Source organism: Oncorhynchus mykiss, chromosome 28 (assembly GCF_057628025.1).
Source record: "Oncorhynchus mykiss isolate SJ-2025 chromosome 28, ASM5762802v1, whole genome shotgun sequence".
NCBI classification, from domain to species: domain Eukaryota; kingdom Metazoa; phylum Chordata; class Actinopteri; order Salmoniformes; family Salmonidae; genus Oncorhynchus; species Oncorhynchus mykiss.
Window position 1 is genome coordinate 12,855,419 of NC_143049.1, and position 72,089 is coordinate 12,927,507.

General features: G+C 43.8%; 1 protein-coding gene across 1 annotated transcript; it reads right to left on the bottom strand.

Annotated features, from left to right (window-relative positions):
• Positions 1-3,003: 3,003 nt before the first annotated feature.
• On the bottom strand, positions 3,004-46,841 carry greb1l (GREB1 like retinoic acid receptor coactivator). The gene is made up of 33 exons (XM_090225401.1): positions 46,493-46,841; positions 41,128-41,247; positions 37,895-38,054; positions 37,243-37,425; positions 36,770-36,946; positions 36,301-36,477; positions 35,377-35,502; positions 28,140-28,262; positions 24,685-24,822; positions 24,198-24,323; positions 23,351-23,488; positions 22,975-23,160; positions 19,668-19,967; positions 19,310-19,438; positions 18,823-18,957; positions 18,445-18,642; positions 18,071-18,251; positions 17,590-17,786; positions 16,450-16,582; positions 13,397-13,739; positions 11,014-11,129; positions 10,650-10,894; positions 9,901-10,469; positions 9,484-9,586; positions 9,183-9,338; positions 8,851-8,990; positions 8,320-8,481; positions 7,391-7,595; positions 6,064-6,229; positions 4,846-5,215; positions 4,475-4,675; positions 3,761-3,899; positions 3,004-3,473 (listed from the first exon to the last, which is right to left on the bottom strand). The coding sequence occupies exons 3-33, from the start codon at positions 38,049-38,051 to the stop codon at positions 3,310-3,312; spliced, it is 5,883 nt and encodes a 1,960-aa protein (XP_090081527.1). The 5' UTR covers positions 38,052-38,054; positions 41,128-41,247; positions 46,493-46,841; the 3' UTR covers positions 3,004-3,309.
• Positions 46,842-72,089: the final 25,248 nt, after the last annotated feature.

Sequence of the window (72,089 nt, forward strand, 5' to 3'; positions counted from 1 at the left end):
CCCGTACAGTTCTGATGACAATGATCAATACTTTTTTGGTTGTTGCTGCTGGCAAGTTGTATAGTGCAAGTTCACATTTCCTACCCCTCAACATTCAGTAGATAAGACTCAGGAGCTCTTTGTCTTGTGCAAAGCCTTCGTCCATGGTTTTCAGAAGAGGCTACGCTTTCTTGATTTGAGCTCGCTCAGTCAGCATGCAATCAATATTATTACACTTCCATACGATTATCAGTCCAAAATGCTTGTTCAAATAAATAAGAATCTCTCATGTAAAGGACATGATTTTCATGAAGGAAAAAAAAAAATGATGAGAATCATCTGACATGAGAAAAGCCAGTACACGGTAAGAAGGTAAAATCTTAGGTAGATTCTTTGCGCCTTGGCTGGCAAACACACAAAAATGCAGACAGAAAGCCATCATCATGACACCCAAACATTACCGCTAAACGTGACACAATACAAACAAAAATGGTCAGAAACCCTCCGCGAGCCGTAACGGGGTTGATTTGAATATATTAATAATGTAAACAAAGCTTTTAACAACAGACAGTTGTCCTCACATCCAACTTAACCTCTTAACCCCAACCGGACAGATGTTTCGTCACAATTTCTTCAATTGGATTGGCCTCTCCATTGTAAGACTTATTACAATATTACCCTTCACTGCAAATGAGTGATCTATGTAACAACCTCACTTAATAAGGCATATTCTTTGGATGACCCTGTGCAGTAACATATAAAAACCATTCCTACCTGCTTTCAGGAAGATGAATTGACCTACAGTATTAATCTGATGATGACAGCAGTCCACGCCCACTCTCTGATTATCCATAGTTTCGTGTGAAAACCCTGCAACTGTAAGTCAGTTGACTGGATGAATTAAGGTATATGGGGGGAGGCCTAAGCCATCTATCTATACTGTCAGGCACAGAGAACAGATCACTGAGTAATATTACAATCATAAACAAGGCCACAGGCACAGTCAATAGCAAGACAGATAGAGGTGCCACTGAAGCTTTGCTCTTTCTATAGCATCCTCATCTAGTAGTAGGAGCTACTGGGATATATACATCCTCCGCATAACATGAAATAGAATTGTACTTTGTATCTGAGCATCAAGCCTTTAGAGCTAACTGATTGGTCAACAGGTCTCTTCCTGCTCTCCCTCGCTCCATTTGATTGGCTCAGTTAGATGATCAAAAAGACATTGTCATAGGAACAGTTCAGTTAGGGACAACATGTTGCAATATGAAGGCACAAGAGCAACAGGATCCCTTACGGTGGCTTGCCAGTCAAATGTAAGTGGACAGGACTGTACACTACACAGTGGCTTAGATATCAACTACACGCTTTTCCTCTGACTGAGCAGCATAGAAATGGATATACTAGACCTAGATGATAGAGTTCTAATACACTCCAGAATCTATCATATTTACACTAGTAATCTAACAACGGAGTGGGATTTTAGCGAGAGGAGAGGAGAGTAGAGGAGGCAAGGTGCAGATGTGGATGTCTTTTGTGGCTCATTTCAGGGTTATCAACAACATTACAATGGTTAATAAGTAACAACACTTGACACTGAAGACAAGAGAGAAAAGCAGTAGTTTTCCTTTAGCGACGGGCAACTCGTTGCTGCCTCTCCCTTCAAAACTGAGATAAAGTGTATGTCCGTGACGGGACATCCCGACAAGAGCTGTGTTCGCCACAGCGCCACGTTTACCATCTTTCAATAAGTCCCATTATCGATGACGAGAGTCCCTTTTTGCAGCCAGAAATACGTCAACATATACAGAAGTTCACTGACAATGCCGATTTTTGCACAGTAAAGTCTTTGAATTTGAATCAGGCTCAGATTAGGGACAGACCCCAACACAAGTCTGAGTTAAAACTCACTGTCCAACCACTTCTGTTCCAAACATAGCGCAGCGTTGTGGAGGAGCTCATACTGTAGGAGGAGAAGACATCACATCCACATTAGGTGTCTGGTTAGACTGTAAACTCTCCTTCCAGACCCATATCAAACATCTCCAATCCAAAGTTAAATCTAGAATTGGCTTCCTATTTCGCAACAAAGCATCCTTCACTCATGCTGCCAAACATACCCTTGTAAAACTGACCATCCTACCAATCCTCGACTTTGGCGATGTAATTTACAAAATAGCCTCCAATACCCTACTCAACAAACTGGATGCAGTCTATCACAGTGCAATCCGTTTTGTCACCAAAGCCCCATACACTACCCACCATTGCGACCTGTACGCTCTCGTTGGCTGGCCCTCGCTTCATACTCGTCGCCAAACCCACTGGCTCCATGTCATCTACAAGACCCTGCTAGGTAAAGTCCCCCCTTATCTCAGCTCGCTGGTCACCATAGCATCTCCCACCTGTAGCACACGCTCCAGCAGGTATATCTCTCTAGTCACCCCCAAAACCAATTCTTTCTTTGGCCGCCTCTCTTTCCAGTTCTCTGCTGCCAATGACTGGAACGAACTACAAAAATCTCTGAAACTGGAAACACTTATCTCCCTCACTAGCTTTAAGCACCAACTGTCAGAGCAGCTCACAGATTACTGCACCTGTACATAGCCCACATATAATTTAGCCCTATCAACTACCTCTTTCCCAACTGTATTTAATTTATTTATTTATTTTGCTCCTTTGCACCCCATTATTTTTATTTCTACTTTGCACATTCTTCCATTGCAAAACTACCATTCCAGTGTTTTACTTGCTATATTGTATTTACCTTGCCACCAAGGCCTTTTTTTGCCTTTACCTCCCTTCTCACCTCATTTGCTCACATTGTATATAGACTTGTTTATACTTTATTATTGACTGTATGTTTGTTTTACTCCATGTGTAACTCTGTGTTGTTGTATCTGTCGAACTGCTTTGCTTTATCTTGGCCAGGTCGCAATTGTAAATGAGAACTTGTTCTCAACTTGCCTACCTGGTTAAATAAAGGTAAAATAAAAAATAAAATAAATAAAATAAATTGATGACGGCCACGTGTCCATTTTTTGGGCTATTTGGCCTTGATGTGCCCCCAATACTCCTCTCTGATCTCCTGACATCATTGTGATTGTTAACTGGTCTGAGAACAGATGTTATACTCCTGCGTAATCAGGGTCTGTGTGACAAGAGGTCGGCTAAACAGATCTGAGAACAGTGGTTGTATCCCCCTAACAGACAGGGAATCGTTGTGATTGTTAACTGGTCTGAGATCAGTGGTTAGTGTGTATCCTTCTGTCTGGTTAGGGTGGATGGGACAGGAGGGCCATTTGGGCAGGTCTGGCAGCAGTCTCAGGGTCAAACATGGCGTCCTGTGAGAAAGTAAAGGGGCCGGTCTTCGCTGCAGTTGGCTGTCTGGAACTCATCCCGCAGACGAAACTGCCACTTGTCCTCCAGCTCCAGCCGTACGATGGTCTGACGCAGGGAGTTACGGTCCTGGCAGATCACACACAACGTGGCACCTATGGACAGGGTCAGGGGTGAGGGGTCAGAGGCCATAGGTCAGGGAACCAATCAGAAAGGTGCTATGGTTTTCCTGCTGTATATGCATGTATTGCAATACAGAACAAATCCGAAAAGTGGCATCAATGAAGTTAATTTAATTGGAGATGAATAACCCTTGGCTTCACATACTTTACATTGACTTAACCTCCCAATATTGGTTATGGTTTAGCAACTCGGGATGAGGTTACACTTAACATCACATAAGGGCTAAGAAAAACAACAACATTGAAGTAGCATCAGTTACCTTTGAGGAAGCTGAACTTCTTGAGGAGGCCAGAGACGACAAAGGAGTCACACAGGTAGAGCAGCAGGCCGCTGAAGACCAGACCCTGGTGGTCCAGGTTAGTGGAGTGTGGTCGGGAGCTGACGTAGCACACTGACACCTGGGGATGCAGAAAGCACAGTCACGTCTCCACCATCTCCGTCGGGACTTTTAATCATGGAAACAGTTTGTGGGATCTGTTCTCACCGTAATCCTGCGCTGGGCTGATTTTTTTTTACATTAATCTATGTAGCAGAAAATCAATGCATGAGTTGGACACATGAATATCAAGATTTCACATTCTCTCCACCATACCTCATGGTAAGCCTATGTTGAGGTAGCTGTCTATGGACAGCACTGAGTTGCTGCATACTTCATGGCCTGTGTTGAAGTACATCAGCTGTCTATGGGTTGGATCTTACCTCAGGGCTTATGTTGAGGTACAGTAGCTATCTAGGGGTTGGATCTTACCTCAGTGCTTATTTTGAGGAAGCTGTCTATGGGTTGGATCTTACCTCAGGGCTTATGTTGAGGTACAGTAGCTGTCTAAGGGTTGGATCTTACCTCATGGCCTATATTGAGGTAGCTGTCTAGGGGTTGGATCTTACCTCAGTGCTTATTTTGAGGAACCTGTCTAGGGGTTGGATCTTACCTCAGGGCTTATTTTGAGGAAGCTGTCTAGGGGTTGGATCTTACCTCAGGGCCTATGTTGAGGTAGCTGTCTATGGACAGCACGGGGTTGCTACTGTTCTGTACTGCCTTGGGGAACAGTCTGTGGCTGCAACTCTGGAGAAACTTCTCCAGGAGGAACTGAGCCGGGGCGTCCAGGAGGGTGTGTTCACTGTCTGGGGCACAGATGTACTGGGATGGGCTGATGGGGGTTGGGTTCTCCATCACCTAGAGGGGGAGCAGGGTAGGCGTTAGTCAGTCATCCTATGTTTCAGACTACACACACATACTCGCACACGCACGCACGCACACACACACACACACACACACACACAATATATATATATATATCTCAGACCAGGAGGTGAGGTAGAAAAAAGGAGGAGCAGGACACTCACAATGAGTTTGGGTTTGACCAGGAAGTCCTTGTGTCCTCCAAAGAGAATTTGTTTCTTCATCAAGCTGAAGTGGTTGAAGCGACAGAGCAGCAGACCACTGCTGTTGGCTCTCAGGTTGAAATCCACCTCCTCACAACTGTACCTGTTGAGGTCGTACTGGACGTTCTGCGTCAGCTCAACGTTGAGCATGACAAAGTCGTGAAGGTGGCATCGGGAGAAGGGCAAGGCTGGCAGGCGGCGGGCCAGGGCACTGCTCCACTTGCGGGCCCCGCACACGGCATACAGGGAGATCTTAGGAGTGGCCTCCATGTGCTGCAGCACCGTCTTTAAAGACACGTTGGTCAGACTGGGCCCGGTGTCTGCCATATCACTGAGGGAGACAGGGAAGAGCGGGGGAGACAGATATTAGTATTGTTGTTGATAGAGGAGTCCAGATATATACGGTTCTTTCTGAGAATTCATTGCTGATGGATAGCCATGGACCAATAATTGGACTCCTTCTGGGGTGTTTTTTGTGTGAGTGCATGTGTTAGTTTCCCCCAGCAAACCGGGAACATTCCCAGGACATTAGCTAACTTTCCCATTAAGTTCCAGTTAGGGTTTTATCTTACATTAGGTTGATAACATCCCAAAAACATTGAAATATATATATTTAAAAAAATATGTTCTGGGTGTCACGTCCTGACCTTAGTTCCTTTTGTATTTTTCTATTTTAGGTTGGTCAGGGCGTGAGTTGGGGTGGGCATTCTATGTTGTGTTCTTGTGTTTACATTTCTATGTGTTTGGCCTGGTATGGTTCCCAATCAGAGGCAGCTGTCAATCGTTGTCTCTGATTGAGAACCATTTTTAGGTAGCCTGTTTTCCCACTCTCGTTTGTGGGTGGTTATTTTCCGTTTCAGTGTTTTTCACCAAATCGGGACTGTTTAGTTTTTTCTTTTATTCGCTTGTTTTCTGTGTTCATTAAATAAATATGACGAACACTTACCACGCTGCATATTGGTCCGATATTTCCTACTCCTCCTCAGAAGAGGAGGACGACAACCGTTACACTGGGAACGTTCTTACAACACCAGGTGAATGTTTTATACAAACACTATATATTAATCAGCACAACTGGACAATTTTGGGGTTATTAGAACTTTTTGGGGCAACCTAATAAATGTTCTGAGAATGTTCACAGAACCTGTTTTGGTTTGCTGGGTCTGTTGTAACCCATACCTGCTGCTGTCCTGGGGTTGGTGTGAGTTCCAGAGCACACAGGAGTCATCCATCATGACTATAAAGGGCCAGACGTCCTGCCTCTTGACCCCCTGCTCTTCCAGACGGTTCCTCTCCAGCTCCAGGTTGTGGTACGACAGCTCCTTGATCATGAACCGAGCCGCCCCTGGGACAGGTACGACAGTAATGTTACTGCTATGTTACTGACAGCGGTTGCATCCCAGACAGTGGTTGCTCTGGTCAAAAGTAGTGCACTATACAGAGAATAGGGTGCCATTTGGGACACACTACTTCCCTAATGGGATGCCGCCCCATAATAACTATAATGATACAGTACATATGCTGGTGGAGACCCACTGATATTTCATTTATTTGCCTGGCCACATGACCTGACCAGGAAAAAGTCTGGTGTCTAGTTATGACCAAGGTCAATTCCAACAGCTTTAAGTGGGCCATAGTTACAGCTTGTTTGGTCACAGTAGAAAAACATTAGTCAACCACTGACCCAAGAACTCTACCACAGAGTTTCACCTCCAACTCTAAAGCTCCAACTCACATGACAGTCTGAACTTTGACCTGAATTCCAAGTTTTACTTTGTTGGTCAGCCTTTACCCAATGCCCCTATTACCGCACCTGGCATGTGCTTGTTGTACTGCAACACTATTGGTCCATCCAGAAAGACTACACACCTAAATGGTGGATCCATATATCAGACTACTGGCCTGCTGGTTTTCTCATTGGCCAGGCCCTTCCCTTTTGGTTCCTGCCATATTCAAATCTCAAGTACCTACTATAGTTATGTGTCCAAACATGCTTTACTCAACAGATGGCAATATAGACACAGTATATCTCTTGAATTTTACACAGACTGCTGTAGATGCATCATTATCATCAGAGAGAGAGATAAGCTACTGGGCAAACTAAGAACGTAAAATACATTTGTGTATAATTAAACAAATGCCTAAATATAGTTTATACATCACAAGGCAACTCTATGGTTTCTTTGAGTGTTTTATCACAAACGACTATGGGCCTCAATGCTACAGCTCAGCAGGGAAACACCTTACTGAGCACTATGCTGGGACAAAAACCTGTAGTACTGCAACTCTCCAAGCAGGGTTGAGGATAATAAACCAATAAAATGAGTTAACCTATTTAAATGACTGATTGCCAGACACTCGGAGTATAGCAAAGTTTCCCCTAGACGCTGATTTTGGGTCACTTTTGCATTTTCCCAACTAATGGTTAAGGTTAGGATTGAGGGAGGAGAAGCTGATCCTAGATATGTACCTAGGGGAAACTATACCCAGGGGCCCAAACACTCACCAACTCCTGCACTGTTAAACATGGCAGGAAGCACCAGCAGGATGTGGTTGGGCCAGTATTTCCTGTAGTGGTGCATCTCGTACTGCTTGACCACCAGGATGTGGAGGTGGTCGGTGCCTTCCATGGCGTGGAAGATGTTGAGAAGGCCGTGCTCTTGGCGCCCCGTGGTCGGGGTGAAGATGGGACTTTTCAACAGACTGAGGTCCTGGGATGGGAGAAGGAGAGCTGTAGTTAAAGACGCATAGTGCAGCAGGCTACGGTGCAGGTAGCCTGATCAAGCAGACTGACCACTGAGCTATCAGGCTGGTTCCACTAGGCTAGGGCCTGGTAGCATCAAACAACTGAAGTGAGCGAACGAGAGACACATAGGTGCATAGTTCGCGCTGTGTGTGAAATGTGGCAACTCCTTGTAACATGATGATGTGTGTGCCTGTGTTGCTTATGGCACTATTTCATTTAAGCACATAGAATGCACTGATTACAGAAGCTGAAGGATGAGAACATTCCTTGTCACTATTGATAACATTCATCTTGGGCACAACATGATTGGAGACACTGCCCTGTGTAGGGTGCTGTCTTTCGGATGGGACTTTAAAACAGGTGTCCTGACTCTCTGAGGTCATTAAAGATCCCATGGCACTTATCGTAAGAGTAGGGGTGTTAACCCCGGTGTCCTGGATAAATTCCTAATCTTACCCTCAAACCATCACGGTCACCTAATCATCCCCAGTTTACAATTGGCTCATTCATCCCCCTCCTCTCTCCACTGTAACTATTCCCCAGGTTGTTGCTGTAAATGAGAATGTGTTCTCAGTCAACTTACCTGGTAAAATAACGGTTAAAAAATCAAATAAAAAACATTCTTAGAACTCGAGGGCTGTCTCAAGGTTTTCCCCCAATCCCCACTGATTTCCCCCATCACCCTTTACCTTAGCAGAGATGAGGGGCAGCCTCATGCTCTCCAAGTGACTGCCCTGCTGGCTGAAGACAAAGTGCTGCTCCTTGGCCTTGGGGATGATGAAGTGGAGCTGCACCTCCTCTCCCAGCATGGACGAGCAGAACGTGAAGGCGTGGAATGTGCACTCCGACAGCTGAACACAAACACAACCACGCACATGGTTGCGCACACATTACACACGCATAACACACATTATTACACACATGTACACTTCCAGTACAGACAGAGCTGCACCGGTCAGCACACGTCTCAGCACAAAAGGCTGACCCGCTCAGCACACCAGTCGTTCTACAAGCTGGACGTGGTTTTTCGATAGGTTTAGAAAAGGGGGGAGGGGCTTGAGACCAAACAACGCAGCAATAGGCGTTAAGCCAATAAATCAAGTTCTCCCTTGAGACAAATTATCTCTTCACAATGACAAACTAGCTACCCTTTCCTTCCCAGGGCCGTTTATTAATATCTAAATACTGTACAAGGCTCTTTTCCCTCCCTGTGTACTCACCTGTGTGGCTGGGCTGGCTTCACAGTAATGGTGACACTGATCACAATGGTGAAATGCATTGTGGGCTGCAAACATACTCAGCCGTATCGACACAGTTTCCCTCTTCACAGGCATTTTGCTCTCTCCTTCCAGTTTAGGATCTGCGTGGACAAACATTACAGTTATACCCATATGCTATGGGACAAAGCTGCATGTACAATATACATAGACAGTGATGCTTGAGGTAGAAGTCGAGGTAGAAGGCGCAGCAATATCTGACCCTGAATCAGGGAAACAAGGGCAGCTTCCTCCTACAGTGACAGGGATGGGAATAAGAGTTTATTTCTGCTAACCTTTCAAGCCCTTTGGCATCTTGTCACTGTAAACAGTGCTGGCCCTCCTGAATTTAGGGTCTCTGGGGAAGAGGTCGAAGGGCAGTTTGCGGATCTCCTCAATGTCTGGCCACTGGGTGCTGGCTGGGGGTGTGGCCTCGGACATATCCGTCATCGCTAGAAGAGAACGATACAACATACATTGACATCAGCCTCAGTTTCTCGACTAAGACAGTATGAGAGAAAATTAGAGAGAAAGAGGGAGAGAGAGAGGAACAGACAGATAAAGAAAAGATTAACTAGGGGATCCTGCTCTCCTCACCTTCCTCCAGCTCCTCTTCATCATACACATCCACCTCAAGCAGTCTAATCAACATACGGAACAGGATGCGTAGAAACTGCAGGTAGGCACCCGTCTTCCCCACCTATCAGAGTGACAAAACAGAGCTGTTCAACCGATCACAACCTATCTGGTTTTTACCACTGACACTCAATCAATCACTCAATGGCATGCAGCCATTGCCACTCAATCTGCGATATCCATTCAAATACCGTCATTATACACAATGGCCTGTTAGGACTCCATACAACTAGGTCAATATTATTTTGGTTGAAGAGGGATAAGTGAGGAAAATGAATATCAGCATGCCGCTCTAGAATACGATGCATGACTTGTACAGGAGAGAAGCTGTCATTGATAGACAAGAGGTGATGTATTAATATGTGTATGGTCTCTAACCTGTGGGGGCCCGCTGAGCAGCAGGCGTCGTGGGTGTGGCCCTGGGGGGGCCTCGTGGTCGGCATGATGTTGCCTGGCTACGGTCCACTGTCTGTAGAAGAGGCTCTGCTCTGACCCTTGTAAGTTAGGGGTGAAGAGGGGCCTCAGCGGGCTGCTCCAGCCCACATCGGCGTGAGGCAGCAGGGAGAAGGAGCTCAGCTGGCTCCCTGATTCTCCAGCCAGGAGGTTGTAGGCAGCGCGCGACAGGATGACAGTCCGGGGAGAGACCCGAGGCGACTTGCTGCCCAGGCCGCATTGCGTAGACTGGCTGGGGTGCTGGGTCGAAGAGGAGGAGGAGGAAGAGGAGGAGGAGGAGCAGAAAGAGGGAGGGGCGTTGGAAGGGCGGGAGGTGGCACTGCCCAGGGAGTCACACTCCTGTTTGACCCGACGGGGGGATGTTGAGGTCGTGCCAGTCCCGTCTTCCATCATGATGCTGCCCGCCTTGCCTCCAGGGGGGCAGGAGGAGGTGGAGGGCTTCTGGGAGGAGTCAGGGATGTCAGAGGAGCTGACCCTGTTCTCTGCCAGAGAGCCTGAGGAAGGGAGAGGCATGGGGCGGTGAGAGAGAGACTTCAGACTCATAGTACAGTATTTCAAAATGATTTCATAAACACAACTGTAACACCATCACTACGCAGTATTCTAAACCCTTACAACAATCATCTCGTCCCCATTTCCTAAACATGTTGGGTCACTTTTGTCCAGCGACCTACCAGGGCCTCTGGTAGCAGCGCTGCTGTTGCTCTGGGGCCTCTCCAGGTCCATGTGCAGCTCTAGGTCTGGGTCCTGAGGGCCACTGGTCTTGTCTGTCTCTGGGTTCTTGGGGGCCATGGACCTGCAGGGCTCCTTTACCACCCTCAGGGACACGTAAGAGCAGGCCAGACCCACCTCCTGCTCCAGGGCCGTACGTGTCAGGTAGCTGGAGTCGATCAGACGCAGGTCACAGTACTTCAGGGACCTAAGGGGGAAAGAACCAGTATAAAGGTGAAGTGGAGGATTTTAATCGATTCTACAAAGTCAATCCAATTGACGATGCACCTTCTACGGCAGATGTAGATGCTGTCATGTCAGTAGTACCTTGGAAAGGTTTCTCCTAGGGGGTCTTTTCCAGTGAGGATGACAATGCAGGGAAGACCCTCCAGATCCTCATAGGTGTGAGGGACCCAGTCTTCAATTTCACAGCCCCGCCAGGCCTGCCGAAACAACACAACACACAATTAGAAATGTTTCGGAGCCAAATTAAAACCAGGTTGTTATGTCTCAGTCTGATGAAAGTCGTTGATATGATGACATTTTTTTAAAGACATCTTCATCAAACCACTTCTTTCATAGAGAGGGGTGGTGTTCAAGGTCATCTCAATGTCAAATCATTTCTGGGTAACAATTAAGTACTTGTTTAATTGTGATTGTTTTCAATTAAAATGACCCCCCCCCCCCCCCCCCCCCAAAAAAAATGTATATACAGTGCCTTGCGAAAGTATTTGGCCCCCTTGAACTTTGCGACCTTTTGCCACATTTCAGGCTTCAAACATAAAGATATAAAACTGTATTTTTTTTGTGAAGAATCAACAACAAGTGGGACACAATCATGAAGTGGAACGACATTTATTGGATATTTCAAACTTTTTTAACAAATCAAAAACTGGGCGTGCAAAATTATTCAGCCCCCTTAAGTTAATACTTTGTAGCGCCACCTTTTGCTGCGATTACAGCTGTAAGTCGCTTGGGGTATGTCTCTATCAGTTTTGCACATCGAGAGACTGAATTTTTTTCCCATTCCTCCTTGCAAAACAGCTGGAGCTCAGTGAGGTTGGATGGAGAGCATTTGTGAACAGCAGTTTTCAGTTCTTTCCACAGATTCTCGATTGGATTCAGGTCTGGACTTTGACTTGGCCATTCTAACACCTGGATATGTTTATTTTTGAACCATTCCATTGTAGATTTTGCTTTATGTTTTGGATCGTTGTCTTGTTGGAAGACAAATCTCCGTCCCAGTCTCAGGTCTTTTGCAGACTCCATCAGGTTTTCTTCCAGAATGGTCCTGTATTTGGCTCCATCCATCTTCCCATCAATTTTAACCATCTTCCCTTTCCCTGCTGAAGAAAAGCAGGCCCAAACCATGATGCTGCCACCACCATGTTTGACAGTGGGGATGGTGTGTTCAGCTGTGTTGCTTTTACGCCAAACATAACGTTTTGCATTGTTGCCAAAAAGTTCACTTTTGGTTTCATCTGACCAGAGCACCTTCTTCCACATGTTTGGTGTGTCTCCCAGGTGGCTTGTGGCAAACTTTAAACAACACTTTTTATGGATATCTTTAAGAAATGGCTTTCTTCTTGCCACTCTTCCATAAAGGCCAGATTTGTGCAATATGCGACTGATTGTTGTCCTATGGACAGAGTCTCCCACCTCAGCTGTAGATCTCTGCAGTTCATCCAGAGTGATCATGGGCCTCTTGGCTGCATCTCTGATCAGTCTTCTCCTTGTATGAGCTGACAGTTTAGAGGGACGGCCAGGTCTTGGTAGATTTGCAGTGGTCTGATACTCCTTCCATTTCAATATTATCGCTTGCACAGTGCTCCTTGGGATGTTTAAAGCTTGGGAAATCTTTTTGTATCCAAATCCGGCTTTAAACTTCTTCACAACAGTATCTCGGACCTGCCCGGTGTGTTCCTTGTTCTTCATGATGCTCTCTGCGCTTTTGACGGACCTCTGAGACTATCACAGTGCAGTTGCATTTATACAGAGACTTGATTACACACAGGTGGATTGTATTTATCATCATTAGTCATTTAGGTCAACATTGGATCATTCAGAGATCCTCACTGAACTTCTGGAGAGAGTTTGCTGCACTGAAAGTAAAGGGGCTGAATAATTTTGCACGCCCAATTTTTCAGTTTTTGATTTGTTAAAAAAGGTTTGAAATATCCAATAAATGTCGTTCCACTTCATGATTGTGTCCCACTTGTTGTTGATTCTTCACAAAAAAATACAGTTTTATATCTTTATGTTTGAAGCCTGAAATGTGGCAAAAGGTCGCAAAGTTCAAGGGGGCCGAATACTTTCGCAAGGCACTGTATATAGCTTCTTGGGAAAGAGCAATTTCTCAAGCAAGAATTTTGCTAGGCCTGTCTTGGAGTGGTGGAGTGGAAAACTGAGAACTAGCTGTTATTGGCAGAGAAGATTTGGAATTTTCTTTCTTATTGTGCTATTAACTAACTGATGTCACCAGGCAGGCTAAAACTCCAACCCACCAAAACTGGCAGAAATTTCAGGTGGTCTTTTCAAACAGCTCTTATCATAATTTTCACAATTTCACAGTATTATTCCAACCTCATAGTGTGGAAATAAATATAAAAACACTGGAAATCACATTTTTGACTGCACTGGGTCTTTAAGATGTAAAAATAGGCAAATACAAATTGGCCACCCTGCCCTCCCTCCTGACCTCTCGTCTCACCCTGAGTCGGTTAGCGAAGTGTCGTGGAAGGCTGAGCTCGGTGGCAGGGCTTCCCAGCAGCACAGCGAAGCAGAATTGAAGACCCAGCTTGTCCCTGACGTCCTCCAGGCGTTCCCGGGCCAGCATGGCCAGCTGCAGAGAGGGCACCCGGACCAGCAGCATGTGGCCCCGGCCCTTGGTCCCCTCCCGGCCCGGGGCACTGATCAGATCCTCCACCATGGCCAGGGTCTCCGGGGTGATGTGATCCCGTAGTGAAGGTGAGGAGGTCAGAGCCATCATGGCTTCAGTGTACTGCTGGATCAACAGGTAGCTCCTGATCACCATGCTGTGCAGGTGGGGGTGTCTGCAACCAGGAGAGGAGAGGTGGTGGTGTTAGATGTGTCAAGGCAGGTTTGGTGTCCAGGTGAACTGGTTGAGCAGCTTTTGGGGGAGCTGGTCAAGCATGGGCTTTCTGATGATCTTGAACTTAAACTTTTAAAAATTGTTGATATGTAAGAAATAAAATAAAAATGAAAGATGTGTGTGTATATATATATATATATATATATATATATATATATATATATATATATATATATATATATATATATATACACACACACATGTTTGACTTTTATGACAGAGAGTGTGTGAGAGAGAGGAAGTCCCTAAACCTCCTTAGGTCCCTTTCAGACAATTTTTGTACAGCGTGAACACTCCAAAGGAACTCAGAGGTGCCCAACATCCGAGGTGCCAGGAGAGGACCTGAGAATCCCAGAGGTGCCCAACATCCGAGGTGACAGGAGAGGACCTGAAGCTCCCAAAGGTGCCCAACATCCCAGAGGTGCCAGGAGAGGACCTGAGGCTCCCAGAGGTGCCCAATATGCTACCAGTGCGACACACTAGGAAAAGGGATAACATAAGACCGCCCCTGCGGTATGGGGACTATGTCCCTTAAGAGATGGACAATTCATTTTTTAATCTTATAAAAATAAAATAGGTGTTGATAATGTAAATAGGTATTTTCACTAAGGTATCAAAATGGAAAGGAAGATGTTAAGATAATGAGCATAATGCCAACCCAGAGATGGCGCTAGTGGGGCACCTATCTAGGTTATATAAACAGGTGCATTATGAGTGTCTGATTATGATGTCATGACCTGTAACATGTTATACCAGAGGAAAGGATTATGCTTGCAGTTTACCAAACTCTCCGAAGTGAGTTATTCACATACAGATAATAACAGGGGGTATAAATATGTTTCGGAGGACGCATGACTCGACATTCGCCTCTCTCGAGCCCGTTGGGGAGTTGCAGCGATGAGACAAGATCGTAATCACGAAATTTGGAAGCAAAAAGGGGGTATAAATGACAATATATATATATAATAATAAAACAAAGAGCCCCTGAAGCAAACTGAACTGAGACCACCTCGATTTAGGTTGGCAGTCTGGTTCCCTTTTTGAAGGCTATGTGAACACAACACTCCCCAGGTTCCCTTGTCATTATTCCCACACCACACACTAGACTATTGGAACAATGTTTCCCCTGCCATAACCCCTGACATCGGTGTCACGAAAGAGAGAAGATGATGATGTGCAGGTTCACGAAAAAAAGTGCATTGAGTGAATGTTTGAAAAATATCTGGGTTCCTTTCAAAACATAGCAATATGAATGCAAAGGGCACTCGAACCACAAAAATAAGTGAACTGGCAAAATGTCCGGGTGCCCTCATTCAAAGCCAAGGGCAGTGTGAATACAAAGAGAACTGAGTTCTTTAGCTTTTTTTTATACCCCAGAGTTCACTTTAAAGAGGACTGAGATCGGTTCTTTTAAAGAGGACCAGTGGAGGCTGGTGGGAGGGGCAATAGGAGGACGGGGTCATTGTAATGGCTGTAATGGATAGTATCAAACACATAAAACATACGGAAACCATTGACTCCGTTCCATTTGTTCCATTCCAGTAATTACAATGAGCCTGTCCTCAACTAGCTCCTCCCACCAGCCTCCACTGAAGAGGACTATATTCTTCGGGATAGGGGGCGGCAATTTCACTTTTTGGATGAATAGCATGTCCAAATTCAACTGCCTGCTACTCATCCACAGAAGATAAGATATGCATATTATTAGTAGATTTGGATAGAACACTCTGAAGTTTCTAAAACTGTTTGAATCATGTCTGTGAGTATAACATAACTTATGTAGCAGGCAAAACCCCGAGGACAAACCATTCAGATTTTTTTTGTTTGTTGAGGTCACTGTCTTTTCAATGATTTTCACTGGATGTCACCAGTCTTTAGAAATTGGTTGAGTTTTTTCCTTTGTGTAATGAAGAAGTACGGCCATCTTGAATGAGAGTCACTTGAAGTGGACTGTCTGAGAGAGGCACGTGACCAGAAAAGTAGTGTCAGTTTGTTTTCTTTTTGTATTGAACACAGATCATCCCGTCTTCAATTTGATCAAATATTTACGTTTAAAAATACCTAAAGTTGTATTACAAAGGTAGTTTGAAATGTTTGGCAAAGTTTTACAGGTAACCTTTGAGATATTTTGTAGTGACGTTGGTCAAGTTGGAACCATTGTTTTCTGGATCAAACGTGCCAAAAATTGACATTTTGGATATATATCGACGGAATTAATCAAACAAAAGGACCTTTGTGATGTTAATGGGACATATTGGAGTGCCAACAAAAGAAGCTCGTCAAAGGTAAGGCATGATTTATATTTTATTTCTGCGTTTTGTGTCGCGCCTGCAGAGTTGAAATGTGCTACTCTCTCTTTGTTTACTGTTGTGCTATCATCAGATAATAGCTTCTTATGCTTTCGCCGAAAAGCCTTTTTGAAATCTGACATGTTGGCTGGATTCACAACGAGTGTAGCTTTAATTTGCTATCTTGCATGTGTGATTTAATGAAAGTTAGATTTTTATAGTAATTTATTTGGAATTTGGCGCTCTGCATTTTCCCTGGCTTTTGGCCAGGTGGGACGCAAGTGTCCCGCCTATCCCAGAGAGGTTAAAACACCCTTAGAGACTTTATGAGCCCTAAACCCTGACCCCGAGTGACTGACTGACCTCTCCAGCAGTGTGTTGATCATCTTCTCGAATGCGTCGTCACAGCGCAGGATGGGACTGGCCACCCCCCACTGCAGAGAGCTGCTGTAGTCCCTCAGGCCAAAGTACACCAGCTCCTTAGGAGACAGCTCCCCTATGGGTGGAACACAGGAACATCAGCTGCTGTCTAAGCAAGTTGACTAATCTCTCTGTCTATTAGTTACATCTACATGTCTGACCAATAATTTATATATACACTAGACACCAATAGGGGGGAGCTGTGTTGAAGCCAAAGTGCCTCCATCTTGGCACTCCCCCAAAATTGTACAAAAGCTATAGAAATCAATGTATTAATGTCTACATCTGTTTTTTCCCATGTTTATTATATTACAGACATATTACAGGTTAATGCATACTTTTAAATGATTATGTGAGCTAAACATACAAATAAATAAATAAATAAAAACATTTTCCTTAAAGCATCATTTTGAAAGATTACTAATGTTACTGTCCCCACCACAACAACAAATAATGAAATACAAGTAATTTTGTCCTTGAAACATTTAATTGAAATACTGTAGAATTTCATCCATTGCTATTGAGGACTGCTCCTACTGGGGTGGGCAGATATGGAAGAACGGTGGCTCTCACACAGAGGCCATTTAGAAGGTTTAACTTAGAAGGTGATTGTTATATGTGGTTGTTTTGCTTCATTAGTTGAGTGCACTGGACCATTTCAACTGGGGGGGGGGGGGGGGGGGGGGGGGCAGTTGTACTGTTAGAGGGGCCAGTTACATTAGATGTTATTATTGTCATATTGTTTTCTTCAAAAGCCCATGTTCATAATCATTCAACAATTTATTTGCATTTTCTGTCTAATAACGGATGTAAAAAAAAAAAGAACGATAGCAAAAATGTGTTATGTACAAATTATTTCACACTTCACATTTAGGGGGCCACAAGGGGGTCTAAAATTGTTGTCACAGGGGCACTGCCCCCCCCCCCCCCCCCCCCCCCCCCCCAAGAAACGCTAATGTGCACTGACTGACTGACTGACTGTAAATTGCTATTGATGTGTCTGCTAGAATTACTCAAATAATGTACATGTAATTCCATATAGCTGCCACCAGGTGGCAGAGATGAACCACTGCGCAGGGCCACTCACCAAGCTGTCGGTGTTGGCTGGCCAGTGCACCTCGTTGTGGACGCTGATGCGGGACTGTCGTGTCTGCAGGGTGAATGGGAAGCAGCTGACCTGCAGCACCAGCAGATTCATAGCCTCCAGAACCTCCTGGCAGTTTACCACCCTGTCAGCCAGACCCTGAAGCTCTCCGTGGCACACCGAACCAGACAGGGCACTACACAGAGAGGCGGAAACAAAAAAGAGGTTTCCTTTGGGGAAACTTGTTCTGTCCTGTTCTATATGTATGACTAAAAATAAGCCTCTGCTCTTCTGTCTTATTCTGTCTTGGCTTGGGCTGTTCTGTTCTTATTCAGTACACTGCGCAGCCGAGGACAGACCTTCTAACCGTATCAATGTTTTCAGTTACTACATTTGTCAGAACCAAGTGTCGGCGGCACAATTTCAATACTCAAATGTGTGTGTGTGTGTGTTCGACATGCGTGTGTGTGTGTGTGTTACCTGGTCAGGTCCACGTGGGAGTTGTCGTGGATGAGGACAAACAGGGTGTAGGGGTTCTGTTTGACCTTCCTCATGAAGGCCTCCATCTTGCCGTGGACGTCTCCGTCGAGACGCACCACATACTTGTCGGACCTCTGGTGGGCTGAGGACGCATCCTCTATACCCAGGTCCACTAGCACTCCTTTTAGAGACGGGCAGAAAGAGATTACAAAAAGTCCAACGCAAGTAACCAAGAAACCTTGTAAAAAAACCAACAAAAAAACGGGTACAGATAGTCTTGACATGGACCTCTTGTTTACAACCAACCAGAAACAATTTTTATTCCCCCATTGTAGTATTGCCCAGTGCGGCCGTTCGATCCTAATCATGAGTACCTGATTGTCGGATGCGTTGAGCAGTCTGGTTCACCAGGATGTGGGACGGAGGGACCAGAACCAGGAAGTCCACCTTGCAAAAGCGTCCCAGGTCCAGACTCTGGCTGCCTGAGTCTGCTATGGAGCACACCTGGGAGAGTAGGCTCCTGGCTACATTGAGCTGGGGAGGGTGGATCTGAAACATCTCACTCAGCAGCTCTGGAGGGGTGAGGGAGGGGGGGGACACATGTCATCATACTGGAAACTTAGAGCCAAGTATATAGTATATACTGTAGCTTCTTATCATATCTATCCATCCAGGAGCTTCATAGCGTCAGAGTCTCCAGCAGAAAGAGGAGGAAGGGTCAGAAGAGGGGCCAGACAGAGGCCGTGCCTCACCTGACTCAGAGGGTGGCACCATGGTGGCTGCATCCTGGGAGTGGATGTGGTCAGTGACATCGCCCTGGAAGGGCTGGATGACCTGGCCCTTCCGTCTCCGCTGGATACGCACCAGCTGCTTGTCCAGGTTGTCCCCTGGAAACAACAGCATAGCAGGCCACCACCAGTCAGACACAGAGACACACACGCACACACACACAGACACAGCAGCTACAGAAACAAAATCTACTCATTAAATATTGATGTCTGTCTGTTTGTGGCACAGTGTCTCGTTTCAGTCCTGTGACTGCCTATCTGGAATGGGCCAGTCGGCATTTAGGAAGGTAAATATGTGCCATTTTCCTTGATGCCTTTGTAACACAGCTCATGTTTGTTTGATTGATTGATTGATTCATTGGGCTACCCTAAATCATTACTTTTTCTCTTTAGAAATGACCTTTGAGTGTTTCCCATTGATGTCGTGTCCCCAGGCATCTGGTATACTCACCGAGTGAGGTGGTTTTGAAGTGTGACGCCAGGACACTGACTTTCCCTGTTATGAGCTCGTAGCTGATCTCCTTCAGGAACTCATTGGTGGTGAGCATTCCCTCGGCTAGCGCTCGTGCCTGGTACTTCCCTGTAAGACCCATACAGACGAGTCTGAACGAGCCCGAGTCTCCTTTGCGCCATACAACTGTGCTAGCCCGCAGAGCTAAAGCCTAGGCATTAGCTCTGGGAGCTTACGCAAGTCTTAAGGTCACAGGCAAGGCTCACCTACTGTAATTACTCCCTTTAGTATGCTATAAAAATACAGACACACCACGTCTAAGTATCGTAGTGTACAGGCTGTATGGAGGAACACTCACCCAGGGCGAGCACACAGAACTCGTTGCCGCTCATCTTGGAGGTACACACAATAACCACGTAGGTGGGCAGGCACTGCTGGTAGGGCGGTCCGTCACAGAGCGAGCGCAGGGACTCAGAGATGCCTTCTCCCAGGGAGTTGTAGGTGACCAGGACCTGGACACTGCCCCCAGAGACACTGGCCTCCAGGCGGGCCAGCCAGGGCAGCTGGGCCGGAGAGATGGAGGGACCTCCAGGACAAATTAACATGGCCTTCAGGACTATCTGCTCAAACTCCTCCCTCAGAGGGATCTGCTCCGAACCTGGAGTGGGGAGGGAAGGAGAGGAGAGGTGAAGAGAGGAAATAAATACAGTTTCCCATGTCTACTTGCTGTGTTTTGCGGGGGATGATGCTGTTATGTTTTTATAATGTGAACAAGACAATCAAATCTAATTTCTCAACAGTGTAGAGCCCATTCTCAACTGTGCGGAGTTAATAATGAAGACAAATATTTGCTAAATAAAAAAGGAAATAGTAACACAAAAACAATAACAAGGATATATACAAGGAGTACCAGTATTGAGTCAATGGGTTTTTGCATGAGGTAATTGAGATAATACAGTATTGTATGTACCTGTGTGTAAGGGTAAAAGTGACGAGGCAATCAGTGTGTGGTGGGGTGTCAATATGCATGCGTGTGTGTGTGTTTTGTGAGCGTGTGTATGTGTGTGTGTGTGTGTGTGTGTGTGTGTGTGTGTGTGTTGGAGTGTCAGTGTAGTATGTGGGTAGAGTCTAGTGAGTGTGCATAGAGCAAGTGCAAAACAATTAAGGTCAATAAATAAATAACAAAGGGGGGTCAAGTTAAACCGGTAAATCCGGGTAGCCATTTGATGAACTGTTCAGCAGTCTTATGGCTTGGGGGTAGAAGCTGTTCAGGAGCCGTTTGGTAACAGTCTTTGCACTTTGGTACCACTTGCTGTGCGGGAGCAGAGAGAACAGTCTATGACTTGGGTGGCTGGAGTCTTTGACCATTTTTAGGGCCTTCCTCTGACACTAACCGGTATAGAGGTCCTGAATGGCAGGGAGTTCGCCCCCAGTGATGTACTGGGCTGTACAAACTACCCTCTGTGTGAACTTGCGGTCAGATGCCGAGAGGTTGCCATACCAGTCAAGATGCTCGATCCGCTTTACTACAGCCCCGCCGATGTGAATGGGGGCGTGTGCAGCCCACCGTTTCCTGTAGTCCACGAAAAGCTCCTTTGTCTTGCCAACATTTAGGGAGAGGTTGCTATCCTGGCCTCCTCCCTGTGGTTGTCTCATCGTCGTCGGTAATCAGGCCCACCGTTGTGTCGTAGGCAAACTTGATGATGGTGTTGGATTTGTGTGCGGCCACGCACTCTGCCTCCTTCTTGAGGGTCAGCGTAGCAGAAGTCTTGTTGCCTACCCTTTACCGCCTGGGGGTGGACCATCAGGAAGTCCCGGACCCAGTTGAAGAGGGAGAGGTTCAGTTCCAGGGTCCTTAGCTTAGTGATGTGCTTAGAGGGCACTATGGTGTTGAACGCTGAGCTGTAGTCAATGAACGTCCTTCTCACGTACTGGTTCCTTTTGTCCAGGTGGGAAAAGGCATTGTGGAGAGCAATAGAGATCGCATCATCTGTAGATCTGTTGGGGCGGTACGGAAATTAGAGTGGGTCCAGGGTTTCTGGGATGATGTTGTTGATGTGAGCCATGACCAGCATTTCAAAGCATTTCATGGCTACAGATGTGAGTGCTATGGGGCTGTAGTCAGGTTACCTTGGCGTACTTAGGCACAAGGACTATGGTGATTAGCTTGAAATATGTAGGTATTACAGACTGGGTCAGAGAGAGGTTGAAAATGTCAGTGAAGACACTTGCCAGCTGGTCAGCTCATGCTCTGAGTATGCTTCCTGCTAATCCATCTGGCCCTGCGGCCTTGTGAATGTTAACCTGTTTAAAGGTCTTTCTCACATTGGCTACGGGGAGTGTGATCATAAAATTGTACGGAACAGCTGGTGCTCTCACGCATGGTTAAGTGTTGCTAGCCTCGAATCGAGAATAGAAGGTATTTATCTTGTCTAGTAGACTCGCGTCACTGGGCAGTTCTTGGCTGGATTTTCCTTTGTATTCCGTGATAGTTTACAAGCCCTGCCACATCCGACGAGCGTCAGAGTCAGTGTAGTAGAATTCGATCTTAGTCCTGTAATGACGCTGTGCCTGTTTCGTTGGAGGGCATAGCGGGATTTCTTATAAGTGTCCGGATTAGTGTCCCGCTCCTTGAAAGCAGCAGCTCTAACCTTTAGCTCAGTGTGGATGTTGCCTGTAATCCATGGCTTCTGGTTGGGATAAGTAAGTATGGTCATTGTGGGGACAATGTCGTAGATGCACTTATTAATGAAGCCGGTGACTGATGTGGTAAACTCATCAATGCCATCGAATGAATCGTGGAGCATGTTCCCGTCTGTGCTAGCGAAACAGTCCTGTGGTTTAGCATCCGCTTCATCGGACCACTTTACATATTGAGTGCGTCACTGGTACTTCCTGTTTGAGTTTTTGCTTGTAATCAGGAATCAGAAGGATAGACTTATTGTCCGATTTGCCAAATGGAGGGCGGGGTAGAGCTTTTATGTATTCGTCTCTGTATGTGGAGTAAAGGTGATCTACAATTTGTATCTCTCTAGTTGCACAGGTGACATTCTGGTAGAAATGAGGTAAAAGGGATTTCAGTTTTCCTGCATTAAAATCACCAGCCCCTGGGAGCTCCGCCACTGGATGAGCATTTTCTTATGTACCGTGCCCAGCTCATTGAGTGGGGCCTTAGTGCCAGCATCAGTCTGTGGTGGTAAATAGACACCTACGAAAAATACAGACAGTAAATAGTATGGTCTACAGCTTATGAGGTATTCTAACTCAGGCGAGCCGAATCCAGAGCCTTCCTTAATATTAGAGATTGCGCACCAGCTGTTGTTTATGTTGTCATGACTCTGAGAAGCATAGTGAATTACAGTTCTTAGCAACTCAAGGTCATGCTAGCTATTTTGAGCCACTAAAGTGCATTAGTGAAAGCAAGTGCAGCAGCAGCAGCTAATGGAGCACTTACAATGAGTTACAATGGGGGAGCGGGGTCCAACTACCTCATCAGTGTTACCAAACTACCTCATAAGTGATACCAAACTTTAAAACAACCAGGCTTTGGCTTAGCTCAGCCTCCCAACGATTAGCCTCAATGTCTGATTAAACCTTTTTTAAATAAGCCTTCCATATGTAACGTGTGTGTGTGTGTGTGCGTGTGAGTCTTTTGAAGCCTTTACCTAGCCGTGCAAGGTACTGCAGGGTGAGGAGGATCATGGTCTCCACACTGAGTAGTTGGCTGCCAGTCAGTCCCAGGCTGGCCAGTGTCTTCTCAGTCAACTGGTTGCCCTTATAGCAGCTCACCAGCAGAGGGCTCACCACAATGTCCCCCACGTTCCCATAGAAGTATGGTAATGTGCCATGCCCTGCAAACCAAACACCAGAATCAGTCAGTCAATCATATACCCTGAGGAAGACACTGTGTCCTGAAATGTTGCTTCATTAAATAATTTGATGTTATATAGAGTGTGTCTTTCTTTCTTTTCTCTAAATCACATCCTGGTACCGTACAAGTGTCTTTAAAATTGAGATTACAGTTTTATGAGGAGGATTTACCAATGAGGATAACAGGACGGACTCCTGATGTGTTGAGCAGGTTGTCTGGGACGATGACAGTCTCTCCAGCAGTGACGGGTTGGGGCTGAAGGACACCTGCTACAGGCAGCTGAGGAGTGGGCATGGCCAGCACAGAGCCTGTTCAGAAATAGACACACCATGTTAATACTGTGATTACAAAACTGCTGCACATTAAGCAGATCCTGGAAATCAGGACCTTTCTAATTCTTAAAGATAATTTGTACCCACTCTTTCAGCTTCTGCTCAGTTCTGCACTCACCTATCTCCATGGAGATGCTGAATGAATCACCCCTGACAACAGAGCATTTCATGGACCTTTTGTCCTTCCTTCTCCCGAAAAGCAAGGTCAATGTAATAATCAATGTCAGATCTAACACGCACTCTCTCACACACACTCACACACACACACACACACACACACACACACACACACACACACACACACACGTTTTCACAATGTCTGGGGCTACAGTACACTCTTTTTTTGTTGTTTTTTTTATCAAAAGGGTTCTACATTGAACCCAAATGGGTTTTACCTGGAACAAAAAGGGTTCTTCAAACTATGGGAACAGCCAAAGAACACTTTTAGGTTCTAAATATCACCATTTTTTTTCTAAGAATGCAGGTGGTGCATGACATTTAAAAGAATTCCTCATGAAACAAAGTCTACTAGGGCTGTATCTATTCAGGACATGCTCTGGACGTTAAGCATACGCTGTGGTGTGATGGTGCAATTCATCCAACTGTTGCCTTTTCAGTGTTGTAAATTAATGTGTAAATAAATGTAAATAAACAACAAAACATTATCAAAAGCTCTGTGCCAAACCTGGGGAGCAGACGATGGGTCGGATGGCGGACACAGGGACTGCTGTAGGGGGGACTGGCGCCAGGGGGTTAGGGTGCCAACCGCGGTGGCGCTTTTTGGGCGGGCCTGAGATCATGGCAGAGGAAACTGGACAGAAAACAATACAAGAGAAACATGAAAATTCATGAATGTTGTAACTGCAGAATAGGGGTCTGGGTTCTAGGGGTCTGGGTTCTCAAAAGGGGTCTGGGTTCTAGGAGTCTGGGTTCTCAAAATAATTCAGAGGGCTTCTACAATGGTGACCTATGAGCAATTATACTACATTCTACTTCATATTTCAGAAACTAAGATTTGTAATTAAAAGAAAAAGCAGGTGCAGAGAAACATTCAATTGGAATCGGAATAGTAAATATGTATTGCAATTCACCCATAACAGGAACACAACAAGCAGACATTTCCTGTGTATGTTTAACATCACCGAGGTTAGGGAGTCGAATGTGGAGCTCACCAGGGTTGTCTCCTAGGTCGGAGGTTCTGTTCCCCTGTCCCTGGGGTCCCAGAGACACCTGAGAGGGGCTCAGTAAAGGGGGGTGGCCGTCTTGACCCAGTCCATTGGTCGGCCCGTTCACTCTTAAAGCCATGGGTACTACACAGACACACCGTACATTATTGATGCATTTCACCACAATTCCTTTTCAGATGGTTCAACGCTAAATAATTCACTTTCGTAAGATAATGTTTTGACAGCCTTCTGAGAGACGCCATACTTGAAGTGCGTGCTTAGATCTTCTTCATAGTAAATAAAGAGTAAATAAATACATGTATTTGATCATTACAAAATAAAACCAATTGTCCTGAAAGATATCTTCCTAATATAGAGACTGAACAATACATAAGAATGATTTAGGGCCGTCTAACACTGAGCTATTGATTTCCTATTGCCAATGAACTGATGGGGCACTTTCCAGTCTCAGATTCACTGCGTGTGCATTTACGCTAACACATTGATTGGTATGTGTAGGCCAGGCCTGTCAATCTTTCAACCTTGTAAACGAGCTAATGGATAGCCAGGTCTTAAAAAGTCATTACAGGGATTTTCTGCTCAGTATTGGTGTGTGTGTATGCACACGTGTGTGTCCCCAGTCAGTAGAAGAGGCTAATCTACACACCACAGCTCCATCTGGACTATGCTTGGCCACGTAAACAAGCCTGTTTCTAGGCAACAGGTCCTTCCCCTTCTCCTACTCAGACCAGGGCACATAGCAGAAGTGATGCTGGGGCTATTTCCTGACCCTTAGAAATACATGGGCTAAGGCTTATTGCACACATGGTATGTCTGCATAATATTACTGGATATTATTTATATATAATGTACCATGCTGTAAAACACTTTAAAGCTGATGTTGTGAGGTAACAATATCTATACGATGGAGATATAATTACACATACAATAGATTAACACATTGTCATCCAGAAACAAGTTCCTCAGCCTACACATCACTGACAAATTGAAATGGTCCACCCACACAGACCTCAGGAGGCTGGAGAAATTTGGCTTGGCACCTAAAACCCTCACAAACTTTTAGAGATGCGCAAATGAGAGCATCCTGTCAGACTGTATTACCACCTGGTACGGCAACTGCACCGCCCGCAAAGGCAGGGCTCTCCAGAGGGTGGTGCCCAACGCATCACCGGGGGAAAACTACCTGCCCTCCAGGACACCTACAGCACCCAATGTCACAGGTAGGTAAAAAAAAAACATAAAGTACAACAACCACCCGAGCCACTGCCTGTTCACCACACTACCATCCAGAATGTGAGGTCAGTACAGGTGCATCAAATCTGGGACCAAGAGACTGAAAAACAGTTTCTATCTCAAGGCCATCAGACTTTAAAATAGCCATCACTAGCACATCAGAGTTGAAGTCGGAAGTTTACATACACTTAGGTTGGAGTCATTAAAACTCGTTTTTCAACCACTCCACACATTTCTTGTTAACAAACTATAGTTTTGGCAAGTCGGTTAGGACATCTACTTTGTGCATGACACAAGTAATTTTTTCAACAATTGTTTACAGACAGATTATTTCACTTATAATTCACTGTATCACAATTCCAGTGGGTCAGAGGTTTACATACACTAAGTTGACTGTGCCTTTAAACAGCTTGGAAAATTCCAAATAATGATGTCATGGCTTTAGAAGCTTCTGATAGGCTAATTGACATCATTTGAGTCAATTGGAGGTGTACCTGTGGATGTATTTCAAGACCTACCTTCAAACTCAGTGCCTCTTTGCTTGACATCATGGGAAAATCAAGAGAAATCAGCCAAGACCTCAGAAAAAATTGTAGACCTCCACAAGTCTGGTTCATCCTTGGGAGCAATTTCCAAATGCTTGAAGGTACCACATTTAACTGTACAAACAATAGTATGCAAGTATAAACACCATGGGACCACGCAGCCGTCAAACCGCTCAGGAAGGAGACGTGTTCTGTCTCCTGGAGATTAACGTACTTTGGTACGGAAAGTGAAAATCAATCCCAGAACAACAGCAAAGGACCTTGTGAAGATGCTGGAGGAAACGGGTACAAAACTTTCTATATCCACAGTAAAACAAGTCCTATATCGACATAGCCTGAAAGGCCCCTCAGCAAGGAAAAAGCCACTGCTCCAAAACCACCATAAAAAAAGCCAGACTAAGGTTTGCGACTGCACATGGGGACAAAGATTGTACTTTTTGGAGAAATGTCCTCTGGTCTGATGAAACAAAAATAGAACTGTTTGGCCATAATGACCATCGTTATGTTGGGAGGAAAAAGGGGGAGGCTTGCAAGCCGAAGAACACCATCCCAACCGTGAAGCACGGGGGGTGGCAACATCATGTTGTGGGGTGCTTTGCTGCAGGAGGGACTGGTGTACTTCCCAAAACAGATGGCATCATGAGGAAGAGAAAATATGTGGATATATTGAAGCAACATCTCAAGACATCAGTCAGGAAGTTAAAGCTTGGTCGCAAATGGGTCTTCCAAATGGACAATGACCCCAAGCATACTTCCAAAGTTGTGGAAAAATGGCTTAAGGACAACAAAGTCAAGGTATTGGAGTGGCCATCACAAAGCCCTGACCTCAATCCTATAGAACATTTGTGGGCAGAACTGACAAAGCGTGTGCGAGCAAGGAGGCCTACAAACCTGACTCAGTTACACCAGCTCTGTCAGGAGGAATGGGCCAAAATTCACCCAACTTATTGTGGGAAGCTTGTGGAGGGCTGCACAAAACGTTTGATCCAAGTTAAACAATTTAAAGGCAATGTTACCAAATACTAATTGAGTGCATGTAAACTTCTGACCCACGTGGAATTTGATGAAAGAAATAAAAGCTGAAATAAATAATTCTCTCTACTATTATTCTGACATGTCACGTTCTTAAAATAAAGTGTTGATCCTAACTGACCTAAGAGAGTTTTTACTAGGATTAAATGTCAGGAGTTGTGAAAAACTGAGTTTAAATGTAGTTGGCTAAGGTGTATGTAAACGTCCGACTTCAAGTGTAGCAGAGGATGTAAAGCCACAACACGGCGGGTTGTTTTTATATGTAAACTTCCGACTTCAACTGTACATAGACTTGAAATCACTGGCCACTTTAATAATGGAACACTAGTCACTTTAATAATGTTTATATATTGTGCATTACTCATATCATATGTATATATTGTATTGTATTCTACTGTATCTTAATCTATGCCACTCTGACATTGCTCGTCCAAATATTCATGTATTCTTAATTCCACTCCTTTACCTTAGATTTGTGTGTATTGTGTGTATTTTTGTGAAATTGTTAGATATTACTTGCACTGTTGGAACAAGAAACACAAGCATTTCACTACACCCGCAATAACATCTGCTAAACACGTGTATGTCACCAATAACATTTGATTTGATTTGATAGAAGAAGAGCTGTACCTATTGGTAGAGTCTTGCCCCCAGGGGTAGAGGCCAAAGGCTTGAGGAAGCTGCAGTCTCGGGCCAGGTCCTGGGCTGAGAAGAACACAGAGGCGGCAGAGGGAGTCCTGGTAGGAGGGGAGTCTGGAAGGTAATAAGAGCACAGGGTGGCTGTTGGGTCCTGTCAAATTGCTTTAACCAAAATCTCTCCAAACAAAACTAACAAATCAACAATAATGACTCAATCCAATTGTTCCATTAGAACAAGTAATCCATAACAGTCCTGATTAACAAAACAATGCTTTGTAAACAAACACAGACACTCTACACTCAAGCCAGATGTAATCTTGGTCAGAGGAGGGAGGGATGGGAGATGAGGGGAGGGAGGGAGGGAGGGGAGAGGAGAAGGGGTGTTGTGTCAAACCACTACCCTTCCCTGACAGAGCGTGATGACCTAATTGGGAGCAGGATGTAGCTCAAGGTCGGTGTCAGGAGATAGGACACTGAAGTCATGCCAATGGTGCGTATCAGCACAGCTAACACATCAGGTTAAGTATTTTAGTATGTGTGTGTGCGTGTGTGTTTTTAATCTGATTTTACTGCTCGCTTGAGTTACTTGAAGTGGAAGAGAGTCCCATGTAGTCATGGCTCTATGTAGTACTGTATATTTCCCTGAGTCTGTTATGGATTTGGGGACTGTGAAGAGACCCCTGGTGGTATGTCTTGTGGGGGTATGTATAGGTTTCTGAGCTGTGTGTTAGATGTTTGAAGAGACAGTTCGCTGCTTTCAATAGTCCGGGTGGCCATTTCATTAATTGTTCAGCCGCCTAATAGCTTGGGGGGGGTAGAAGCTGTTAAGGAGCCGTGGCGCTCCGGTACCGCTTGCCATGCGGGAGAAGAGAGAACAGTCTTTGACAATTTTTTGGGGCCTTCCCCTGACACCGCTTAGTATAATTCACAAAGACAAGTAGTGATTCAGTCAATCTCTCCTCTACTTTGAGCCAGGAGAGATTGACATGCATGTTATCGATATCAGCCCTCCTTGTACATTTAAGGGCCAGCCATGCTGCTCTGTTCTGAGACAACAGTCATTTACTTATGCTCTTTTTTTATGGCACTTGACCATATAACTGGGCAGTAGTTCAGGTGTGATAAAAACTAAGGCCTGTAGGTCTTGTTTAGTCGATTGGGACATCAAGAAAGCAGAGTGGCACTTTATCACGGACAGACCTCTCCCCATCTTAGCTACCGTTGCATCAATATGTTTTGACCAGGTCCGTTTACAATCTAGGGTTGCACCAAGCAGTTTAGTCTCCTCAATTTGTTCAACTGACACATTATTCACTGCAACATTTAGATTAGATTTTGGGTTTAGTGAATGATTTGTCCCAAACACAATGCTTTTCTTTTTTTGTATATTTAGGACTAGTTTATTACTTGCCAGCCATTTGAAAACGGACAGCAGCTCTTTGTTGAGTATAGCAGTCTTTTCACTTGCTGCGGTAGCTGACGCTACCTGGTTTACGTCAGAGAGGCTTCCATTAAAGAACACCCTCGGTGATCTGTTAGTTAACTGTCTAACTCTTAATTCACGATATACAGTTGAAGTCGGAAGTTTACATACACTTAGGTTGGAATCATTAAAACTCGTTTTTTCAACCACTCCACAAATGTCTTGTTAACAAACTATAGTTTTGGCAAGTCGGTAGGACATCTACTTTGTGCATGGCACAAGTAATTTTTCCAACAGTTGTTTACAGACAGATTACTTCACTTATAATTCACTGTATAACAATTCCAGTGGGTCAGAAGTTTACATACACTAAGTTGACTGTGCCTTTAAACAGCTTGGAAAATTCCAGAAAATGATGTCATGGCTTTAGAAGCTTCTGATAGAGGAATTGACATCATTTGAGTCAATTGGAGGTGTACCTGTGGATGTATTTCAAGGCCTACCTTCAAACTCAGTGCCGCATGGGAAAATCAAAAGACATCAGCCAAGACATCAGACATTTTTTTTTTAGACCCCCACAAGTCTGGTTCAGGATTGGGAGCAATTTCCAAACGCCTGAAGGTACCACGTTCATCTGTACAAACAATAGTACGCAAGTATAAACACCATGGGACCATGCAGCCGTCATACCGCTCAGGAAGGAGACGTGTTCTGTCTCCTAGAGATTCATGTACTTTGGTGTAAAAAGTGCAAATCAATCCCAGAACAACAGCAAAGGGCTTTGTGAAGATGCTGGAGGAAACGGGTACAAAAGTATCTATATCCACAGTAAAACGAGTCCTATATCGACATAACCTGAAAGGCTGATCAGCAAGGAAGGAGCCACTGCTCCAAAACCGCCATCAAAAAGTCGGACTTCGGTTTGCAACTGCACATGGGGACAAAGATCATACTTTTTGGAGAAACGTACTCTGGACTGATGAAACAAAAATAGAACTGTTTGGCCATAATGACCATCGTTATGTTTGGAGGAAAAAGGGGGAGGCTTGCAAGCCAAAGAACACCATCCCAACTGTGAAGCACGAGGGTGGCAGCATCATGTTGTGGGGGTGCTTTGCTGCAGGAGGGTCTGGTGCACTTCCCAAAATAGATGGCATCATGAAGAAGGAAAATTATGTGGATATATTGAAGCAACATCTCAAGACTTGGTCACAAATGGGACTTCCAAATGGACAATAACCTCAAGCATACTTCCAAAGTTGTGGCAAAATGGCTTAAGGACAACAAAGGCAAGGTATGGGAGTGGCCATCACAAAGCCCTGACCTCAATCCTATAGAAAATTTGTGGGCAGAACTGAAAAAGCGTGTGCGTGCAAGGAGGCCTACAAACCTGACAAGTTAAACAATTTAAAGCAATGCTACCTTTATTTAACTAGGCAAGTCAGTTAAGAACAAATTCTTATTTGTAATGACGGCCTAGAAACAGTGGGTTAACTGCCTTGTTCAGGAGCAGAATGACAGATTTTTACCTTGTCGATCTTGCAACCTTTCAGTTACTAGTCCAACTCTCTAACCACTATGCTACTTGCCACCCCACAAATACTAATTGAGTGTATGTAAACTTCTGACCCACTGGGAATGTGATGAAAGAAATAAAAGCTCTGCTATTATTCTGACATTTCACATTCTTAAAATAAAGTGGTGATCCACACTGACCTAAGAGAGAATTTTTACTAGGATTAAATGTCAGGAATTGTGAAAAACTGAGTTTAAATGTAGTTGGCTAAGGTGTATGTAAACGTCCGACTTCAACAGCCGAGGATGCCACAACACGCCGTTTTTTTCAGCAGCCGACTATGATTGATAATGTCAAAAGATGCATGACAAAACCGCTCCCACAATCATATCGTTATCAATTTCTTTCAGCCAATCAACAGTCATTTGTTTTAGTACCGCACATGTTGAGTGCCCCTCCCTATAAACGTGGTGAAAGTCAGTTGTGAAATAGCATTGTATCTGGTTCAACATTCTTTTTTTCCCCCGAATGTAAATAGTCCGGGTGGCCATTTGATTAATTGTTCAGCCGTCTTATAAAAGCTGTTCAGGAGACTTTTGGACCTAGACTTGGCACTACGGTTCAATTTGTCATGCGGTAGTAGTGAGAACAGTCTACTGTGACATTAATGCTAGTACGAACTCGGACCCAGGCGCAGAGAAACACAGCAGGCAGAGGTAAGGGTAAATCCCAAATATTTACTCAAGATCTTCATAGCAAAACAACAAAGCAAGGGCACACGAGAACACTGAACAGAACATGAGACCTGAGCAACTGGCCCAGTCCACAGAGGAACCTAAATAGTCATCCAGTATGTGATCCCAATAAGCCCAATCAGGGTCACCTGGATACTAGAAGTTACCCAAGGGTGCTCTCCAGTGGCAACCTCAGGTAGTACCCTCAAGGGAGAAAACCTGACCTGTGACACCATGACTTGGGTGACTGGAGTCTTTGACAATTTTTTGGGCCTTCTGGGATGATAGTGTAGATGTGAACCATGACTAGCCTTTCAAAGCACTTCATGGCTACACGCCCTGGTAATCCGTCTGGCCCTCGGCCTTGTGAATTCTGACATGTTTAAAGGTCTTGCTCACGTCGGCTACAGAGAGCGTAATCACATAGTCATCCGGGACAGCTGGTGCTCTCAGTGTTGCTTGCATCGAAGCGAGCATAAAAGGCATTTAGCTCTTCTGGTAGGTTCGCATCACTGGGCAGCTCGCGGCTGGGTTTCTCTTCGTAGTTCGTAATAGTTTGCAAGCCCTGCCACAGCCGACGAGCGTCGGAACCGGTGTAGTAGGATTCAATCTCCGTCCTGTATTGACGCTTTGCCTGTTTGATGGTTCGTCGGAGGGCATAGCGGGATTTCTTAGAAGTGTCTGGATTAATGTCCCGCTTCTTGAAAGCGGCAGATCTAGCCTTTAGCTCGGTGCAGATGTTACCTGTAATCCATGACTTCTGGTTGGGATATGTACTGTATGTACGATCACTGTGGGGACGACGTTTTCGATGCGCTTACTGATGAAGCCGTTGACTGAGGTGGTATACTCCTCAATGCCATTGGCTGAATCACGGAACATCTTCCAGTCTGTGCTAGCAAAGCAGTCCTGTAGCGTAGCATCCGCGTCATCTGACCACTTCCGTATTGAGCGAGTCACTGCTTCTTCCTGCTTTAGTCTTAGCTTGTAAGCAGGAATCAGGAGGATAGAATTATGGTCAGATTTGCCAAATGGAGCGCGGGGGAGAGCTTTGCATGTGTCTCTGTGTGTGGAGTAAAGGTGGTCTAGATTTTTATTCTCCTCTGGTTGCACCTGTGACATGCTGGTGGAAATGAGGTAAAACAGATTTAAGTTTGCCTGCATGAAAGTCTGCTGAGTGCAGTCTTAGTTCCAGCATCAGTTTGTGGTGGTAAATAGATAGCTACGAATAATATAGATAAATCTCTTGGTAGATACTGTGGTCTACAGCTTATCATGAGGTACTCTACCTCAGGTGAGCAATACCTTGAGATGTCTTTAATATTAGACATCGCGCACCAGCAGTTATTGACAAATAGACACACACTCCCGCCCCTTGTCTTCCCAGACGTAACTGCTCTGTCCTGCCAATTGATGGAAAACCCAGCCAGCTCTATATTATCCGTGTCGTCGTTCAGCCATGACCCGGTGAAACATAAGATATTGCAGTTTTTTTTGTCCCATTGGTAGGATAGTCTCGACCGTAGATCATCGAGTTTGTTTTCCAGAGATTGCACATTGGACAATAGAACCGATGGTAGTGGCGATTTACTCACTCGCCTACGAATCCTCACAAGAGACCCTGACCTTCTCCCTCTGTATCTCCAGCTTTTCTTCACGTGAACGACGGGGATTTGGGCCTGGTCTCCGGAAAGCAGTATATCCTTTAGTCGGACTCATTAAAGAAAAAAAATCTTTGTCCAGTTTGAGGTGAGTAATCACTGTTCTGATGTCGAGAAGCTCTTTTCAGTCGTAAGAGATGGTAACAGCAAATTTATGTCCAAAATAAGTTTCAAACAAAATAGCACAGTTGGTTAGTAGCCCGTAAAACGGCAGCCATCCCCTCCGGTGCCATTATTATTCATTCAGAGTTTGTTGCTGGCATTTCATGCCCAAGTTTGCTATTCTTGCCAATAAAAAATGTAAGTAGTTGGCAATATCAGAGGGTTTTGGGATGAACAAAATCATCTGATTCAATGAATGGTAGAGCTGAGTTTGCCTTTTTGCCCAAAATGTAATTTAAGGTGCTCCAAAGCTTTTTACCATCATCCTTTATATAATTTATCTTTGTTTCATAGTATAGTTTCTTCTTCTTTTTGTTTAGTTTAGTCACATGATTTCTCAATTTGCAGTTTGTTTTATTTGCCATTCCTTTTGCCTCGTCCCTCTTAGATCTCACACTGAATGAGCACTATAACTGCACTATAAACTGAGACAGAGTCGACTGCCATGAGCGTGTCCTACCTGAGAGGGAGAAAGAGGAAGAGGAGGGTGTGCGTGTGTCCTACCTGAGAGGGAGAAAGAGGAGGGTGTGCGTGTGTCCTACCTGAGAGAGAGAAAGAGGAAGAGTAGGGTGTGCGTGTGTCCTACCTGAGAGGAAGAGGAAAAGGAGGGTGTGTGTGTGTCCTACCTGAGAGGGAGGAAGAGGAAGAGGAGGGTGTGCGTGTGTCCTACCTGAGAGGGAGAAAGAGGAAGAGGAGGGTGTGCGTGTGCCCTACCTGAGAGGGAGAAAGAGGAAGAGGAGGGTGTGCGTGTGTCCTACCTGAGAGGGAGAAAGAGGAAGAGGAGGGTGTGCGTGTGTCCTACCTGAGAGGGAAAAAGAGGAAGAGGAGGGTGTGAGTGTGTCCTACCTGAGAGGGAGAAAGAGGAAGGAGGGTGTGCGTGTCCTACCTGAGAGGGAGAAAGAGGAAGAGAAGGGTGTGCGTGTGTCCTACCTGAGAGGGAGAAAGAGGAAGAGGAGGGTGTGCGTGTGTCCTACCTGAGAGGGAGGAAGAGGAAGAGGAGGGTGTGCGTGTGTCCTACCTGAGAGGGAGAAAGAGGAAGAGGAGGGTGTGCGTGTGTCCTACCTGAGAGGGAGAAAGAGGAAGGAGGGTGTGCGTGTGTCCTACCTGAGAGGGAGAAAGAGGAAGGAGGGTGTGCGTGTCCTACCTGAGAGGGAGAAAGAGGAAGAGGAGGGTGTGCTTGTCCTACCTGAGAGGGAGGAAGAGGAAAAGGAGTGTGCGTGTGTCCTACCTGAGAGGGAGAAAGAGGAAGAGGAGGGTGTGCGTGTGTCCTACCTGAGAGGGAGGAAGAGGAAGAGGAGGGTGTGCGTGTGTCCTACCTGAGAGGGAGAAAGAGGAAGAGGAGGGTGTGCGTGTGTCCTACCTGAGAGGGAGGAAGAGGAAGAGGAGGGTGTGCGTGTCCTACCTGAGAGGGAGAAAGAGGAAGAGGAGGGTGTGCTTGTCCTACCTGAGAGAGAGGAAGAGGAGGGTGTGCGTGTGTCCTACCTGAGAGGGAGAAAGAGGAAGGAGGGTGTGCGTGTCCTACCTGAGAGGGAGAAAGAGGAAGAGAAGGGTGTGCGTGTGTCCTACCTGAGAGGGAGAAAGAGGAAGAGGAGGGTGTGCTTGTCCTACCTGAGAGAGAGGAAGAGGAGGGTGTGCGTGTGTCCTACCTGAGAGGGAGAAAGAGGAAGAGGAGGGTGTGCGTGTGTCCTACCTGAGAGGGAGAAAGAGGAAGAGGAGGGTGTGTGTGTCCTACCTGAAAGGGAGAAAGGGGAAGAGCTGTGTCCGTTGGTGCCTCCATTCTCCTTGCTACTCAGGGAGGATGAGGAACTGGGCTTGGAGGTGGACGCATTGCTATTGGAGAACTGGCGCGTCTTGCAGTCTAGGGAAAAGGAGGGGAGAAATAAATAACATTTTAAAATAGAGCTGGAAACATATTATCAGTGAATCAATCAATGACACATTTTGTATATATATTGATGGGTCATAAAACAAATATAGCCCCAGACCAATACCACATTTTAGTTATTACAAAAACCACTCAACTCCATTAGGCTACTACGCATTTCTAATGCATTTTAAATCAAATCAAATCCAAGTTTATTTGTCACGTGCGCAGAATACAACAGGTGTAGGTAGACCTTACATGTGTGTGTGTGTGTGTGTGTGTGTGTGTAGGTAAGTAGAGAAATAAAACAACAGTAGCAACGCTATATACAGACACCGGTTAGTCCGGCTTATTGAGGTAGTATGTACATATAGATATGGTTAAAGTGACCATGCATATATGATGAACAGAGAGTAGCAGTAGCGTAAAAGAGGGGTTGGCGGGTGGTGGTTGGGACACAATGCAGATAGCCCGGTTAGCCAATGTGCGGGGAGCACTGGTTGGTCGGCCCAATTGAGGTAGTATGTACATGAATGTATAGTTAAAGTGACTATGCACATAAGATAAACAGAGAGTAGCAGCAGCGTAAAAGAGGGGTTGGGGGGGCACACAATGCAAATAGTCCGGGTAACCATTTACTAAACAACTATGCAACATCCAGTCATGTTGTAGCAACATACAATGTTACTAGTGTAATTACAGTGTTACAACACAGGTATAAGAGAAATGCAATGTAAAGGGTTGCAGAAAGTGTGTGAAATGAATGCAGATAGGGTCAGAGAGACATCTCACCTTTCCAGCAGATGAGGGGTCCTTTGCACAGAGCACCCTGAGAGTTCTTCACCAGGTAGTATTTTAAGTGCTTCTGCTTCTTGGGCTGCGTGGCCAGCTTCAGGTTGATGTGGTTGGAGAACTCAGTAAAGTACCGGAACCCCTTCTCCCCACAGCCAACACAGTTCCCTGAAAACCCTGCACACACAACACATAGAGGACACATTATAAGGATACATTATAGTCTTATGTCAATATTTATATCGCCAAACATTGATGAACAGCAAAAATAAGCTGTTCAATTCAATGTGGCATTAGGAGGCCACAGCACAGGTTAACCAAATGCTGATTGCAACAGTAATCAAAACTAGTTGCAAGCTACAGTATGGAGGGTGGTAAAAATCGAGCATTTCCGATGACTCATCTAAGCTGAGCGGGTAAAATACTCATATGTATACCTCAGTATATCAGGTCAGAGAGACAGACTGACCTAAAAGTGCATTTTTCCCGTTCTCATCAGGCAGAAAGCGCCTATCCACGGCACACACCAGGATGTGCTCTGGGACGCTGGAGGATTTGGCACCGACAAGCTCGAAGCCAGCTGGAACTTCGATGTGTTCCGTCGCCATGGAGACCAGACGGAGGTCCTTACCGGCCTGACAGAACCCTGAGAAGAAGAGACAGAACAACAGTCAGCTCGGAGTAAACATCCACAACAACAACACACAGTACACGTACCATGGTCGCGTTCACTGGAATTAGTATTATCGTCGACAGCTTGCTGAATAATGTCTGTATAGATGTCTACGATACATCGGAACATACCATGGTGAATATTGTTGCAAACATGTGGTGTTCCTAAGTAGAGAATGTGTTCTTAAGATCTGTTTTTTTTAGCAAGGATTTGAATCCCTGGGGGTTCCCAGGACAAAAGGAGTATGAGATGTTTTTTGAGGCCTTTACCGTCCATGGTGCAGCAGCCGTCGGGCGCAGGGCCCTGGTGGAGGTAGGGCAGCGGGGGGCTGCTGGTGTCAGAGTCGTCCTCCTCCTCCAGGTCTTCCAGACCGTTAGAGGCCTGGCCGTTTAGCAGATCCTGACCCTTAGGCTCCCCGCACGGCATGCACAGGTCCACCTTGGGCTTGATATCTGACCCAATAACACACAATGACCCCGTAAGACATAATGTCCCCATCATACACCACATCACACAACACAGTAAATTCTCCTGGAGTGAAGATGCCAGACAAAAGGCAAGGAGAAGGAGATCGGAGGCTTTGCAAGTCCTTTTTCAAGAGAAGGACAAACCCATAACACATGACCATGGCCACTTTTAAGTCTACCTCTCTTCAAGAGAACTAAATGAGTGAGATGATATGGATTTGCTGTGTGTGTGGGTATCATGTAATGACTAATTCTCAAGTCCTACTCAACTGGTTATCATTAACATAATTTAACATATCGATCAGAGAAAGACAGTTTTTTTTTTATGTGTTTCTATTATCTATGATCCACTAATGAATGAGTCAGCTGGCTATAGCTAGTGTTCTCTACTGTTTCTATACATAACGACCTTGATGAGGACAGAGAATGGAGCCATGCAGACAGAGAGAAGTACCATCCATGTTGCCAGGATACTGGTCAGGCTCCAGGTATAGCTGAGTGAAGATGGGCTGTGGGTCTCCACTGCTGGAGCGTAGGGAGGCCTTGATGGAGTTGTGGAGGGCCTCCTCGAAGCGAGCAGATTTCAGCTGCCCTGCGTACGAATTCCCCATGATCTGTAATGAGAAGAACGGTATAACATGGACAAAAGCACAGCCATGCACTCAAGGCTCAGCTCCGTCCACGTCGATTAGTAAGAGAGAACAGAGTAGAGATGCTAGGATGCTAGGATGCACTTACAGTCTCACATAAGAAGATGCATGTGCACACACACACAATCTCTCACCCTCTTTACCTTTTTTCCCCCTCTGTCTTTATCCCTACCCTATTTCTTTCTGGTTTTGTCTCTAGATCTTTCCCTCCCTTTCTGAATTTCAGTATGTCACCCCGGCTTCATTGGCCCCCTCCTTTGGTCCACTCTTCGGACATCTGCCGAGGTCGGCTGTGTGGGCCTGGGGTTGAGGTTGGGAAGCAGGTGGCAGCTGGACAGACTGGGGGACACACATGTGGCCTGGTGGCTTAGTGAAAAGCCCTTGTTCAAATAGAACAGAAGTGACCAGTGCAGGGCAAGGGTAATAGCCAAGTACCCCCATAATGAATGACTGATATAGACTGTCCAACTAAATAACTATCCTTAAATAACTCTCCTTGACGCTACTCTCCTTTTTCTGGTCATTGCCCTTTCCATATCACCCAGCCATTCATGTGCATGGTTTACAATTATAAAGGACTGAAAAGGAAGTCATGTATTTTTTGCCAGCTAACATATGGTTTTGGCCTGAAAAACCCTCCCTACCATTGTCCTTGGGCTACATTTGGCAGGTGTTACTGTAGTGTTGTATCAACGCAACCATTAACAGCCAAGTCAAGCCACAGGTTGAAGGCTTCATCTGTTTGGGAACAGCTAGGACTCTGTAACCATCACATTGTCTGTGCAGGTTTTTTAGGGGCACAATTACTTGTGATATCATGTATTTTGACTAAGTCTATGCCTAGCAATATTACATTTTGACTATGCCAAGCGATGTATAAATGGCTCGGCTATCAAACAACTAGTCCAAAACAAAATCCTGTATCTGCAATGTAAAAGAAATGTGCAGGAATATAGACTACACATGATATCTATAGTACATGCAGAATTTGCAGACAAATCACATTTAAATATAACTAACCAATTTGTATCTATTTTTTGCATGTAAAAAAACAAGTTGCATCCAATCCAGACCATTTGATTGACAGGTGAATTGCCACTGGACAAAATACCCCTCGCCTAAGGTAACCATTATGAAATACAACCAACGAAGACTTAACTGGGTTAATCATTAAATCAAGAGAACCTATTTTACTGAGATCAATACAAAGCACTATTGAGTTTCTATGTTGATTCTACTCAAAAGCTTTTTTCTTCACCCTTTTAAAATGAAGAAGAATGCCTCTTCCCAGGTTTTCTTTAGCTACTGTAGTGTCGCCTTCTAAAACCCGAACTCTTTTATTCAATCAATAAACGGCAGGCTTGGTAATCAAGTTGGAACAGTTGGCCATCCGAGGTCCTGTTCCTGCCCTAACCTGTCCCATGCCTGGACAGGTTCAAGCCTGGCTGATTACCCAAGAACCTACCCAGAGGGAAGAGGGGCAGAGAGACTGAGAAGAAAGAGAGAAAGAGACAGCAAGAGAGAAAGAGAGACAGGGAGAGAGAGACAGGGAGAGAGAGACAGGGAGAGAGAGAAAGAGAGACAGGGAGAGAGAGAAAGAGAGACAGGGAGAGAGAGAAAGAGAGACAGGGAGAGAGAGAAAGAGAGACAATGAGAGAGAGAAAGAGAGACAAGGAGAGAGAGACAGGGAGACAGAGACAGCTTTGGCAAGGTACACATGTTTCCCATGCCAATAAAGCCCTTTGACTTGAGAGAGGTAGAGAGGGGGTGGGATATGGCCAGCCAAGGCAGACAAAGGACAAGATTAAGTGTGGTGCCTGATTGTGCTTTGACAGAGATAAGCAGCTTAACATAAAGAAGCTACAGTATTTCTCCCTCAGCTGACGGGTGGATGGATGGAGAAAGGTAGAAAGAGAGAGAGAGAACTACCCACGGTGTGTTTAAAGAGGTGGCGGAGCCTGGTGAAGGCATCCACATGCTTCCCATATATTATGACAACATTTTGTGACGTTTTTGTTCGTTTTGGTCTTCGGCTGTTCGTGCACAAGTCACTTTTTTCTCGAAGTTGGTAGCCGAAGTCGGTTTCATGCAAATTTTTTCACTTGAGAAATACTGCACCAAACATCTTAATTAGTTTAAGAATTCTCGGCAGAAACATGACAAATTAATTCAGCCTGGTTTCAGCGTCTCAAAATAGACAAACAGTAATGTTGCCGCTTTTTTCAAATTTTTCACAAAAAAGTCTTCCAGGTCAATTCGAGAGCCCAGAGCAGCAGAGAACAGATTTGTCCTTAAACCTCACAAAGTGAAGCCATAGTGGTGACCTCATAAAGCTGACACATGGGAGAGGTGGAGAGGTGAACACAGACGAGACCCTTCAACACGTGCTCCATCACAACAAAGCCACACCGGGACAAAGGTGGCCTAATGGATGTGGCTGGAGCAGGAGAGAGATAGAGGAATTGGTGGTCAGGAGTTATTTCAGGCGTGATTTCATTTGACGTAATTCTGTTTGATGAATGATGAAATAGTGTCTGATCTGTGTTTTCAGGTAGTGACAGAATCATGTTTGGAGAAGTGAAGTGACTGAGATCTCAATTTTCTCAGCGGCAACTGGAAGCTGACCAGAAAACCGGTCTCAGATTCTTCCACAGATTCCTGAGCCTGGGTGGCCATAATGGCCATATTGCAAGAATCTAACCCCCGGGCAGAATTAAGGTCTGGTCCTGTGACAAGCTTGCAAATTCCAGGAGGCCATATGGGAGGGAAAAAAATAGGGCTTGTTCATTAGGAATTAAATTGAAGAAAATTGACATTTTGTGAAATGGGGAGGTACCATCTGAACTTGTCCAATAAGAAATGCTCGTTATGGTTTTACGTTTTGACAAGTTTTGCTACGGTGTGTCCTAAGGAACAAGACCCTCCTTTCTCTCTTTATACATCTTTCCCATTCGGACTTTACCTCGCTTTCCCGACACGGCTTTAAAACATGATAATCTCATGTATTATCACGTCATTTTGGCGTAGCTGACCTTACCTTGTGTAATTGTTCCCAGGTGTGAAGGGATGTGTTCTCCTCTACTACATGATGGGTCAGAAGAACCACTGTGTCGAAACGTCCTGCAGTGACATCCCCCTCAGCAGCACTGTTCTAGACCTAAAGAGAGCGGTTAGATGAATGCATGAGATTAACAGAATGCATCTTCACCCAAGGATCCAAATGAACAGACATATGGAATACAGGACACATATTGTATAATAGGCTAAAGGTTTATAGTTGGCTAATTGTCTGAAACTGATGAGCACTAAGGAAGACGATCATGCCACACTGGTGTATTAAAAGGCGAGAGCGTCGAATCAGGCTTTGATACCGTTAATATACTGTATGCAAGGAGAAGAGTTTGCTGCAAATAACACACGATAGGCCTGCAGCACCTTTCATCTCAAGATATCAAATCAAACCCAATATTTAAAAAATCCAATTGAAAGGAAACTCGAGGTTGAAAGACGCACAAATGCTTTTAAATAGTCAGTCCAACTATTCCACACAACATGTCTGACCATGAAAATGAATGGCTGCACTTAGAGCAATGAGAGAGGCCACTCAAAAGTTAAGAGGAGCAGATTGCACAAAACCATGACATATGTAGTGACCGTTGGTGGTGAACAGGGGTTATGTGATACGGTAGCCTCTGGGTATTTTTGTAAAACACACTAGAGTGTTAGGGTTTGTAATCATACACACACACACACACACACACACACACACACACACGTGTGCGCACACTCACACGCAAACTGTATATGGGCGCTCACACGTACACATTAGAGGTCGACCGATTATGATTTTTCAACGCCGATACCGATTATTGGAGGACCAAAAAAAGCCAATACCGATTAATCAGACATTTTTGGGGGGTTTGTTTGTAATAATGGCAATTACAACAATACTGAAAGAACACTTATTTTAACTTAATATAATACATCAATAAAATCAATTTAGCCTCAAATAAATAATTAAACATGTTCAATTTGGTTTAAATAATGCAAAAACAAAGTGTTGGAGAAGAAAGTAAAAGTGCAATATGTGCCATGTAAGAAAGCTAACGTTTAAGTTCCTTGCTCAGAACATGAGGACATATGAAAGCTGGTGGTTCCTTTTAACATGAGACTTCAATATTCCCAGGTAAGAAGTTTTAGGTTGTAGTTATTATAGGAATTATAGGACTATTTCCCTCTATACCATTTGTATTTCATATACCTTTGACTATTGAATGTTCTTATAGGCACTTTAGTATTGCCAGCGTAACAGTATAGCTTCCGTCCCTCTCCTCGCCCCTGCCTGGGCTCGAACAAGGAACACATCGACAACAGCCACCCTCGAAGCATCGTTACCCATCGCTCCACAAAAGCCGCGGCCCCTGCAGAGCAAGGGGAACAACTACTCCAAGTCTCAGAGCGAGTGCCGTCACAGATTGAAACGATCGGTGAAACGAAAGTGCTGTTTGAATGAATGCTTACAATCCTGCTGCTGCCTACCACCGCTCAGTCAGACTGCTCTATCAAATGTCAAATCGTAGACTTAATTATAACATAACACACATAAATACGAGCCTTAGGTCATTAATATGGTCGAATCCAGAAACTATCATTTCGAAAACGAAAACGTTTATTCTTTCAGTGAAATACGGAACCGTTCTGTGTTTTATCTAACGGGTGGTATCCCTAAGTCTAAATATAGATGTTACATTGCACAACCTTCAATGTTATGTCATAATTATGTACAATTCTGGCAAATTAATTAGTCTTTGATAGGAATAAATGGACTTCACACAGTTCGCAACGAGCCAGGCGGCCCAAACTGCTGCAGATACCCTGACTGCTTGCACGGAACGCAAGAGAGGTGACACAATTTCCCTAATTATAAAAAATTAATGTTAGCAGGCAATATTAACTAAATAGGCAGGTTTAAAATATATATACTTGTGTATTGATTTTAAAGAAAGGCATTGATGTTTATGGTTAGGTTTGGTGCAACGACAGTGCTAAATCATCACCTGTTTGGCGAAGTAGGCTGTGATTCGATGAGAAAGGCACTTCATCGATTATATGCAACGCAGGACACGCTAGATAAACTAGGAATATCATCAACCATGTGTAGTTAACTAGTGATTATGTGAAGATAGATTGTTTTTTATAAGTTTAATGCTACCTAGCAACTTACCTTGGCTTCTTGCTGCCCTCGCGTAACAGGTAGTCAGCCTGCCATGCAGGCTCCTTGTGGAGTGCAATGTAAGGCAGGTGGTTAGAGCGTTGGACTAGTAACCGGAAGGTTGCAAAAACAAATCCCTGAGCTGACAAGGTAAAAATCTGTCATTCTGCACCTGAACAAGGCAGTTAACCCACCGTTCCTAGGCCGTCATTGAAAATAAGAATGTGTTCTTAACTGACTTACCTAGTTAAATAAAGGTGTAAAATAATAATAATCGGACAAATCGGTGTCCAAAAATACTTTTGTTATGAAAACTTGATATCGGCCCTAATTAATCGGCCATTCCGATTAATCGGTCGACCTCTAGTACACACACACACACACACACACACACACACACACACACACACACACACACACACACACACACACACACACTACCAACTACTAAAAACTGGTACAGATATAAGGTCTTGATTTGACCAGTTTCTCACAGCAGAAAAATAATCCTGCAGCAACAGGAAATTTGAATTTTGGTGTGGATTATAATTCGTGGAATTTTTGGAGGCGTTAATAAATGTTTATTTTTATTTTTATTAAGTCTGACATTTTAAAGTGGAAATTTCAAACTTTAGAAGCCTTTTTAAACTTGAATACACAACACATTTGCACTTCCTACTTTGCAGGACATTTCCTGCAACAACAGGGTGATCAAATTAAGATCCTACATCTGTACTTCCACTTTGAGCCCAAGCATTGTTTACCCACTCCTAGACCTTATACAACTAAGCTGATACAAAGTTCCCTTCAAAACATTGACTGTCACAAGAATGCTCCCTGTCACCATCCGGTAATGCATGGTCCTTGTTATGCAGTTTTTGGGACCTAGTGTCCCTAATTTGCCCCTGCCTGAGGTCTGGGGCCCAAGTCCTCGCGCTGGCATTACATGCACACTGATTTGTCCTGTTAACCACATTGAAGTAGTTAACTTTGTGAATGATTAGCCTCACACTGATAGGACTAATCAAACTACAGAGCTACATGGTCAATGGGAGGGACAAGGGGATAAGGGAGGTCATGCAAATTCCATACCATCCAGGTCAGACAGTGCTAGAACTTTAACCGGAACGCTGCATGAGCGTAGGGAACATTCTCTTTAGTACAGACTGAACATCCAAATCTTCCTTCACTTCTAGATGCACGCTTTAAGGGCCCTCTAGGCAGCGAACTCTGCAACCACAGTAATATAACCCATTCTATGAGACATTCTTATCACACTGGCCTATCAGTAGGCCTAGACTACACATCACTCTTAACATAACCCTGTATCTATGTCCATGATCACAGGGTCACTATCAACGGCATTGACCCCCCCCCACCTGGCCAGAGTGTTGAAATAGTTTTGTGGCTGCCAAATCAAATGAAGTTTATGTGTCATATGCACAAGAAACACATGGTGTACTCAGTACAATGCTTACTCTCAACTAAATGTGACAACAATAAGAAAAGGTAAAAAACAAAAAAAGTACTAATAATAACAATAATCTAGGACACTGCAGATGGCCGGTGAGATGTGCCTGACCCATCGGAGCCGTAAATCTAGACATACTCAGGCACAGCCTCGGGCGCCTAACGGCTGGGATCCTGTTCTTCTGGTAATGACATTTTAGGGTCCTTTCAGCATGACATGCTGGTAGGGAATTTTGCCCGAGGGGTGTAAGGAGGGAATTTAAGGCGGTGGCCGCAGAGGTACACACGCACAAAACACACACACACACACATACAAACGCACACACACAAACACCCACATGTGCACACAGACAGCACTCCGTGCATGCGTATGCATGAAATAGCTAACTCGTTGTTGATGAACGATGCGAAAACAGAGGTCCTATTTTAGAGTGATGTGGATTTAAATTCTAAGAAATGTTAGAGATTTAACTCCAAGAACACTGTGAGCTTAGCCTTGCCCCCCAACCCTCCCTGTCTTCTCTCTCCCTCCCTCCTTCCCCCCCTCTCTCTGTTTCCCCCACCCCACGCCACTCCACTCCACTCCCCTTTTTTTTGTTTCTTCCTTCATCTGCATAATGACGTTACACTCCTGACAATGGAGGGATAGAGGCAGGATAGAGAGGGATTACATCAACTTCCCCTTGGTCACAACCTGTTTCAGACCCACTCCCGGAACCTTTCCTTCAAGGGCAACACTACAGCGTTGAAGTCAGCCAAGGGTTTCACGTTAAGAAATCTAACTTGCTACTGTATCCACATACGTGCACATAGGCACTGGCACAAATAGACGTGTGTGTGTGTGTGTGTGTGTGTGTGTGTGTGCGCGTGAGCACACGCACGCCACACACAAACACACGTTGAAAAGAGAGGAGGGAAGAAAAGGGAAAGCCGGGGTAGATGCAGAAAAAAACTTGACACTGTCCAGGTGATCCTGAACATGCTTTTTCTACAACACATAGTGATATAATGGTCTAAAATGATTTAGATCATCCAGAACATGGTAAAAAGACGACCACTGACTATCTCTTTACTTGATTATTGAAACATTCACACAAGCTTTTGCCAGTCATCATTACTGGAAATAGATCATGATAAAACAGACTACCTTAGTCATTTGAGTAAATGGATTACATATCTTAAGTAAATGGATTACATATCTTAAGTAAATGGATTACATATCTTATTATTCACAGAAATACAGGAACAATGACTGTAGGCTACACTCCTAGAAAAAAAAAGGTGCTATCTGGGACCGAAAAGGTTTATTTGGCTGTACCCGTAGGAGAACCCTTTGAAGAACCCTTTTGATACCAGGTAGAACCCTATTGGGTTCCATGTAGAACCCATTTCCCCAGAGGGTTCTACATGGAAGCCAAAAGAGTTCTGACTGGGACCAAATAGGGTTCTACCTGGAACCAAAAAGAGTTCTCCTATGGGGACAACCACATAACCCTTTTGGAACCCTTTTTACTAAGAGGGTACTGTCAACATTAGAAATCCGATGGATGAGGACAAGAGTACACATCAGTATAGCAGAAGAGAGGGGGATGGGGGTTATGCAAAAAAGGACTAACATTTCCAGGTCCCTTAAATTAGGTGCTAAGAGCTGAGCCATCAACATAATGTTGGTGGAAATCCAGCAAAGTGCCAGAGTAAACAATGTAAAATGCTTCCATACCTTCCAAGGGTTCTCCACCAGCCAGACAGCACTTCGATAACACAAACAACAACATAAAACGCTCCAAAACCAAACACTAAATTCCACCATGCAAAAATAAATAAATCACAAAGTCACGAATTATAGTCCATTTTGGGTGATAGGTATGTCCTAACGAAGAGGAAAAGAGTGAGGAAATATCCAAGGAGACGTAGGGCTGATTAATTCTCATCTGGTGTGTCCCCAAGTCATCAGCAGCTCCTTGGTAATTAAACTCCACGACAGTATGGACAGCAAATACTCCTCCTTCCTCCAGTACAGCAGAACCCCTCTCTCTCTGAGTCAAGCACACACACACCCAAGCACACACACCCTCCCCCAGTCCCCTTGTCCCTCCCCTATGTTGTGCCATTTGCTGTGTGTGGAGTGAATTCTCTGGGGCCTCATTCATCTTAGCCCCTCTGACCCCCTGTAGTGACAGATGCTCTTGGAGGGCCGTCCTGCCTGGCCAGGAAACAAAGACATTGGGCAACATCCCCTCCTGCCACACGGTTACACCACCCCGACACGCGTGACCATCAGCATTTAACATGCCAACAACACAGGAGGAAACCCTGACTCAGCAGGATGACACACTGGAGAAATAGAACTACTATCCCTATGCAGTTCTTAGATTACCAAAGAAGAAGAAACAAATCTAGTCAAAATCAACCCCCCCACTACTCTTTCTTTACTTTCACCCCTGTCTCTCCCTCTCTCTCTCTCTGCCACTCCCTTCCTTTTTATTAGGGCCAATTTAGAGATAGCGCAAACCCAACCACTGGCAAAATAGGGACAAGAAGAATGTCAGGTCAGCTCTGTGCATTTTGTCCCTCTTGGCCGGGCTGGGACCCTGGCCCTACAGAACAGACTACAGGCCTGGGACTGGGTTGGAGACTGGGATGGACCCCTGACTGTTTTTTTTTTGTTTTTACCCCCGCTATAAATACCAAGGGCTCATCTGGCCAAAATAAATAAACTGGGGATCCACCTTCCGTCACCACAAATCAACAGGCGCTGGGTGGACAGATGTCAAGGATTATAGTGTCATTATAGCCTGGCTGGCTGGTCAAATGCCTCGTCATTACTAACACTGGGCCAATGGAGCGCTGGGGTGACAGATTTTACGGAAACTAAGAAATGCATGATATGACTTTACATCCTTTTGGGTTTATTCCGTGAAAATAAATAAAATTACGTCACATCATGGCTAATATACTGTACATGTAGAGACGTTTCCCTAAGTGCATAAACAACATAACAACAGAACACTGTATTTTTGTTCAATGATATAGGAACTTTGGAGACTTTTTGGGGACTAATCAATTCACCTTCTCCTTCACCAGTGTTTCCCTCACACAGAATGTTCTAACTAGGCTTTTGAACATTTTAGGTTCTCACAACAACACATTTGTAATGTTGAAATCAGATCCCGACCTATTGTCTGAGTATAAACCCCCCCCCCCCCCCTCTACAGATCCACTGCCGATAGAGCAAAGAGTTGTTGTGTGTCAGTGACATTCACATCTCCACTTTCATATGACATTGAACGCTAAATCTAAGCAGCTAACTGACTGCCAAATCATTCCTTGCACACAATGCCTGGTTCCTGTTTTGGCTGCAATCACAAAATAGTCTTCGTTAATCATTTACGCTGGCCTCGTCCATGGAGTGACCAGTTAAAAGGTTACTATGCATAAAAACATTTCCCAAAGAAGCCTGTCATCCCTATGTCTGGGTCTTGTTTTTCTTTTTCTATGTTTAAGTAAAGTTGCTGAGAATTTCTCTAGCAAACTAAGAAAATTGCCAAGTCAACACACAGCTACTTGGCAGTAGAAAAGACACATTCCACTCCATACTTTGCCACGGACCTTTTTAACACTTTGTCTTCCATTGATATTTGACCTCATGTGGATGTGCCAATGACAACATTATTATTCTCACTCTTAAATCCAACATTAGGGAGACTTAAAACAACCTCAAAAGAGCTATACAATATATTCACGATAACACCATACGTCGCTCGTCTCCTTCACCTGCAACCTTCTATTCAACAGTCCATTCTTAGAAAAAGGACAAGCCTGAGTAAGCCAGTCGGTGAGCCATTCATAACAATCTTAACAATACTTTACAAAAATATTGGATCCGGAATATGGATTCATAACATAATTATGTTATCCTGGATCATTCAAGAGAAATAAACAGACAGATGAAACATCAAGTCAGAGGATGTTGATCACGACCATATTGTTTAATTGTAATTCTTTCATTTTCATCTTTGCATAGCCAGGCAAGCAGTGTGGCTGACTGACTGCCTTAGTCTTCAGTTCATTACAGCAGATCTAGTCAACAGTTGGTTTAATCTGTCCGTATAACTCTTCTCACCTCCTCACCAATGGTTATAGTATGCTGGCCACAGGCGGTGTGTGAGACAGCTATAAACCGGGGCATTAGCCAATCAGGGCTCCATTACTCCTCACCACTCATTCATCATACACACATCGCGCATTCTATGCTGAACGTGGAGGTTCGTGTCCATTGCATTATTATACGACACAGCGTCTGTCTGTCTGTATGGACTCTATAGGCTCCCGGGGGTAGTCCATTTGATACAGTTGGAGTAAAGAATGAAAGAAAGAGATGACTTGTGCCCTAAGAGGAGACGAGCAACTTTAGTAAACATTACAGTTTCCTGTCTGAGGTAAATCAACATATGACCACTCGAAAACTCCCCAAATAAGCTCATTTGGTACAGACCCGCACTAGCAGCAAGTTCAACCTGGGAAGAGGAGTCTCACGGTGTGATTAATCTCCCCCAGTTCCCAGCAGTAGCTCCCTCCCTCCCTGACTTTGACACATCAGCCACGTTTAAATAGACCCGTTTGAAACGAAGATAATGAGTAAACCCAGCAGTTTCTTTGGCCTCAAAAGAGCCCTATGTGGGAAAACAAAAGAGCCTGGGTCTGAATGCTGGCCCTGTGGCCCTCCCTCCACCCATCCCTCACCACTGTATTGAGGGCCAGCCAAAGGGCCTGACAAAGGGGAAGTGGCCCTTCCACCCTCCACTGCCACCTGAGGAAAGATGGGTCACGTGACAGGGTGACTAGAGGACAGGGGGAAGGGAGAGGGGGGATAGGGGACTGGGGGTCTCCTATCCCCTGTTGTCTTTAGATTCCAAGGGGGACAGGAGATGGTTGCCTCCATTCCTCCTCTTGTCTTCTGGATTCCCAGGGGGAAAGCTGCTTTGTCTTAGCTCAGCACTGACTCAGCTTCATTGGGTTGAATTGAGCACATTGCAGCTTTGACCGACTCCAATGACCGACTCCAATGACCGACTCCAATGACCGACTCATTATTACACCAGACAGGTGTTGCGATACTTAATTGATACAAGTATAACATGTTCAAAAGCATATGTTCAGGAAAAAAACGTGTAACAATTTCAGACTCAAGGGAACGTGAACCGCACTATTGACTGCGTGCCGAGGTCAAAACATACATTCAGACCTATACATTTAGACCTGATGTAAACTATGTGGAGAGGGTCATTTTAAAACAACAAAAAAACATCAAAATGAAGATACACTGAAACAGAGTCAATGACTATGGAAGTAAAATGTCATAGTAGAATTGCGTGAGATGAGGGATCAGTATCAGGTGTGTAGGAGAGAAAGGAGAGCCGAGGTGTTAAACGGGACAGTGTGTCTGAAGACTTACAATAAGAAAACAAACCTGCTGCATGCATAAACAAGATGGCAAAACAACAACAACACAACCCCAATGTGAAAAGTCCCTCACCGAGCCCCATTGCACCTTCGTCTCTCCCATGTTGGTTACCTCCACGGTGTGAGGTGTGACACTGTCACTTACTAGCCTGGGTGGCAGCTTGTCCCCCTGCTATAATCCCCCCCCCCCCTTCCCCCCAGGCTGAGCCAAGCCACACAAACAAAAGGCAGTGAGCAGCAGCATTCCAGATGAATGCCATAGCTGATGTCGGCAGCAGCAGAACAGAGAAAATAAAAGAGAGCTCAACCAGGCCAGGGCCAGGAAAGTGGAACAAGAGCCTGGGGCTGTAAGGGTGGTGGGTGGTGGGGTGGATTAGCCAGTGGGGACTATAAAGGGGAGTGAACTAGGGTTTAAGGCCTGTTGTGACAGAGGAGCTGGGGAAGGGCTGATGGGGGGCTGGGGGGAGGCGGACAAAAGGAGCATTTGGGCAGATGAAGAAGTCATCATCATTAAGCCACTGGAAGTTTACTGTCCAGTTATAAAAGTCATTTCAAAATTAGGAGGTTAGGGGGTGCGTGTGAAAGGGGAGAAGGGCTCAGAGTGCCTGAGAAGGCCTGGGGGCGTGGCAGATGAGAGCTGTGGCCTGTGGTTGTGAGGGACTCTGTGGGACTGGGGGGCCAATTCATTAGGGGCACAGCCCAGCCTTTGTGTTTGCACCAGGTTGATTGGAGTGCTGACCTTGCCTTGCCTCCCAGCCTTCCCTGCACACTCTGCTCTGGCCCAGTGGAGGATGAGTATAAGGGCAAGGCATTTAACCTTCAACTAAATCCCAGCCTCAACCACAGCAGACAAAGGTCAGCATCATTTATTAACAAAGACTTGCTTAAACAGCTGCTATTAGGACACTATAGATGCTATATAAACTGATACACAGAGTTGGAAAACTCTGTTCTGTCTCCTAAGGATTTGTTGCCAGCTCTAGTTGAAAAGTCGATAATTCCTTTGCATGACAGAAAAAAAACATTGAAGCTTTTCACACTGTTCACCATAAAGCGGGAGACAGGGCAAATTCTAGGCAGCTAAATCAACAAAAATATTTAAGTTAACAACATTTACTTAGATACACATGGTCTTAAAAATTAGGTGTAAGATAGAGGTGTAGGATCTTCATTTGATCACCTTATTGCAGGAAATGTAAAACTTGCAGCGTATTTGAGGTTTAAAAAGGCTTCTAAAGACCTAAGTTTCCATTACAAAAAATGTATCAACGCATACAAAAATGCAGATTCATTATAATCCACATTCTAAATTCACATTTCCTGTTGCTGCAGGATACGTTTTCTGCTGTAGTAAACTGGCTCAAATCAAGATTCTTCATCTGTACCACACTTGCCCCATCTTAGTTTTACTATGTTAAAGAGCGACTGCCCCTAAAATGCAACTTCTCATTTTGAAAATGGCCTATGTGGCATCGATATCAGTCAGAAACATTTATTGTAGTGTCAAAATTGACTATAAAGTGTAAATAGGATAATGTGGGTCATAAAGTCAGTCTCGTCCAAAACAGAGATTTGCGAGATGATAGGAAAAAAGGATATGTCATGGAATGAAGGTTTTCCTTGGGTTGGGTTTATTTTAATCCTGCCCACATGCCCACAGCTGGTAGTGTAACAGTTTAGCTTGCGTCCCTCTCCTCACCTCTACCTGGGCTCGAACCAGGGACACTCTGCACACATCGACGACAGCCACCCTCGAAGCATCGTTACCCATCGCTCCACAAAAGCCACGGCCCTTGCAGAGCAAGGGGAACAACTACTTCAAGGTCTCCAATTGAAACGCTATTAGCGTGCACCCCACCTACTAGCTAGCCATTTCACATTGGTTACACTCACCCCCCTTTTGACCTCCTCCTTTTCCGCAGCAACCAGTGATCCGGGTCACGGCACCAATGTAACATGCAATGGTCAATTTGGTTGACATTGGATATCCCTATGGGGCTAGTTAGGGACCATCAGTAAATTACACAATGTACATAAGACAATATAAAAAAAGGTTAATAGCTCAAAGTTTCAATGACTTAAAAACCTCAAATCAACTATAAATTGTAGTTATTCAAATGCCAATATTGAAAGCATTCAATGAGACAACTAAAATATGTGCAACATCCAATGTCAGGGCTATCCAATGTCCAATGTCAAACCAACTTTGCCAAGGTCACACACCAGCTGGCTGAAGCTAATTGCCGAAAGAAGTTGGCTAACACTAGCTAGCCTAGGTGACTTCAAGACATAATACCTTGATAGACTTTTTCACGTTATCTGGAAGGGTGAGTTACTGTAACTGTACTGTTTTGCCAGAGAGAATGTACAAACGCTTGCCATGTTCGAACACACACAAGAGACACCCACATTAACCCCCCCCCCAGACAATTCTTGAATCACATGGCCGCTGCATTACTTAATGAAAAACAAGGCCAAATCAGGAAGTTCAGCCCTTTTTAAATGTGAAGAAAAAAATATATAGAACATTTTCACTAAGTGTTGTTCTTTTTAAATTTTATTTGAGGCCTGGAGGACAAACTCAATCAATGTGGGGAATTACTGATAATTTACAAAGCTCGCTGAGAAGGCCTAATAAAATTGAAGCCCTACGAGTGAACCCGCTCTGCAGTTTACAACACTGCTCAGCCAAGGTTGAACACCAGTCCAACTAGCTGAACAAGAAAAGGACATAGAACCTTTGGCCCTTGGAATATTTTTATGTTTACGGAGTTATTCTGAGCTGCCATATTGAAAGTAAACAATAAATTCCAGTTTACCCATCTCTCCTTAGTAATGGTTATTACATAGGCCCGAAAATATACAGAAATAACAAGAGAAACAATTATAATTATAATTCAAAAATGTTCAATTAAATTACAAGAATATTTTTTTACATTTTCTTGAAAGGACATGCTTGTCCTTTTTCTACTGTCAACAGCTCTACTATAGTAAGCCTACTACTGTAAAAACTAACACTACATGATATGTCAAAGTACTATTGCTGCATCTACTATACAGTGTTATTAGTAAGACTCATAAGTTCTTCAAATTTAACCCAAACAAATAAAACAACTTTTTTTAAATTTTATTATAATAATATAAACCTCTCCTTCCTGTACAAACTCACTGGTACCTATCTAATCACTCCTCTCACATAACAGAAGACGACAGGAAAAAAAGGAACATAGCTCAGTTACTCACTGTAATGGTTTGTGCACCCCGATAGCATCATCACAGCTAGCATCTCCATTTGGGCATCTGGTCAACACCTCACTGCTCATCCCCTCCCTAAACCCTGAACATTTAATGTTCAGTTTGACCAAACCCTGTCCTGGCCTGGCCTTCAATTGCTATTTAGACAGGCCTATTTGTTATGGGGTGTAAAAGGGGAGCTCTAAAGCCATGGATCATGGGTGGAGGGCAATATTATCAAAACACTTAGTCTTATCAGATGACAGGAGGGAACAGTAAGGGGTCAAGTTCCATGTCCAGGAACAGTACAGGCCTGGCCTGCAACACACCTCAACCACTAACTGCATTTTTCTATTGTATCTCATCTGTCAGTCCAGGATAGTTCATGTCAGTATATCGAGTTGCAACCAAAGTGGAGTCTATCAAAGATGTTGAAACATTTGTCATGATTGTTAAATTTTTTCTAGTGCTGAGCGATTAACCGACGTTTAGTATTGTTGTGGTTATTAAACAACTAATTGACCAACGTTGATTAAATTACTTGAATTCCATTTAGTTCAGTTTTTTTTTGTGAGCCCAAAGCGCCATTTCTCTAGAGCAGGTATCCCCAAACTGGGTTACGCGTACCTCCAGGGGTACACGCAATGCCGTTGTGGGTATGCCAAATAAAAATGTGATTCAAATTTTTATTAATAAAAAATATATATATATTTTTTTTCTTCACATTTTCAAACAGTCCATTTATATTTTTACAATGACTGCCTAACATTAACCGTTACTCTCTCGCAGGAATTCCATTAACGGTCCGTATATAGCAAAACGTAGCTGATGCTCATTCCGTTTACTCGAAAATTGATAAATGGTTTAAAAAAAAGTAAGGCCCACGTCCATTGGCCCAGCTAGCATGGATGCTGACAGTTGTGAATCTGATGCAGCCGAAGAGCTATTGCCCTCTTACCCCGGAAAGCACTGAACAACAGAGAGGGACGTTGGACCATCGAAGAGGAGCAAAGATGATGAGAACTACATTGATTTGGAGTTCACTTATATTGGGAGTAGTGCCTATCCTCAGCCACAGTGTGTTATATGTGCAAAAGTACTATCTCACAACTCAATGAAACCTTTAAATTTCAAAAATAAGCCACAGGAGTTTTTTGAGCGAGAATTAAGACAACTTCCGATTAGTAAGACATGTATAAAAGCAACAGATACCATTAATAAGAAGGGGCTAGAAGCGTCTTATATGGTGAGCTACCGATTGGCTAGGACAGGCAAGCCCCATACTATTGTGGAGGACTTAATTCTTCCTGCTGACGCGGATATGGCTGGGACAATGCTGGGGGAAAAGGCCCACAAAACTATACAGACAATGCCTTCATCAAACAACACTGTTTCACAACGTATCAGTGACATGGCAAGAGATGTTTTGAAACAATTACTGTTTCGCATACAAGCCAGTGAATTATATGCATTACAGCTGGATGAGTCAACAGGCCTGGCAGTTGACAAAGGAATGCCTGACAGCTTGAAAGACATTTTGGACACTCCAGTGAAAATGCTTAACTTTGTTAAACAAGGCCCCTGAACTCTCGTGTATTTTCTGCACAACGCAATGATATGGGCAGCGACCATGTAATGCTTTTACAACATACAGAAGTGCGCTGGTTATCATGGGGCAAAGTGTTTACGTGGCTTTTTTTAATTGAGAGACGAGCTTAAAGTTTTCTTTACTGACCATAATTTTCACTTGTCTGACCACTTGCATGATGACGAGTTTCTCACACCTATCTGGGTGATGTTTTTTCTTGCCTGAATGATCTGAATCTAGGATTACAGGGACTCTCCGCAACTATATTCAATGTGCGGGACAAAATTGAGGCTATGATTAAGAAGTTATTCTCTGTCTGCATTAACAAGGACAACACACAGGTTGTTCCATCATTGTACGAGTGTTTTGTGTGCAAATGAGCTCAAGCTTACGGACATTGTCAAATGTGATTATAGCGAAGCACCTGAGTGAGTCGGTGCGCAATTACGCAGATACATTCCTGAAACGGATGACACAAACAACTGGATTCATTATCCCTTTCATTGCCTGCCTCCAGTCCACTTACCGATATCTGAACAAGAGAGCCTCATCGAAATTGCAACAAGCGGTTCTGTGAAAACTGAATTTAAATCAGATGCCACTGCCACATTTCTGGATTGGGGTGCACTCAGAGTATCCTGCCTTGGCAAATCATGTTGTTAAGACACTGATGCCCTTAGCAACCACATACCTATGTGAGAGTGGATTCTCGGCCCTCACTAGCATGAAAACTAAATACAGGCACAGACTGTGTGTGGAAAATTATTTAAGACTGAGACTCTCTCCAATACAACCCAACATTGCAGAGTTATGTGCATCCTTTCAAGCACAACCTTCTCATTAACCTGTGGTAAATTGTTCACAATATTCAATGAACAAATAACATTTTATATGTAAGATGGAAAAATAAAGAGCAAAACTCACACTCGTTCTTATGTTTAATGAATGTATTGTATAGTGTGTGTGTGGCAGGCTTACAATGATGGCAAAAAACAACAACTAAGAGTGTGCTGACCCTGGTGCTAGAGGGGGCACGCAGCTGGAGGTTGTATGTTTGAAGGGGTACAGGACTATAAAAAGTTTGGGAACCACTGCTCTAGAGAGAAATCAAATCATTCACTGAAAGAAATCAAGTCAAAAACTATGTGGGACGCTGGGCTGAAGGGAGTTTTTACTAAGCAAATATTTTTAGTTTTTTTTCTCCATTGAACCTTTATTTAACTAAGCAAGTCAGTTAAGAACACATTCTTATTTACAATGACAGCCTAGGAACAGTGGGTTAACTGCCTTGTTCACTGTCATCTCGGGGATTTTCTCTAGCAACCTTTTGGTTACTGGCCCAACACTCTAACCACTAGGCTACCTGCCGCCCCATGTTTATCCTAGCAGTAACGTGGTAATTAACTACAATGACCATATTCCATTGCACCTGTTTTTTCCAGCTCAAACAGATCAGAGAGGAAGAGGCGAAGTGAGATGTTTCACTCTGGTCAAAATCTGTCCAAAATAAGCCCAATGCATTTCTATGGGATTGATTTGTACCTAAAAGTTGTCGCCTGCCTTCCCGCCTTTAGGAAAATGACTCCCATTGTTGGGGCGGAGACATGAGCATCTCGTCATTATATACAGATCTCTGGACTGATATTTGTTTACGCCTGCTATGTGAAGTTAGATAGACACAGACCGTGTGAAAGAGAAATGTAGACAAACTACGAGAGTGACAGAGAGAGTTTGTGAAAGTATGCTTAACGAAATTGAAGTTAAAGGTCAAATTATATCGTCAGACAGCTCTGCAGTATGATAGGCAGGCTAGCTAAATGGCATGACTAAAGACAGTACAGTATGGGGAGCACATAATATTATATGGCCTGGCTAGCTGGCTGACTGCTACTGTCTGAGCAGAGATGAGATCATTACTTTAATAATTATAAGGAATGAAAAATAATAAAATGATAAGTTATATACAACACATAAATATTTTTATGTTTCATTGTCATTTCCTATTTTTCTATAGAAAGTCTACACAATGTGAACCTGATCATTGACTATGGAATATGTTTTGGCAATTGAATGTTCGTTTTAGGAATTTCCATTAAAAAGCTCTTTAAATCATAGTGACATCTTTTCTTAATGCATTTCCTGTTTACAAAAATAATCAAAACTGAAATCTAAAAAACGGGATTCTTTAAAAGAAAATCAAACAGAACCAATCTCAAAGAGCACAAATCTCTTTAATGAAAAAAAATCTGATCATCTAAATGTAAAAGTATCACTCAAATATCCAGACAACCCCATCCCTATGAAAATTCTCAAAGACATTGCATCTAACCACTTTTGAAGTCGATGAAAAAATGCCCATCAAAAAGAGAAAGAAAGAAAGAAAGAAAGAGAGGACACCTCACTGAATAGGACCCTTCCACCCATTCTTTCTTTCCTCCCCCTGAAGTCCCAAAGCCACCTTGAATTCATTTGAGTGACACATTGACAAAGAACGTCCTTAATGTCCTAAGGAAGGAGCGCTCTACCCCCCCACCCCCCCCCCCACCCCCACCCCACACCCCATTTACTTCCTTGAGGGGCGATCAGCTGTATCTATCATGCCTCTGTTCCTGACCTCCAGGTGCCTCTGCTGCATCAGCACTGACACACACACACACACACACACACACACACCACTCCCTCCCGATTAATAATAAGTAGCCATGTTGTCCCTGGTGACAAGGTCCACATTTTAAATCCCATTCCCCCTAGCTGACCACAGCACAGCCAGGACCTACCGTGGTCACAGTGACAGCAGGGCTTCTCCTCTCTTCTTCTTTTTGTCTTAACGGGACAATGGTGGCCAGGGAGGCCTTTGTCAGGCCCTGACACAAACACAAACCTCACTGATGAGAAAAGTGACAGTAAACCCATTCAGGCATAGTGGCCACTGCTTCAACTGTATTGATCCCGTGGGAGACAGGATATTTTCCCGGCAGATGTGCCAGTCAGGGCTGACAGGAGCTGAGCTGAGGCTCTCTCTGTGGCTCTTGATGTGGATTGAGAGGATAAAGATTGGGCTTAATTAGTTACTAAGCTCTGAAATGGACAAATAAAACACCAGTCGGGATTGGGAAGTTTAGATGTGTTGTTGTTGTTCTCATTGATAATGTTACTTATCGTTTCCCTCTTTGAACCTTTGCAGAGTTTCTAAAATGTTAAATGGATGATACAGTTGGTACAAAATCACTGACTGAAACATCAAAACCTGCAGGACTTGGATAACACAGAATGTACTTGTTTTATTAAAACACAATGCAAGGCTTAAAACGAACTGTACTGTAGATATAACCACGACAACAGGGTTTACAGTTGAAGTCGGAAGTATACGTACACTTAGGTTAGAGTCATTAAAACTCATTTTTCAACCTCTATACACATTTCTTGTTAACAAACTATAGTTTTGGCAAGTCGGTTAGGACATCTACTTTGTGCATGACACAAGTAATTTTTCCAACAATTGTTTACAGACAGATTATTTCACTGTATCACAATTCCAGTGGGTCAGAGGTTTACATACACTAAGTTGACTGTGCCTTTAAACAGCTTGGAAAATTCCAAATAATGATGTCATGGCTTTAGAAGCTTCTGATAGGCGAATTGACATCATTTGAGTCAATTGGAGGTGTACCTGTGGATGTATTTCAAGGCCTACCTTCAAACTCAGTGCCTCTTTGCTTGACATCATGGGAAAATCAAAAGAAATCAGCCAAGACCTCAGAAGAAAGACCTCCACAAGTGTGGTTCATGCTTGGGAGCAATTTCCAAACACCTGAAGGTAAACACGCTCATCTGTACAAACAATAGTACGCAAGTATAAACACCATGGGACCACGCAGCTATCATACCGCTCAGGAAGGAGACGCGTTCTGTCTCCTAGAGATGAATGTACTTTGGTGCGAAAAGTGGAAATAAATCCCAGAACAACAGCAAAGGACCTTGTGAAGATGCTGGAGGAAACAGGTACAAAAGTATCTTTATCCACAGTAAAACAAGTCCTATATCGACAACCTGAAAGGACGCTCAGCAAGTAAGAAGCCACGTCTCCAAAACCGCCATCAAAAAGACAGACTACGGTTTGAAACTGCACATGGGGACAAAGATCATACTTTTTGATGAAATGTTCTCTGGTCTGATGAAACAAAAATAGAACTGTTTGGCCATAATGACCATTGTTATGTTTGGAGACAAAAGGGGGAGGCTTGCAAGCCGAAGAACACCATCCCAACCGTGAAGCACGGGGGTGGCAGCATCATGTTGTGGGGGTGCTTTGCTGCAGGAAGGACTGGTGCACTTCACAAAACAGATGGCATCATGAGGTAGGAAAATTATGTGGATATATTGAAGCAACATCTCAAGACATCAGTCAGGAAGTTAAAGCTTGGTCGCAAATGGGTCTTCCAAATGGACAATGACCCCAAGCATACTTCCAATAGTTGTGGCAAAATGGTTTAAGGACAACAAAGTCAAGGTATTTGAGTGGCCATCACAAAGCCCTGACCTCATCCTACAGAATATTTGTGGGCAGAACTGACAAAGCATGTGCGAGCAAGGAGGCCTACAAACCTGACTCAATTACACCAGCTCTGTCAGGAGGAATGGGCCAAAATTCACGCAACTCATTGTGGGAAGCTTGTGGAAGGCTACCCGAAATGTTTGACCCAAGTTAACAATTTAAAGGCAACGTTACCAAATACTAATTGAGTGTATGTAAACTTATAACCCACTGGGAATGTGATGAAAGAAATAAAAGCTGAAATAAATCATTCTCTCTACTATTATTCTGACATTTCACATTCTTAAAATAAAGTGGTGATCCTAACTGACCTGAGACAGGGAATTTTTACGAGGATTAAATGTCAGGAATTGTGAAAAACTTAGTTTAAATGTACTTGGCTAAGGTGTATGTAAACTTCCAACTTTAACTGTATATTCTAACTTAATCTGGACTCTGTCCAACACAACTGAATAGGATATTCTGTGGAGGGATTGTGGAACTCTTCAATCCAGAAACAGACAGTTGGATGGGTTCTAGTTCTAGTGCATCAAAACAGAGAGTGAGAAAGAGAGAGGGAGAGAGAAGGAAAGAGAGAGGCCAGCTGAGATCCATAAAGTTGCCCAGTAACAGGACTTCTCAGGTTAGAAGGCTGGGAAAGAGAGTAAGAGAACGAGAGAGAGAGAGAGTTCTCAATTGGTACAAAATATATAAAGTACTGCACACACGACAATCGCTTAGGTTTAAAATGAAGCTCAACTGGAAACCTAAATGAGGCAGTGACAGAACTGAGAGAAATAACGCAGGGAATTCTGCACCAATAAAAAACATATTCAAATTGAAATACCTATTAAAACGTGACTAAAACTATTAGAATGTGTCATTAAACCAATTGCACTACATGGCAGCAAGGTGTGGGGTCCACTTGCAAAACAAGATTTGAAACACCCCATTGAAACCCTGCATGCAGAGTTCTGTAAGATTCTCCTACAAATCCAGAGGAATACTACAAACAATGCATGTAAAACAGAATTAGGCCAATATCCACTAATAAGAAAAAAAATAAAATAGCAATTAAGTTTAGGAAACATCTAAAATACAATGACCCCCTCTCATGTAGTGTAGTGCGCTGTAGAGCGCTGGCAACCCACAGCGTCTTCCCCTAACAGGACTATTCTCACCAGATCGGTCTTGAAACCTTGAATAAGAGTTTCAAATTTGGGGAAATTACATTCTCTAATTGTGTAATTTTGGGCGGCAGGTAGCCTAGTGTGGGGCGGAAGGTAGCCTAGTGTGGGGCGGAAGGTAGCCTAGTGGTTAGAGCGTTGGGCCCATAACCTAAAGTTTGCTAGATCAAAAACCCATTGCTGACAAGGTAAAAATCTGCAGTTCTGCCCCTGAACAAGGCAGTTAACCCACTGTTTCCTGGTATGCCATCATTGTAAATAAGAATTTGTTCTTAACTGACTTGCCTAGTTAAATAAAAAATATATAATTACAAAGCCCTGAAATGCCAAGAGCTGAGCAAAGAAAAGTCCTCTCATCCAGGTGGTCATGGAGGCTGAGTTCACAAACTTGTTCTACTAACACACTGAAGCCTTTTGGACCAGAACATCCCATCAATCAGAATAAACCAAATGACAACAACAGTCAAAAGACAAAACTACATTAGCTATAGGGAAGCACAAAGCAAAATGCAGCGCTACCTAAATCGACAGTACACCATGGCAAACTATTTGACCATGGTTACTGATCAAAACCATAGAAAAACCTTGACAAAGTACAGGCTTGGTGAGCACAGCCTTGCCATTGAGAAGGGTAGACACGGGGAAAACCTGCGGCCCTGTAGGAAAGGCTGTACAACCACAGCAGAACCTGAGACAGAGCTGCATTTCCTGACAAAATGTTACAAATATAAAACCATTTCAGAATGAAATTTCCCCAAATTTGAAACTCTTGTTCAAGGTTTCAAAGACCGATCTGGTGAGAATAGGAATTACCAGTCCTGTTAGGGGAAGACACTGTGGGTTGCCAGCGCTCTGTTTCTGCCTGACAATGTACACCCCCAGGGGATTCGCGCAATGCCGTCGGGGGTACGTCAAATAAAAATGTGATTCACATAAACAATATTTTAAGATATGTGTACTGTATACAGTTGAAGTCAGTTATCCACAATTCCTAGTAAAAAATTCCCATGTCTTAGGTCAGTTAGGATCACCACTTTATTTTAAATGTCAGAATAATAGTAGAGAGAATGATTTATTTCAGCCTTTACTTCTTTCATCACATTCCCAGTGTGTCAGAAGTTTACATACACTCAATTAGTATAATGGTAGCATCGCCCTTAAATTGTTTAATTTGGGTCAAACATTTTGGGTAGCCTTCCACAAGCTTCCCACAATAAGTCTGCGGAATTTTGGCCCAATCCTCCCGACAGAGCTGGTGTAACTGAGTCAGGTTGGTAGGCCTTCTTGCTCACACACGCTTTTTCAGTTATGTCCACAAATTTTCTATAGGATTGAGGTCAGGGCTTGTGATGGCCGCTCCAATACCTTGACTTGGAAGCTTGAAAGACGTTTTAGGCCTCCCGGGTGGCGCAGTGGCAGTTTTCTTTACTGACCATAAATTTTCACTTGTCTGACCGCTTGCATGATGACGAGTTTCTCACACGACTGGCCTATCTGGGTGATGTTTTTTCTCGCCTGAATGATCTGAATCTAGGATTACAGGGACTCTCCGCAACTATACTCAATGGGCGGGACAAAATTGAGGCTATGATTTAGAAGTTGGAGCTCTTCTCTGTCTGCATTAACAAGGACAACACACAGGTCTTTCCGTCATTGTATGATTGTTTTGTGTGCAAATGAACTCAAGCTTACGGACAATGTCAAATGTGATATAGCGAAGCATCTGAGTGAGTTGGGTGCGCAATTACGCAGATACATTCCCAAAACAGATGACAGAAACAACTGGATTCATTATCCCTTTCATTGCCTGCCTCCAGTCCACTTACTGATACCTGAACAAGAGAGCCTCATCGAAATTGCAACAAGTGGTTCCATGAAAATTTATTTTAATCAGAAGCCACTGCCAGATTTCAAAATTGGGCTGCGCTCAAAGTATCCTACCCTTGGCAAATCGCCCTGTTAAGACACTAATACCCTCTGCAACCACATACCTATGTGAGAGTGGATTCTCGGCCCTCACTAGCATGAAATGAATGAAATGAATCACACTCATTACTATGTTTAATAAATGTATTGTATAGTGTGTGTGGTAGGCTCACAATGATGGCAAAAAACAACATTTTGAGAGTGTGCTGAAACTGGTGCTCGAGGGGGTACGCAAGCTGAAGGTTGAATGTTTGAAGGGGTACGGGACTACAGAAGGTTTTGGAACCACTGCTCTATGCCGTTGTCATTACAGTTTTTCTCAATTGCTAAAACACAATTTCTGAAACCTTGCTCAATTTCCTGAAAACATTCAACACAAGACCTCATCTTCAAGCACTATTTACATAACCTCTGACATTCGCCTCAAAACAGTTTTACCTGTGTTCAAAATCAAACACTGCTCTCAAAACATAAACAAAGTGATCAAAATGATATACACTCTCAAGCAGTCAGTAAACAATACACCAAAAAATAGAAAACAATTCTCAGGGAGAAGTACATTTTTAATCTAAAAAAACATTCATATTTTTCCATCATTGTCTTTTGATGAACGAAAACATGTTCTATCATAGTAGCTCAAAATTGATCAGGAATTACTACTCTGCTTTGCTCTTTGCAATTTTGTTTTTTGTTCTTCCTCCTCCTTATATCCCTATTTTTACAGTTCTGTACCCTGCATCTCACAAACTTGTCCTTTGTCTCTGTGATACTGTAATTCTTGTTCTTTGTTGATATGAACCTGCAACCAGTCAAAATCTATTGAGCAGTCAGTACTGTTAATAAATGGAAAGCACAATGTTCAGGGCCATACAATTTGTCCATTGTACAGTATACAGCCTACAATGCACTGTACTACAGTATCCATTCTCAGACTTTCTCCTTCCCACCTTCAACAACCTGTTTGCTCTCTGAACTGGCTTATATTGGTTGTGTCGCATCATTTGAAACAGGTTAAATCAATTTTGAGTGGTTGTGTTCAATCAATGACATATGTTCTCTATTTGTATTTGATTGTTGCCACTTGTGTTTACCAGTATGGATGACATGTGCATTAGAGTGCAGAATGTGTGAGAATGAGTTTAGAGTTTTGCTGAAAAGTCTAAGTGAGATCTGCAAATTGTGTTTTACCATGTGAAATGGTTTAAGGTATTGACAACAGACTGCATAATTAGCTAAATGAGTCCAGGCAACTGAGAACTTTGTTCAGCCAATGGGTTTTAGTGTTTTAGCAATTGAGAAAAACTGTATTTGTACTGTAACTGTCCATTGTATGGTTATTTTCCACTTGATTATTGTTGTTACTGATTGTTCCGTTGGCAATCTTGTATTATAATAGTTTTAATTATGTTAATATTGTAAACAAATCACTTAAGATTCAAAGTACGCCTTAGCAATATGTACATTGTTACGTCAAGCCAATAAAGCAAGTTAAATTGGATTTTTAGAGAGAGAGAGAGAGAGAGAGAGAGAGAGAGAGAGAGAGAGAGAGAGAGAGAGAGAGAGAGAGAGAGAGAGAGAGAGAGAGAGAGAGAGAGAGAGAGAGAGAGAGAGAGAGAGAGAATAGAAATCAGTCCGTGTCCTTGTTCTTCCCAGGTAAATATTTGGTCACCTTGTTATCAAAGCAGGGAACTGAGAGTCTGGATGTCCTCTGCAACCAGGAAAGCTTTAGACAAAACAGTCAAAACACCTCAAAACAAGACATGGTTTTAAGATCAAGATAAAACTAGCTGAATTGAGTCACTTACGATTCCCCACATGGCAGCTTCTTGTCATTGTTGCTATATATCTGGGTGCGCACATCATTTTCGTGACGTTGTCAGTTAACCCATCCATAATCCAAGGAAAAAGTCAGACTCACAATTGGATGTGTTTATCTATAGACTCATTTTTGTGGCCAGAGAGAAAAAGAGAGAGAGAGAGAGAGCTGACTGGCTGGGTTCTGGTCACCGTGGCCTTGGACAATCTGTGACAGCCCACAGCAGGCTCAGCCTTCTGCCAGAGAACCTCTCTCCCCTCCTCTCCTCTCCTCTCCCACAGTCACACTGCCTTGGTAGGTCTGACACTGTCATGACCTTGGGCTTAAGTACGTACGTACGTACGTGTGTGTGTGTGTGTGTGTGTGTGTGTGTGTGTGTGTGTGTGTGTGTGTGTGTGTGTGTGTGTGTGTGTGTGTGTGTGTGTGTGTGTGTGTGTGTGTGTGTGTGTGTGCCTGAGCATGGAGGGGCAGGAGCCAGGCCTGATAACGCAGCTGCAATGTTGCTAAAAAAAAATTGGTGAAACGCTTGAAGCACAGAACAGGTTTTGTCCCTAAGCCAATGAAAAACGACAATACCATGACCTCAGCTGTACCCTCGTATTGTCAATATCTAGTACACAAACTGTGCTCTGCAAGATAATTGACTTCAGGAGTGGAGAGGAGAGGGCTGTCTCCTGTAGAGAATAAGTTAACTTCAGGAGACAGCAGAGAGAGCCCGCCCCCATCCACATTGACAGGGCTGCAGTGGAGAGGGTCAAAAGCTTCAAGTTTCCTGGCGTGCACATCACTGAGGACCTGAAATGGTCCCACCACACCAACACCGTGTTGATGAAGACACAACAGTGAACTTCCACAGACGCACTATTGAGAACATCACCGTCTGCACGGCAACTGCACCTCAACCGAATGGCTCTCCAGATAGTGGTGCAGTCAGCCCAATACATCACCGGGGGTATGCTGCCTGCCCTCCAGGACATTAACAGCACTTGGTGTCAAAGGAAGGCCAAGAAGACCATTAAGGACCTCAGCCCGAGCCATGGTCTGTTCACTCTGCTACCATCTAGTAGACAGAGACAGCATAGGTGCATCAGAGCCAGGGCCGAGAGACAGTGAAACAGCTTCTATCTCCGGGGCCCAGTTTTTCTGAAGTAATTTATCCGAATTTCACCTGTCAGATAGGATTAAATGCATAGAAATACAATTCAAGTCAATTATTTGTCCATTGTAATAACTCTATTTTCATGCATTTAATCCTATCCGATAGACAGAATCCAGATTAATAACTTTTGAAATACTAGTCCCAGGCCATCAGACTGTTGAATAGCCATCACTAGCTGGCTAAATTGAATGCTGGTCACCTCATATTCTGTTTACATACTGTTGTTTACTCACTGTGTATGCATAGACTGTATTCTCGACATACAGTATTCAGACCCTTTCACATTTTCCACATTTTGTTACGTTACAGCTTTCACACAATAACAAAGCAAAAACAATTTTTTGACATTTTTGGAAATGTATAAAAAAACAAAACTGAAAATCACTTTTACATAAATATTCAGACGCTTTACTCAGTACTTTGTTGAAGTACCTTTGGCAATGATTACATCCTCAAGTCTTCTTGGGTACGACGCTACAAGCTTGGCAGACCTGTATTTGGGGAGTATCTCCCATTCTTCTCTGCAGATCCTCTCAAGCTTTGTCAGGTTGGATGGGGAGTGTCTCTGTACAGCTATTTTCAGGTCTCTTCAGAGATGTTCGATCGGGTTCAAGTCCGGGCTCTGACCGGGCCACTCATGGACATTCAGAGACTTGGCTGTGTGATTAGGGTCGTTGTCCTGTTGGAAGGTGAACCTTCGGCCCAGTCTGAGGTCCTGAGCGCTATGGAGCAGGTTTTCATCAAGGATCTCTGTACTTTTCTCAGTTCATCTTTCCATCGATCCTGACTAGTCTCACAGTCCCTGCCGCTGAAAAACATCCCCACAGCATGATGCTGCCACCAATATGCTTCACCGTGGGGATGGTGCCAGGTTTCCTCCAGACATGATGCTTGGCATTCAGGCCAAATAATTAAATCTTGGTTTCATCAGACCAGAGAATCTTGTTTATCATGGTCTGAGTCTTTAGGCGCCTTTTGGCAAACTCCAAGCGGGCTGTCGTGTGCCTTTTACTGAGGAGTGGCTTCCGTCTGGCAATTCTACCATAAAGGCCTGACTGGTGGAGTGCTACAGAGATGGTTGTCCTTCTGGAAGGTTCTTCCATCTCCACAGAGGAACTACGAAGCTCTTGCAGAGTGTCCATTGGATTCTTGGTCACCTCCCTGACCAAGGCTCTTGTCCCCCGATTGCTCAGTTTGGCTTCTTCCATTTAAGAATGATGGAGGCCACTGTGTTCTTGGGGACCTTCAATGCTGCAGAAATATGTTGATACCCTTCCCCAGATCTGTGCCTCAACAGAGAAACCACCTGTTTTCGCTTTGTCATTATGGGGTATTGTGTGTAGATTGATGAGATTTTTTTTTATTGAATACATTTTAGAATAGGGCTGTAACGTAACAAAATGTATGAGAAGACAAAGGGTCTGAATACTTTCCGAATGCACTGTAGCTCATTCTAATACTACTGTACATGTCATTGATTGTTATCTCTTGATTTATTGTAAGGATTTATTTTGTTACACACAAACAACTCTACCCAACTGTTTTGGCTGGGAAGCATGTGGATGTCTGGAGGAGTTGAGGGGGAAGATGGGAGGGATAGCCTTCAGAAAAGCTGCTGAGGAGGAGGATGATGAGAGGGGAGGAATGGGGTGTGAGAGGGTGAACGCCGGGAGGGTGGTGGGGGAGGGACAGGGATTACAGTGATGAGAGATAAGGTGCTGTCCTCCATGTCAGGACCTGAGATAACCAGCAGGACAACAGGAAGTGACATCCATCACCGCCATCCATCACTAGAGTCCATGGACGCAGACTCACTTAGTCAAAGGGGTGTCTGTAACGGAGCCTGGTCCTATAGTGCATGAGGTTCTGGCTAGTAGTTGTACACTGTAGAGAATATGGTGCCCCACAAACTAAAACTCTGAAATTACATCTGACTGAAGTGTGCAGAGACTCCACTCTCACTGGGCACACATTGGGTGAACCAACGTTGTTTCCACGTCATTCCAATGAAATTGCATTGAATCAACGTTGAATTGACGTCTTTGCCCAGTCTGCTTTTCCACTTCCCTCAGAAACAGACTAGGATCTTCGGGATTGTATTACGTACTGCGTGTTCTAGCTGTCTTCCTTAATGTTCCTCCTGTCCCATACATCACAAAAGCCTTGTCAACAGCTCAGCGCTGAGTGAGAGGAGGGTTGTTGCTGGGAGGTGTTTCAGCTCGTCCATAGAGGTTTCCCCTTCACTGTTTGGCCCATCGTAAATACCAGGGAGTGAAGTGGGCTCGCACCCAGACTCAGCACAACAACTTCATGGTCAGACAGAAATTTGGAACAGGAGTGACCTGGCTCATTGATAAGAACAGTTGATAATAATAAAGGGGTATACTACAAAGCAAGATCAATGAGTTAGCCAGCTAACTAAATATTCCGAAATAACTTCTTATTTTTTTGGAAAGACAAGCTTGATATGGGCATGGTCTAATTGACTTAACAACCAAAAACACATATCTAAGTTTAGCTGGCTAACTCATTGATCCTGGTTTGTCGTATACCCCTCAGTTGCAGTGTATGAATTATACGGCATTATTGATTACTGGAATGGTCAGCCTCTTTATGACAAAAATAGTTTCAGCCATCAAGCAATCAAGGATTTCGGTAGACAGGACTGACAGTGTTTTTGGTGAGAAACACCATATGCTCAATTGTGATGGAGTTCTGTCCGAGTACGGAGAGACGAGAGTCGAGTTCAATACAAAGTTGTTTCCACCCATAAATACCCACTTACAACTAACTACAAATGGATTTGGGAAAATGTCAAACAGGAGAAACTGGCTTTGAACCCTTATTTTTCACGGTATACAGTTAGTCTTTGCATCTTTCATCCTTACCTGTCTATTACACAGTCCCATTGTCCAGTCTCTAAATATAAAATATACTGTATAATATATGCTGTCAACAACATACCATGTTGTGAAGAATGTTCGGGTATAAGAAACTAAAATACTGTATAACAGCTGATCTGTGAGTGCTTTGCTTGAGGAAGGAAAGAAACCCCACCTCCAGCGGAGGGATCAATGCCTAGAAATGGAAGAGGTCAGTGACCTTTGACATCTTCATTCAGAGGGGGTAGGGGCCAGGGCCTTTGTCCGATTGTCTAAAATGATCCAATTTTGCAACTGTGTCATACTCTCTAATACAGTACAAGCAGTCAGTTTGGCCCCCTCCTTCCCTCCCCCCCTCTGAAAACATCTTAACCTACCGTTCCAGCTGTCTTGTTTCTTTACCACTCACTCCCACATCTTTTTAGCCTCCTCTCCTCGCTCACATCACCCTCTCCACCACCACTTCCCCCCTCCAACCAATCTTTCTTTCACTCCCTATCTTTCTCTCTCCCTACCTTATCTCCCTTTGCTTTCATGCTGCATTTTGTAGGTGGGGCTTGGCCACTAACAAGGCCAAAAAGTCTAAAATGTACTTACTGTATGTAATTTTACTTAATTCCTAGTGAATTCCAAATAATACAAGATTACGTCAATGGTTATTTGTTTGATTTACGAAATATGTCAATTCCAGGACCTCAAAGAGCAATTGGTAATAATTAGGCTACGAAATAACCTAACACAAAAACACAAAGATGTATAAATGTATCATGCCTCTTGGTAAACTGTCAGCATAAAGGTTACAGCTGTAACTCACAACAATAAACCAAATGAAGGAAATACTTCCTAAATGACAACATAAAAAAAACAGACAAACAGACAAATGTACTTATTCTAATCTTGGGGCACATCTGGCTATTACAAAGACAATCCTTGTGAATGTTTTTCTTTCTCTCTCTTTTTTACACAGGGTTGACAATGCAGATGGGTTCCTGGCATTCTTGACCCCCAATCGAAAGGACAGGTTAAAAGTTTACAAGCACCCATGTGGAAGATGGCTGGGCCAGCAGAGCAGCAGCTGGAAAAGAATATATCCTAACTCCACAGCTGATTATACCTCTGAGGTCTGGTAACTAAGGACACGTCTCTGACCTAACTCCAGGTCCACTGACCTGTGCAATTAACTCAAAATATACTTGTGACCTCTCAACTTTAACATTTCATTGAGTATTGTTGGCTTTTGGTTGAGGCCCTGAAGACTGAAGGCTAAATATTATCAGAATGACTAGTGGCATCTAGGATTCTAGGATTCCTAAACAGATGGTCTCCAAAAAGGCAAGGATTTCTCCCTGGCACATAGCAGGGTTTTCTCTCTCCTACTACCATCTGTACTCAGCACCAGCAAAGCCCATTATGGCCTTCAGGTACATCTCAATAGGTAAGAAGATTGCATCTGTAGGCTTTAAAAAAACAACAACATCCACCTCAATACAATGTCTGTATTCTTGATGTTATTGGTAGTCAATTGTTATGTATGGCCTTCTGTTATGACACAGAGTGCAGAGATGAACCATCCCATCACACACTGGTTTGTCATAACAGACGATGATGGATGGGGTATTGTGATCAATATGGATGTAATTCAATACAGGGCTTTAGAACAATACTGCCTATGTGTTTACCCCAGCTGTAATGACTAGTACACAAGGGGAGACAAGGCAAGCAGAGGTGGTTTGAAAAAAAATACAATTACATTTACAGTAGGCTAGAGATTAAACCAGCCAAGCAGGAAGAACCAAAAGGTGCTCATTAAGATTTTTTTAAATGGTTTAAATAAGCATGGATCTACAACAGCTAGCGGTCTCTTTAAAATGCAATCTTAATGTAAAAAAGGTCACGTATTGGGAGCTGAGAAATAATAGATCCTGGATCGTTCCACATCAAAAAGCACAACAAATTGGATTGACACCCACCATCTCAGATTGTTTCTGTCGTTAGAAACAGATAAGACTAGAATTCCCGGCCAAATAATTATTTTGTGGAAATATATTTTGATCTCTGAGAAATTAAGACAAATGATTGCACCCAAATTAGCAAATTTATTTTATAGGATTCATATAATATTCAATAAATATAGAACCTAACATCTGGAGTTGGACCAAACTTTGTTGTATTCCCAGTGAATTTGTTGTATTCCTAGTGAATCCCCTGATCAGATAAATGAGTAATTGAAGTTGTTAAATTTATGTCCCATCCTACACCCTAATATTACCAGGTACCAATAATGGTTTATAAATGCACTTAAAATGGTCATAAGACAACCTCTTATTTCATAATGTAACCTTTTGCGAGGGTTACATGGTTGAAGAACATTCTCACCTGTAGACGGGATGGATTGGTGCATTTATTTATTTATTATTAAGGCTTCATGTCAAGATCTTCCCATCAGCACAACGTGCTCGAAATATTGATGACCTCGAACGCAACCACACTTTATGTTGACATGGGTATCATAGTGACAGTGTGCAAATAACCAGGATCTAAAAAAAAAGGTTGAGCGCAAAATCCAGACATAAAGGATTGCAGCGAAATAAACAGTGTTGTAGATGAGACAAAAACATCCACATAGGACAGAGAAGGACTCGCTGCCAAAGGTGATTCTAACAGGTATTGACTCAGGGGTGTGAATACTTATGTAAATGAGATATTTCTGTATTTCATTTTCAATAAATTAGCCTTTTTTTTTTTAACATGTCACTGTCATTATGTGGTATTGTGTGGAGGTGGGTGAGAGAAAAACATAGATTTAATCCATTTTGAATTCTAGGCTATAACACAACAAAATGTGGAATAAGTCAACATCTATGACCACTTTCTGAAGGCATTGTACCTAAGGCTGACAAACAGATAGCAAGCTAGCAGGACTCAATGATCTTATCTTCCCTGAACCTTGTTTTCAAGGTATCTGTACCCAAGGGTATTGTTATAGGCCACAGCTTTTCATTTCCAATGGGAAGAAATTAGTCATAGTGGGCAGAACAAGCAAGGTGGTGGGCAGAGCCAAGCACGTGCTAGCGATATCCTATTGGCGCGCTCTAGTATACATCTGCATATTTCCATTAGGGAATAGCTGTTCTGTGAAGTGCGGGTGTGCAATAACTTAATTTCCCTTTGCACTCCTTCTAAACAGCACAATTTTGCACACCTTTTGAAAAGGGTGAAGTCTACAAAACTTCTTCCGTTCTGTTCATAACAGATTCTAGTTTTGGGAACAGAAAACTGTATTGAGATCAAATGTTTAATTGATGAGAAGATTTGCAGAATGTCGGCCAAAATCCATCTTGTTCCATCTTCTCCCACTGCCCGCCAGTGGGCTTCCTCTCACTACCATATTTGGTAGTGAATGGAAACGCCAACCGGATGCTTCACATTTATACATCCAGTGAAATATCTCTCATTGTTCTGTCTGTGGTACTATGTGAGACACACCCAGCATGTTAAAGTTAGCTAGCTAGCTACTTGTGTCAAAAC

Bases quoted from the DNA above. Each gene is read 5' to 3' on its own strand.
- greb1l (XM_090225401.1), bottom strand. From the start codon at position 38,051: ATGGGGAATTCGTACGCAGGGCAGCTGAAATCTGCTCGCTTCGAGGAG. The intron at 36,478-36,769 runs GTCAGTCTGTCT...TTGTGTGTGCAG, and splicing joins CGGGAAAAATGCACTTTTAG to GGTTTTCAGGGAACTGTGTT. The intron at 13,740-16,449 runs GTCAGTCAGTCA...TCCTGGTTGCAG, and splicing joins ATCAACACACTGCTGGAGAG to ACACCCCCACCTGCACAGCA.